General features: G+C 37.4%; 1 protein-coding gene across 1 annotated transcript; it reads left to right on the top strand.

Moving 5' to 3' along the window:
- Positions 1-38,226: 38,226 nt before the first annotated feature.
- Positions 38,227-71,859, top strand: IFNGR1 (interferon gamma receptor 1). Its single transcript, XM_072643424.1, has 7 exons — positions 38,227-38,498; positions 55,595-55,709; positions 56,486-56,649; positions 61,868-62,058; positions 64,659-64,848; positions 67,239-67,363; positions 67,924-71,859. The coding sequence occupies exons 1-7, from the start codon at positions 38,384-38,386 to the stop codon at positions 68,497-68,499; spliced, it is 1,476 nt and encodes a 491-aa protein (XP_072499525.1). The 5' UTR covers positions 38,227-38,383; the 3' UTR covers positions 68,500-71,859.
- The last annotated feature ends 230 nt before the right edge of the window (positions 71,860-72,089 follow it).

Raw genomic sequence — 72,089 nt, 5'->3', positions numbered from 1 at the left:
ATGCATTTCTTTTATAACATAACAATTGCTCAATGTAGCCTTTTGAACTTTTTTTAAAAACTTTTTTTCTTCTGTTTTTACAAGTGTCACTATCAGACTGTTTGGGAATTAGGAGACAGCTTTTTATCCTTGAACTTTTTTTCCTTCAGTTTTATTTTTCTATTTCCAGTAGTTCCCTTCAGTTTTATTTTTCTATTTCCAGTAGTTTATACTGAGGTTCTCTCATCACCTTTTGAACCTTCAATTTTCCTTTATTATTTAGAACCCCAAGGCTGGGCATCTTCATCCTCCTTAACTTAGGAGATATGAATGCCCAGTTGGTCTCCTGCACAGAGTACATTCAGGTTAACCTGAGTCAGGGTTCTAGCCTACTTTCACTTGGGCACAAAAGCTCTTTCCCTCCTACCTGACGCTATACTATACAGAAGCTTCTTATGTCCCCCATAGTGCTCCATTTCTTTCAGGTAACTTTGCATAATCAATATCATCTGCCTCTTGTGGAGTGCGAAAAGGGAGTAAGAATCAAAGGGGGAAAAAGGCAAAGGGAAAGCAGATCCTGGAAACACAAGTATTATAAGATTGGGACTGAAGGACTTTGGATCACCATGATAGTTTCTCCTTAAGGGAAGCTATAACTTACAGAATCTTTGTATGGCTAGGCCTGATGGTTTTGAGACCATCATGACAGTTTTCCTTCAAGGGAGATGGTAAGCTTATACAACGTACTCATGGGAAAAAATTGACAATAACATTTTTCAAAGGTTGGTACAGCTATATCCCCAAATAACATTTGTCTTATCAGGATAGCTTAGCTTTTCTTCCTGAAAACAAACTGTCCACAATAATATTTTGCCCTAACTCATGATATGCAATTCAGCCAGCTCCAGGGAAGCCATCCAAAATCAAACTATCAGAACGTCACTCTTAGAAGACCACTTTAGAGCATACCTTCCCCTCTAGAAGAAGTACCCCTTCCCTCTGGAGCATATCCTGTCCTCCAGCATGAGTAAACCTTCTTGCTGGAGCCCCACTTCATGTTCAATGGACCCAGGCCTCTGTGTTCCCCATTGCCTCACAGCTTTTGTATGATTTTTATTCTGTTAGTGTCTATGCCTGAGTTGTGAGTCTGGATTCCTTTTTATCTCTTCCATTCCCCCTCTTCCCCATTGCTTGCAATAAAACTTTGCATGGTTTTACATGAGGTTGTTTTCTCCAAACTTCCCTGGCTGGGTTTTCCTTAGACATAAACTGGGTACCCAGACATGGACTTAACCTATTAACAGCTGCACCTACACTTGGGAAATAGGGCACTGTGGGACCAGTTGTAGAAAGCAAGTTTCAATAGGGCAACCCTATATCCTCCCAGGAGAGATTCCCTTACGTCAGAGGGCTGTTTCAAAACAATTGGCACAGCAGCTAGCAGGGTCTCAAAACAACAAGCTCATGAGGTTTCATGTTGCTGGCTGAACTCTTACAAACCATGTACTGGGAGAGATAGGGATGAGAAAAAGATTTAAATATTTCAGTTTTCTGGTATTACTTTGTGGCATTTTTACCCTGTATGTATCTTCTTAGAGATTTGGTCAGTCAATCAATAAATATTTATTAAATGTTTACTATATGCTAAGCACTGTGTTAACCCTGGAGACAGCCACTACCCTCATGAAACTCATATTCTAATGAGAGGGACCACATGTAAGCATTTATGCGCATATAAGAGAAATACAAGGTAAATATGAACTAATCTTAAGGAAGGCACTAGCATTACCAGGGACAGAAACAGCATTCTTGTATAAGGTGGGATTTGAACTAGATTTGTAGGAAGCCAAGAGGTAGAGGAAGTGGGAAAGAATTCTAGGCATGGGTCACAGCCAGTCAAAACGCATTGAGATGAGAGATGGAGGGTCTTGTTTGAGAAAGAGCAAGGAAGCCAGATTCAATGGAGTAAAGAAGGAAGGCTGTGAAGTAGAAAACTAGACAGAGATGAAGGAGCATGACTGTGATGGGCTTTGAAAGACAAACAAAAGGTTTTCAGTGGTCCTGGAGGTAACAGTGAGCTACTGGAGTTTGAGTAAAAGGGATGACACAGTCAGAGTGGCCTTTGGGAAAATTACTCTGGGTAATATGAACTCAATCTGACCAGTTGGTGAAGGGCCTGTGTTGGCGCTGTTCTTCATTCTCAAAGAAGACCAGTGACAGCTAGGACAATTTACTTCTTTTGTCCTTGAAATGCCTGTCAACACTAGCCAAGGGAGTTTGTATATTTTCCTAGAAGCAGTAGAAAGCCACTGAGGAGTTTCAAATAAAGTAACCAAACTCGGGGCCCAGAAACACACAGAGGATCATTGGAGTCATGTCCCACCAAACTAGAATCAGAAAGGTTTGCTTTCAGTAGCAGCTGAAGAATATTTGTGTTGGGGCTGTAAAGTCACAATCTCTTCACTTTGCTTCCTCTTACATGTATCGCAGCTATGTCCCAGGCTTACCAGTATTTAGCCAAGATAATAATACTTACATAAAGTTTAAGGTTTGCAGCCCCAGAAAGGGCTGCTTCCAGAAAAGACCCTGATTCTCTATGCTCTAGCAGATCCAGGTTCAGTTCTGGGGAAGCCTGCCCTCAAAGAGAGGTAGAAGTAGGCTTTTTCTCACTCTTTATTTTAGCTTATCTGAACTTTCCAAATTCCAAACCCGGTGAGTTTGGTGCTATAGATATTTTAAATATGCACTTTAAAGATAGGGAAACTGAAGCTCACAAAAGTTAGCTGACTTCTCCAGTCACACAATAAATAAGTGTCAGAGGATTTGAAACCAGACATCTTCAAATTCTAGACCCAGCATTCCACTATAAACAAGCTGCCTCAGTAAGTTATCTTCCGGCTAACACCTGACATTACTGAACCAAACACCATATATTAAACACCAGGTTGTGCTTAATACAATATACTCAGCTGTACACTTATATCCCCTCTGTGAAAGACCAGAATAATAACTTGATTAGGTGCAGAATGAGAGTGGAGCAAGTTACTTAAAGAGGCTAGCTTTAAAAAAAAAAAGGACTACACTGATGATTTGTTTGTCTGATTCTTAAAACTTCCCAGAAGACATTTTGCAACTACTATACTTTTCAAGCAAAATGGGCAGAACAATTTCCCAACTTCCTTACTTAAAGCTTGAAGGTGTCACATTAGGGTACAATAGCAACTGCAGAGTCCAAAGGATAATGAAATCATGGTTCAACTTTCACCTAACAAGACTTTTATATCTCCACCCACTTTGGATAATCCTAGGCCTTGTAGCCACCAAACAAACTTCACCCCTCCCAACACAGGACAAATCCACTCCTGCCTGGGGTTGTAGTTGATTCTTAGAATCCTTCTTAAAAGTATAAAAACCGAGGGGAAATTCACTCAAACATAGGATTGCCATATAGGGCTTTATTTTTTTTTTTTGGTTACTATATAGTTTTCCTAGTAAAGCAATGTGTTTTGGGAGGCAGAGCACTAGCATGTGCATCAAGAAAACCTGGGCTCATGTCCTGCCCCTAATACATACTGACTGTAACATTGGATGAGACATTTAACCACTTGGTGCCCCCCAAAACTCTCTAAGATTGAACAATGCAGAAGTTAAGGATCTGCATGGGTAGAAGAAGCTCTCTCATTGGGCATTTGCTACACCAGGGAAATCTTGTATGCAGTCAAAAACAACAATCACCACCAATATTCCTAAATGTCTCATTCTATTATCTGGGACAACATTAAAATACAATTAAATATTCCAGGATCATATATGAAATCCTCTATTTGACATTCAAAGCCCTTCATAACCTGGTCCCTTCCTATCTTTCCAGGCTTCTTACATCTTGTTCTTTGTGATACAGTGAGACTGGCTTCCTTGCCATTCCACAGACAAGACACTCTATTTCCCAATTTTGTGTACTTTCACTGGCTATCCCTTGTGCCTAGAATTCTCTCCCTTTTCTTCTCCACCTACTGGCTTCTCTAAAGTCTCAATTAAAATCTCATCTTCTAAAAGAAAGCTTTCTGGATTTCTCCTTAATTCTAGTGTCTTCTCTCTCTTGATTATCTCCAATTTATTCCATATGTAACTTGCATGTACATAGTTATTTGCATATTGTCTCCTCCAGTAGATTGTAAACTTCTTAAGGGGAGGGATTGTCTTTTTGGCTTTTTTTTTTTTTTTGATATCCCCAATACTTAGCACATTGTCTGGAACACAGGAAGATTTTGATAAATGCTTGTTGACTGACTTAAATAGGAACAAAAAGAGAGATTTCATATTATCCACATCCAGAGAAAGAACTGATAGAGTCTGAATGTAGATCAAAGCATATTTTTTTTTTTGTTTCTGTCTTCTTTCACAACATGACTAATATGGAAATATGTTTTGTATGATGGCAAGTGAATAACCTGCATCAAATTGCTTACCAACTCAGGAAGAAGGAGATAGAGGAAAAGACATGGAATTCAACATTTTTTAAAATGAATGTTAAAAATTATTTTTATATATAATTGGGAAAAAATAAAATATTAAAGGAAAAAGGGGATTTAATTCTTTCTTAATTTGGGTGAGTAGGCTTTATAAAGCTGCTGAGTACAGGTACATGCTAGGGAAAAAATATGAGAATGAGAAATATTTTGTATTCTACTACAAGTCTGGTTTGCTATATTTTAACTCATGGATAAACATAGAATCTTAGGGGGAATGGAACCTTGAAGCTTGTTTAGCCCATTTCCCTATTTTTTTTTCAAATGATGACACTAAGGCCAAGAAAGGGGAAATGACTTTTAGAAGATCATGCAGCCAGCTTGTGGCAGTCTCCTGACTCCAGGCCAGTTTCTTTCCTGTTTCCTTTGTCAGGCCTAAGCTGAGAGAGGGCTTATCTTTAGCTAGAACCAATCCATAGACTGTGCTCCTCTCACTGACCATCAGGAACAGCTTCCTACTGAGTCCCAAGTGTATGTAAGATTTGTCCTCATTCTGTGCTGAAAAAATGCTGGAGAGATGATCCCTTTCAGATCTGCTCTCCACAGAGACTTTTCTCAGTTCTTTATCCTAAATACCCTATACTCAGACAGAAAAAAAAAAAATGCAGCTAAACAAAACAGAAATAGCTGTAGAATTGCCTGGCAGAATTTTTTTTTTTTACTGACTCAGTTATGTGACCAAATACCAGTGATTTCCAGTCCTACTTTCACACCACCCAGGGAGTATATCTCAAATTATCTCAAAATTTATTACGAAACTCTCAAACCAACCCGAACTGGTTTGAACAGAAAAAATCTTTCTGCCATACTTCTTATAGGGTTCAAAGGAGAGAACTGGGAAATTCCACAGTGCTAAAGAAAACTTGCTCCCTAAAGTTAGGGAACAACTGCCATGAATCCTATTCTATAGAATACCTTTCACATAAGGAAAGAAAAGTTACTCAGTAATAATGAATGAAGGTTTGTGTATTTTCTCCTATATTTCTTTTTTTTAAATAAACTTATTTATTTTTAACATTTGTTACAAATATCTGCCCTACCCTCACCCAATGAGAAACCTAGCCATGCGATATTGATTATACATGTGAAATCATGCAAAATATATTTTCATATTAACCATGTTGCCAAAAAAAAGAAAAGAAAAATTTTCCCTTCATTTCCCAAGAGAGCAATAATCAGCACATCCTAGCAGAACATTTGGGGAACTTTTTAACCTGAAAAAATTGCTCACATTAATCTTCCATTTATGAACTTTTGTTTGTTTTGTTTCCATCACTGGAGGGAGCTTCCTTTAGAAGAAACTCCCTCTGCCAATGCAGATCCACATCTGCTCTGCAACTTAACATTCTGAGAGAATTTCTTGGGGATATAGAGAGCTGAAGTGATTTGAGCCAATGGTGTCAAAGCCTGACACTTCAATCTCTTAAGTTACTATTATCCCACTCTCCATATATGGTATCCCAAAAAAATAATTTAATAATACATCCTAGTATTAATTCATTTAAACAATAAAAAAACAAGAGATTTATTTTCAAAGGATATGCTATTTTGTTCTGACTTCCTTTTTTAAAAAAAAATGCAATCAGGTCATTCAAAACTACAGTTTAATCATCTGCTCTGGTTGAGCTTACCCCTAGATAAATCATCTCAAAAAGTTTTTGGGAAGTCATAATGACTTTATATATTTCCTCATCATATAAAACAAGTAGTTTTTTTCCTACTAATATTACTTTGTAAAGTAATTTAACTCTTTTCTTTTAGTGTTGGAGAATTCACCATATATTGGAAAGATAAAAATGTCTTAATATGCAAACAATTTCACTCTGTGAAGAAATATTTGAGGGAATATTTGAATGCTTACTTCCAACATTGTCTCTATGTTGCTATTTATTTTTACTAAAATTTAGAAGTTTTCTTGTACCTCAATCACTTCAGCTGCCTGGAGGCAGAGCATTAGTTGAGGTAGAATGTTATGAGTAGAAAATAACCTGAAATGATTTTGATGAAGTTTGTAAATACAAATACACACACACACACACACATACATATACACGCCCTACCCCCAAAAATGTTGCAAATGATATACTCTGGGTCTGACTATATCAGCAGGAGCAAGCAAAAGAATAAGGCCTTGAATTAGAAATTTCTCCTCCTTAATGATTTTCTGAACAACTTTTACATTCATTAAGGTAAGTAGACTATGACTGTAGAATCATAACATCTATGTAAATTCTACACCATCTTTGCAAGAAGTTAGACCTATGGAAAATCAATTCATAAGGCAGCTACATAATCACTAAAATATATGCCACATTTTCTCACCAGACTGTTTTTCAAAGCGGATTTAAATCTTTTCTTCAGTTAGCTTCAGAGAATTCACATAACCTGGGAAATTTAAAAGGTATGTTCATATTCAATCACTCTCATTGACTCCTTGGGACTTTAATGTTTAAGTAATCCCACTGAAAATGCCAATAATTCAACTACCAGAATCCTTGACTTCATATGTAATTTTGGCTCCCACATGATGCAGATCACAAAACTTCCATGCCTTAGTAGAGCTTGTGATTGTTGTGGCCAGATAGGTATGTGTGTGTGTGTGTGTGTGTGTGTATATGTATGTCTGTGTATATGTATGTGTATATGTATGCACACATATACACATATACGTGTGTGTGTACGTATGTGTGTATATGTATGTGTGTGTATGTAAAAATTCCCCTCTGGACAAACTTCCAGCAATGAGCCCCTTAAGGTTTAGCTAGAGTAGTCTATAAATGCTTACACTGCTTAACTCATACATTAAACCTTCCCATTTTGATAGAAGTTATCAGATTATTATTGCTCCACAAACCTAGACTTTGGTCACCTCTATGCCTGAATGTCAGAATTAGTGTAGAAATAATGATACTGTGCCAGGATTTTACTAGACTCTTGTAAGCCTGTTCTTTGAAGCTCTGTTGGATAGGTCAATTAACTGGTTTCTCCAGGCTTGCTCTTCAGTGAGTTACTGCAGTTTCCATCTCAATTGCTCAGGCTCAGTTGGGTAGTGTTTTTTATGCTCTTCCAGTTGGAATGTTAGAGTGTCCTTTTTAGCTGGAATGTCATTGCGATCCATGACTAAAGTGTATGTATTGTCTTTGGATCATTAATTCCATAAAACTAATCAGCCACTTAGTTCCAAGGTCGATGAAAAACAAATACAGCATAAAATAACAATCAAATATCATACACAAGAACCTCTTCCCCAGCAACTTAGAGCAAGAAATAGGAAACAAGAAGAGAATTGTTGACAATGAGAGAGAAAATGGCGTCTTTAATTGCACAACCTTTTCTCATCACATTATTTAAAAATTTGATTGGTTCCTGGATTCTTATTTTACTGTATTATACTTCCTACATATTCTTTAATAGACAAGGTTTAATAAAAGATAGGTTTCTTCTCATTTAAAAAAAATTTAAATCAATGGAATCAATATCATATTATTTGCCTTCTCAATGGGGAGGAGAGTAAAAGAAGGGAGAGAGAGAATTTAGAATTCAACTTTTTAAAAAAATAAATGTTAAAAAAATTTTACCTGTAATTGGGAAATATTTAATGAAATAAATAAAAATATATTTTAAAAAGAAAAATAATTAAGTCAATGGAATAAAACCTAGAACAAATTAAAATAATTAAGAATTTACATAAATAAGCTTATTTTCTTAAGATCATAGGCTCATAAATTTTGAGCTGAAAGGGACCTTGAAGACCATCTAATCCAACTTCCTCATATCACAGATGAGGAAACTATCACACAAGTTAATAAGAATCAGAGGTAAGGCTCCACTAGGGCCCTCTTTCTTTGAGCACACCCCTAGCTAGGTATTACAGTGGCCAGAATACTAATTTTGAAGTCAAGAAAACCCAGTTCAGTTTAACAGCTGTATGACCTCGAGCAAGTTGTCTAACCTCTTGTAGTGTCAATTTCCTCATCTGTAAAACGGGCATAATAATCACACCTCCCGTATATGATTCTGAGAATCAAACAAGACAATTTATGTAAAGTGCTTTGCAAACCATAAAGTGTTATGGAAATATCAGTTATTATCATCATCATTATATTATTACACATTTTTATTATTATCTTCCTTCATTTCTTCTCTGTAAGATGACAGTGAATTTTACAAAGTTGATATGGTATTACTTAGGAAGTAATTTACTATACAATTTATGTAAAGAAGTAAAAAGAAATTTGCAAATTATTCCCTAGGACAAGCAAATCCTGAGTGCTTTCTGAGCTCCAGTATGAGTGCCACTTCCTAGGAAGAGTAGCCTTCTGGCTCCATAAATACTTACTGAAGATAGTATGTCTTTCCACATCCCTCTCCCAGAAAATAATACTTCTCTTCTTCCTTCTTGAAAAATGGGGGGGTGGAGCCAAGATGGCAGAGTAGAAAGATGCACATACACATAGCTCCAAACCCACAACCCATAGAACATCTGTATAAAATAACTTATGGCGAATTCTGGAGCAGTAGAGGCCACAGAACGCTGGAGCAAAGGAGATTTCTGTTCCAGAGGGACCCGCAAACCTCTCCCAAAAGGTCCGTGGTGCTGCAGACGTGGAGCCCAGCCCAGCCCTGCCTCGGCCGCGGCACCGAGAGGAGCAGATTCGAGCAGGCTTGAGGGACGGGATCTCCAGCAGCCGTGCGGGTCCCTCCACCCACAGGTGACAAGGGTCTGTGAGAGGGTCTCTTTGGGGGGTCGAGAGGGGAGTGGGGTGCCCCCATAACTCAGGCCCCCTCGGGAGGCAGAAGCTGAGGCAGCTGCAGACCAGGGCTCCCCAAGCAGGCAGGAACCTGGATCCATTGTTGAAGATCTCTGCATAAACCCCCTGAGGGAACTCAGCCTGAGAGGCGGCCCTGCCCCCACCTGAGCACCTGAACTTAATCTCACACTGAATAGCAGCCCTGCCCCTGCCCAAAGCTCTGAGGCTGGGGATCAGCATTTGAATCTCAGACCCCAAGCGCTGGCTGGAAGGATCAGGAGGCGAGTGGGTGTGAGGAGAATATTCAGAGGTCAAGTCACTGGCTGGGAAAATGCCCAGAAAAGGGAAAAGAAATAAGACTATAGAAGGCTACTTTCTTGGTGAACAGGCATTTCCTCCCTTTTTTCTGATGAGGAAGAACAATGCTTACCATCAGGCAAAGACACAGAAATCAAGGCTTCCGTATCCCAGCCCACTCAATGGGCTCAGGCCATGGAAGAGCTCAAAAAGGATTTTGAAAATCAAGTTAGAGAGGTGGAGAAAAAGCTGGGAAGAGAAATGAGAGACATGAAGTCAAAGCATGAACAGCAGGTCAGCACCCTGCTAAAGGAGACCCAAAAAATGCTGAAGAAAATAACACCCTGAAAAATAGGCTAACTCAATTGGCAAAATAGGTTCAAAAAGCCAATGAGAAGAATGCTTTCAAAAGCAGAATTAGCCAAATGGAAAAGGAGATTCAAAAGCTCACTGAAGAAAATAGTTCTTTCAAAATTAGAATGGAACAGATGGAGGCTAATGACTTTATGAGAAACCAAGAAATCACAAAACAAAACCAAAAGAATGAAAAAATGGAAGATAACGTGAAATATCTCATTGGAAAAACAACTGCCTTGGAAAATAGATCCAGGAGAGACAATTTAAAAATTATGGGACTACCTGAAAGCCATGATCAAAAAAAGAGTCTAGACATCATCTTTCATGAAATTATCAAGGAAAACTGCCCTGAGATTCTAGAACCAGGGGGCAAAATAAATATTCAAGGAATCCACAGAACACTGCCTGAAAGAGATCCAAAAAGAGAAACTGCCAGGAACACTGTGGCCAAATTCCAGAGTTCCCAGGTCAAGGAGAAAATATTTCAAGCAGCTAGAAAGAAACAATTCAAGTATTGTGGAAATATAATCAGGATAACACAAGATCTAGCAGCTTCTACATTAAGGGATCGAAGGGCATGGAATAGGATATTCCAGAAGTCAAAGGAACTAGGACTAAAACCAAGAATCACCTACCCAGCAAAACTGAGTATAATACTTCAGGGGAAAAATTGGTCTTTCAATGAAATAGAGGACTTTCAAGCATTCTTGATGAAAAGACCAGAGCTGAAATTTGACTTTCAAACACAAGAATGAAGAGAAGCATGAAAAGGTGAACAGCAAAGAGAAGTCATAAGGGACTTACTAAAGTTGAACTGTTTACATTCCTACATGGAAAGACAATATTTGTAACTCTTGAAACTTTTCAGTATCTGGGTACTGGGTGGGATTACACACACACACATGCACACACGCACACACACATAGAGACAGAGTGCACAGAGTGAATTGAAGAGGATGGGATCATATCTTTAAAAAATGAAATCAAGCAGTGAGAGAGAAATATATTGGGAGGAGAAAGGGAGAAATGGAATGGGGCAAATTATCTCTCATAAAAGAGGCAAGCAAGAGACTTATTAGTGGAGGGATAAAGAGGGGAGGTGAGAGAAAAACATGAAGTTTACTCTCATCACATTCCACTAAAGGAAAGAATAAAATGCACACTCATTTTAGTATGAAAACCTATCTTACAATACAGGAAAGTGGGGGATAAGGGGATAAGCAGGGTGGGGGGGATGATGGAAGGGAGGGCATGGGGAGGAGGGAGCAATTTGAGGTCAACACTCATGGGGAGGGACAGGATCAAAAGAGAATAGAAGTAATGGGGGACAGGATAGGATGGAGGGAAATATAATTAGTCTTATACAACACAACTATTATGGAAGTCATTTGCAAAACTACACAGATTTGGCCTATATTGAATTGCTTGCCTTCCAAAGGGAAGGGGTGGGGAGGGAGGGAGGTAAAGAAGTTGGAACTCAAAGTGTTAGGAACAACTGTCGAGTACTGTTCTTGCCACTAGGAAATAAGAAATACAGGTAAAGGGGTATAGAAAGTTATCTGGCCCTACAGGACAAAAGAAAAGATGGAGACAAGGGCAGAGAGGGATGATAGAAGAGAGGGAAGATTGGTCATAGGGGCAATTAGAATGCTTGGTGTTTGGGGGGGGGAGGGGAGAAAAGGGGAGAAAATTTGCAACCCAAAATTTTGTTAAAATGAATGTCAAATAAATAAATAAACAAAAAAATGGGAAAGGAAGACCTGGAAATGCCTTTTTTTTTTTTTTTTTTGCTTTTAATGAAGCAAGGGAATATCTCCTATACAATCTGTAGAACTTCCTTATGCATTGTGCTAAAGTTAGAGTAAAAAAATGGCCCCACAGTATTTAACCCAAATAGAGAAGTTAATGATTTTGAAACAATGAAACAAGGGCCAAAACAAATACATTGAAGCAATGCTTTATGGTTTACATGAATTTGTTTCTAAAACAGAAGAAGTTTATGAAATGAAAAAAACACAAATTAACATTATGTTGTATTTTTATTTTTAAAAGTTATTTTGTTTTTGTATTTTTATGTATTTTATTAAACATTTCCTAATTCCATTTTAATCTGATCCACGCAGGACTCAAGAGTTTTGCGAGATGCTTGGGGCCCACTGGTATAGTGGATAGGATCACCCTCAAAACCAGAAAAAAATGGGTTCAAATCATGCTAATAGCACACACTGGCTATATGACCCTGGACAAGTCATTTGATGCCCTGTACTTTAGACAGTTCTCATGACTATAAATTGCAGGGATTATGCCAATCTGATTGGTATAAAGAGCTTCCTCACCAGAAAGTGCCTTATCTTGGTTAAAATGGTCCAGTCCCTATTCCAACAAAATTTCACGATATCTAGATCTATTCCTCTTCAGTAATCATAGCTAAAATTTCTAGGACATGCAAGGACCATGAGTAGTACTCCCCATCTTACCAAAGAGGAAATTGAAATATGACAGGTGATGTGACCTAGTCACACAGATAATAAGTCTCAGAAACTAGATTCATGACCAAGTCCTCCTGGCTCCAGGTCTAACACTTTAATCTAATATGCCACAAAGCCTCTTTACAAATCTCTAAATGTCTTTACTCACCTTCTCCTTTGCTTTGGTTTTAGAGAGGGTAACTTTCCTTTTCAAAACTAACCACCTGAACCCATGATTTCATTACCTCCCATTATAAATTATCCCCTTATCTGTTGTAATCTTAAAACTCTCTCTCAATGATTCTTCCTCTCTGACTATAAATGGAGGGGAACTGAAGAGGGGTTGCTTAATGTGTAATAGGCAGTTGGAGATATGAAACTGGAGATCAGCAGGGAGGTGAAGCCTGGAAAAGCACATTTGAGAATCATCACCATAGAAAGGATAAATGAATTCATGGGACCTGAGAAGATCTCCAAGTGAAATAGTATAGAAGAAGGGAGCCTAGGCCAGAGTCCTGGGGGATACCTGCTATTATCAAATGTGATCTGGATGGAGATTCAACAAAAGAAACTAAGATATAAGTGATCAGACAAGAAGGAGGAGAACTAGGATAAAGAAGTATTACAGAAACCTACAGAGAAGAAGGGAAACTAGGAGGCATAGTGGATAGAGCACAAGCCTGGAGGTAGGAATCCTGAATTCAACTCTGGCCTCAGACACTTACAAGCTGTGTAACTCTGGCCATGTCACTTAACCCTGTTTCCCTTTGCTTCCTCATCTGTAAAATGAGCTGGTGAAGGAAATGGCAATGCCAAGAAAACCCCAAATCGGGTTGGACATGACTGAAACAACTCAATGGTGTATCCCCTACCTCCAACCTGGCATTGCAATTCTAGCGCTGCCCTGGGTTTCTGACTATTAAATGCTCATCTTAACCAGTCTGACTCAGACCCACCACATTGCTACTGCTTGGCCATCATCATGCACGTATCTCTCTTCTAATTCAGATTTCTATCTCTAGCTCTGGAAACAATTCAGTACCACCATGCTTCCATTCCTGGAAAAGACGAGTCAATCAATTACACCAGAATTCCAGTCATAATCTCTGTGACTTCCTTCCAATAAAATCATCCCTAATCATCATTCCCCCATATGTATGTTCTATGTCCTCTATTAGAATGTAAGCTCCTTGAGGTCAGGACCATGTTGTTTTCATACTTTTATCTCCAAAGCTGAGCACAGTGCCTGGCACATAGGAAAGTTGCTTTATGTGCTAGTTGAAGAAGTCCAGAGCCAGTGAGAGGTCTAAGAGCCAGCAGTAAGAGATGCTTCCTGCATCTGTGCCACCTGTCTGAGATGACCACCAACAGAAAGCTACAAGTACCTGAACTGTTCTTCCAGTGAAGATCCAAGGTGAAAGTGAAAAACCTGTTTAGTGGTCCCACAGAGTGTTTCATGTTTTCAATATCAATTTCCTAGAAAAGAATCATTGGAGCAATGAGTTACTGTTTCACGTTTTAAATATTGTCAAATGTACTCTTCTGAGTCTTCTGTGTTTTGGGAATTTTTTGTGCAAATGAAATAAATAGCTGTCCTATAAATGGTTTTATATCCCCTAACTTTCCACCTGTATTTCTCCCCTGTCCCATTTCAGAGAGTTATCCCATATAACAATAAAAAAAAATTTAAAAGAAAAAAAAATTCAACAAATCAACACATTAGAATAATCGTAAAACAATTTTTTTCACACCTCTGCATTCCTTTTCTCTGAACAGGAGTTAGGGGAGATACCTTCCCATATTTTTGGACCCAAGCTTTTTTTTAACTTTGCAACATTTGTTTTCAGTTGTTTTATGGTACTTGTTCTATTTACATTGTTGTGGGTGCTTATTGTTTTCTCAACACTACATACTTTACATCATTTCATGTAAATCTCTCCATATTAATCATGATCATCATTTTTACAGAATAATACTACATTCTATTCAGGTACCACAATTTGTCCATTCTCCAATCAATGGACATCTACTTTTTCTCCAGATTTTTGGGGGGTCTTTTTGTTACCAAAAAAAAGTACTGCTACTAATACTTTGGTGGATATGGGGCCTTTCTTTTTATCAGTGTCCTCCTTGAGGTATAAGCCTAATCATGGAATTTCTGTGTGAAAGAATAAGAACATTTTAGTTAACCACATAATTCCAAAATGATGCCAAAATTACTCATTGATTCACAGCTCTAACAACAATACCCTAGCGTGCCTATCTTCCTAGGACGCTTCCAACATTGATTATTCCAGTCTTTCATCATCTTTACCTATTGTCTGGGTGTGAGGAAAGACCTCAGGGTTGCTTTGATTTGCACGTCTTTTATTAGTGATTTTGAGCATATGATTGTTAATAGTTTGGAATTCTTGTTTTGAGAAATTATTCATCTTCAACTGTTTGTCTATGGGAATGGCTTTTGATTATATATTTCTGTTGCTGGTCTAAATATCTTGGATATTAAATCTTTATCTAAGAAGTCTGATTTAAAGATTTTTCTCCCTTTCAACAACTTCCCTTCTTATCCTAGATGCATTAATTTTATTTGTTCAAAAGCTTTTCAATTTCATGAAATCAAAATTATTTTACATTGAGTACCATTCTAAAAGTATTTTGTTAATTCCTTTTAGGGAGACCTTAGATATAAGTCAGATCTAAGTTTTATTGTAAGATACTTTACCTACAGTTCTGCTCTGCAATGGAAGGGTAACGAGACGCCAAGTAAGTACAAGAAAAACCTGATGCCCTCTTGTAAAGAAAGAACACCATCGAAAGGATAAGTGAATCACTTGCTGACAGTTCCAGAGGGCAGCACGCGATTCAGAAGAACCTCATACTCTAACTCCAATGTTCTTTTCTCTATATCCGTACTGCCTTTAAGAAAACATGATACATGATACACTGAAGGGTTTGGCTCACTTCCAGTTGAAGCTATTTCATTTCTTCAGAATCCCACCCAAGGGCACACTCACTATGACAGTTACCTCTGATTCCTCTGTCCAGGTCTGATCTCACCTAGAAGAAAGAGAAGTAGTTCAGAGGATGCTCTCAGAGCTTTTGGTGACCCAAGTCTAATAGCTTCCCTGAGGGTTGCAAGTTTCTCCAGCTATAACCTAGGTTCTTCTAGGCTAGGGTCTAGAGGGCTCAGTATAGGTTGAGGAGAGAATAAGCATGGGGAATTGAGAACACTGACTTTAGACAACTTTTCAAGAAGTTTAAAAATAGAAAGGCGTATATCTAGAAATGACCCGGTCCTGTTTCACACAGTACCAAGAGAGTTTGTCTCGGATTCAGAAAAATCTAGGTTCCAATCTCACTTCTGACATACTGGTTGTGGGACCTTAAGCACCATAGTCAGCTCTCAAAGACTATAAACTTCAGAACAGTTGCTAATCTTCTTTGACTGTGAATACTCCTTACCAATGAAATCAGGTCTAGACTGAAAAAAGCTATCTGGTCCTATTAAGGAGATTTCTGGTCTTTGTTCCACATTTACTAAAAAAAAGTAAACAGGATTGACTTTCCTGGCACTCCAGTGAAAAATGAAAGTATACTCACATACAATTAGATAAAGAGTTGAATTTACTACCTGCAATAATTTCTTAAAGAATTATATACTCACATGATTTCAGCATTGAAAAGGAGCTCAGAGGTCATAGAGTTCTTGCTATAACACCCACAACCCCTCACTCCTAGCCCCATGCCAAGTGATCAAAATATCATTTGTAAAGTGGCAAAGAGGCATCCATCAAAATCTGTCAATGAAGACATAAGGTAGAAATGACAGTATCATGTAAGGAGCATTAAGATCACCAGCCAAATGAAAATAGATGCTTGAGTTGAGCAGTAAAGGAAGAGCAAATTGGAGAAAGAAGATGAGATGTAGGGATGGAAGGCCTTGAATGACAAAATAAGCAAAATACAATATTTTAAAATAATTTTTTAAATAGAGTAATAACAATTACACAAATTATATGCCTCCACAGGCCAATAGGGACACCAGCTATGAAACTAAAACACTCTTCTTTCTTAATAATATCTATAAAAGCCAAATAATTTATCAAAGTATCATATAATTATCATATAATTATGTCCTGACTCCAAGTTCTTTCTACCACACAAGGAATTGTAAAAAGTATCAGTGAAAGGACTACTCAAACACTAACAAAATCAGAGATTTTTGAAGCATATTCTGTATGCTTCAGTATAGTCTCTCAACCTCTATACACACTGGTTGTGAGTTCGGTCACCACTGTTTGGTTGCTATTTCTTCCCCTCCCCCTGGATTCTACGTGATCCAGAGGGAATGAGATTCTCTTTTTTAGGGCTATAGTTCTCATTGATGAGCTTTCCCTCATGATTATTAACTGCAATTGATAAACCTGGCAGACTTAATTAGCTTTAGAGAAAGATATTTACTATAGCAGTATAGTTAGGACAACATAACACATTTCCCTGAAAAATCTATGACACACTCTTCTAGTAGTATATGGGAAAGTGGCCTCAGTCTTAGAGAATATATTTGGTAAAGGAATTTTAGCTCCTGATGAAGACATTGCCTTTAGTTACTCTTAGTGAGGCAGCTAGGATACTGATGAAAAAATCTAAGTCCTCCCACGTTCCCGAGGTTTTCCTCCAGCTACAATGGTCTTCCAGTTAAAACTTCCATGAGAAAGAGTAGCAGGTAAATGGAATAGAATATTACTACACTGAAAGAAATTATGAATCAACCAAATGACAAGCATTTGTTAGATTCAATGTGCCGGGCACTATGCTGAGGATACAAAAACAAATGAAAAATTCCATGCTCTCTTAGAATTCATGTACCATTGTAGGATCCATATATACATATTTTAAAAAGCATGGAAGAGATGAGAAGAAAAAGGTATTTAGGCATTTATTATATTGCAAAAACTATACTATGTGCTAGGTATACAAATACAAAAGCAAGACAGTCTTAACCCTCAAAGGATTTACAGAGCAGACAATTCACATTGGAGGGGAGGAGGAGAAGACAAAGTAGCCAGAAAAAAAAAAAAAAAAAGCTTTGTTCAGGGAAGTCTTAGGGATGCTAAGTGAAACAATAAGGCAGTTGAGCAGCATGCCTTTTTCAGAGGCAATGCTAGTACTGATTTGATTACAGTTGTTAAATTAAGAAGCAGACTGTTGTGGGCTGCAAAGGAAAGGAAAGTGGTTCGGGGGGTGGAATTGATGAGAAGGTACACACATGGTCACAAAGCAGAAAGTGCCTGAGATAAAACAATCTGGTTCCTGAGAGCTGAGTGGATTAGCTTCCCTCAGATATGGCCCCTAAAAAACAAGACTAGAGGATGGCACAGAAATACTTCCTTCTACCAGAAGATCCCATGGATCTTAATTTTTTTCTCCATATCTCATGTATAGAGAGGGTTCTCTTGACTCTATAGATATGAATATAAGTAATTTTTATTTCCTGTAATTTATATATAAAACTTTCCTGTGAATACCAGATACTGATGCTCCCAGGTGACATCTGGATGAAGGCAATAAACCAGAGCAGTAAGAAACTCCTAAAATCTACCTAGGCCCTAACACAACGGCTACACCCATTTCTCCAGTCAACCTTTTCCATTGTATCATGCCAACATATCTCAGGTCTGCTACTCCTCAGTCATTATCCTCCTCTGTCCATTTCTTTAACTGTACTCCTGGGGCCTCTCTTCTGTAAAATTTTCTTCATCTTAATTTTTTTAATCTCACATTTTTCATCTTCTGGTGTTCACAAAAACCCATCCTTTTCTAATTGATACTTCATCGTTGGTTACCATATCCATTGTGATTTGATCTCATGCTCCCCATCCAACCAGCTCAAGGACAGAAGTGAACGCATCATTTTCTCCTTACTGCCACTTCCAAATCCCCTCCCCTTCCCCTGCTCTCAGCATCCCCACCTCCTTTGAGGTTCATTCTTCTCCTCTGTCCAGACCCTGATCTATTCAAATAAACTATTGATGCCAAAATAAGAAATATATAAAGGAAAAGTATTGATATAGACTACTGCTATTTTTTACAGATGTTTAACTAACATAAAAAGGAATTCCTCACAATTAGTGAGACGCTTCACATGCTAAACTTGTACATGATGCTGTGTTGATTTCATCAGACGCAAGCAAATGGAGGGCCTCCTCAAAGTGACCCAACACCACTGAGAAGAGATAGGCCTAACAAGTAAGACTGAGGGAAAAAATGGATAAAGAGTATTCATTGTACAAATTGACATTCAGTTAGATTAGCAGTCCACAGAGATACACATATCTTGGATGGGTATGGCAAATGTACAAAGAACTGAAAGGGAGGAAGGGAACAGAATTGAATGTATTTGGAAAATTACACAGCACTTCCAACAAATCTTTAGCTGTTCCCAAATCAAATATGCATGTGCATGTATATGTGTGTATAAAGATATACATATATCCATATACATAAAAGCACCGGCATTCTTTCAATAATAGTTTATGGCTATGAATCACAGAATGCTATCATCCCTGAAGCATCAGAACTGATAATGACTCAATGAAGAGATATATGGTGGGTATAAATAGGTTGAAACATACTTCCATTAAAGATTGAAGAGCAAGAAGTGACATAAAAACATTATGCAGAAAAATGCATGATTAGAAGATGTTTCCAAATAATGGGATAACAAAAAGCAATGTGACATAGTAACGAAAATAATAATAGAGACTTGAAAATACTTTGAACAAAGAAGTCATTTTAAATATTATAGAGACCCAAATTAACTACAAAGGACATATGAAGGATGATACTATTTGTATCCACAGAAAGAGTAGATAAGTAGAAGAATGTATAGAATGATTTTGCACATACACACACACACACACACACACACACACATACACATAAGTGTGTCTAATGGTAGCCATTTTTAGGTGGGGGGAGGGGAGAAAGTGGAGGGAAGAAAAAAAAGAGAAAAACTTACACTATACCTTTATTATATATTTAAAAGGATAGCAAATTGTACATAATAGATTTGCAATCATCTTTTTTTATTACACCATGTTATGGAGATGCTTGTTTTGTTCCAAAAATTAAAAATAAGTAAAAACTTTTTTTAAAAAACTGGAAAAAATGCTGGGTTCAGATCTTGGCTGTGACTCTTACTGGGATCTGTGGAAATCATTTAATTCTCCTTATCCTCAGTTTCCTCATCTGAGGTAAAATGGGGACAATCTTTGTATTATCTACCTTACTGAGTGAGGTCTTGTGACGGAAACTCCTGAAAAAATCTTAAAGTGAGATATCCATATGAAGGAAGACCCCAATTCCTCCACATGCTTATGCTTTCTCCTTTCTCACATTTCATTGTATTTACCTATTTGTGCACACAATGTATATTTCCAGTAGAATGGAAGTTCCTTGAGGGCATGACTCATTTTGCATTTGTATTTGATCCTGCCACATATGGCCTTGAAAATAGCATTCAATTACTAAATATTTGGTGAATGGAATTGAAATAGATAGTCTGAGTTTAACAATAGTTTTCTTGGCATGTTAAGACAAGAAAAGGGTCTCCAGCACAATGAGTAGATCCCTATATGAGGATACATGGCATTACCTTGTTGCTGCTGTTCAATAGTTCAGTCATATACCACTCTTTGTGATTCCATGGACCACAGGATGCAAGACTATCCATTGAATGTTCTTGGCAAGGATACAGGAGTGGTATTAAAGCAAACAGAGGTTATGTGACTTGTCCAGGGTCACACATTTAGTGAGTATCTGAGACTGGGTTTGAACTCAGGTTTTCCTAACTCCAGGCTCCGTTCTCTATCCATTGAACCACCTAGCTGCCCACTGGTATTCCCTTACCGTAATTTTATTAACCTTTCCCCAGTCTACAAATAAGAAATAGTTTATTGATGATTAACTTTGAATTGCACCCTTTTATCGTAAAGTCTTTTACCTACCTTTTCCTTGTTCCAAAGTTCTCATGCTTGAAAACATATTTGGTTACATAGAGAATCCTCCAACTAAACCACTATCCCCATAAATTCATAGTTCACCACATTCTTCTTCCTCTCCACTGCTGATGTAGTCACACACATGAGTCTCAAACCACATAAGTTGAAAACAAGCTTTAGAAGTGATAATTAAACACTGAAGTGAACTTAACACTTTCTAAAAAGGAAATTCATCACTACTGGGTTTTTGGTTTGGTTTGGCTTTTTTTTTTTTTTTTTCAGAATCTAGCACCTAATTCACTGTTTCTAACTCCACTTTGTGAAATGGTAATAATCCTTTCAAGTCTTTATGTATTCATTCCTAAAATCTCTTTTCCTTTTCTTAGAAGGAATATAAATATAAACCAAATTCATTAAACACTGTGACTGCTATATCATGAAACCATTAAGCAGCTGACATCATCATGTGTTAAAAGATAATTGAGCAGCTTATTTTCAAATGGAGGTTCAATTTTTAGCAAAATTGGCTCAAGTTTGTGATGGACATGAAAAAGAAGACTGGTTATTAGTTATGGGAAGTTACTTTTTGTTTTCTCATCTCTAAAATGAATGTAATATTTTTCTACTCATGTTGTTGATATGATGAAGACATTTTGTAAATCCTAAAGCATTATATAAGTGAATTATTATTATACTCCAGATCAACTGGAAGAATTAGATGACATTAGATCATAAAACCAACAATGTCAACAGGATGTAATTGTAATGGGGCATTCAAATAGGTGGCCTCCCTCAGCTAACAGCAAGTGGCTCATCTTTTACCTTCTTAAAGATTTCAGTTTCAAAAGGCAAAGGAAGTAGTAAAAGGAAATGTTTTGTATCTGATTTGAAGAAATAAGAAATTTGAAGTGAAAAGGAAATGACCCAAGTGAACGGTAGTCTTATCATCTTAGATTATGATAAATATAGAAGGGAACTAATATATAAAATAGATGCTAGGATAACAGATTTTTTAAATTTCAGTGACAGGAAGAGTAGAACCTCTTAGCCCAAGATTCTAAAAGGAATCTTATTGAGGAGGAGGGAGAAGGCAGAAGAAAAGAGATAGGAAGCTTACAAGAATAAAATTCATTTGAGAAAGTCACAATTTATTCCAATGAGGAAGAAAAACGAGAACTGTCCAAAGCAACAACAGAATCAGATGTTTAAAGGACACATACAAGAGATGGAATGAGGGACAGATAATTGAAAATAACTGACATTTTTTGACTCTTTAAAGTTTAAAAAGTGCTTTTCTATTTTTTTCTGTTTTTACTTCAGCTGAAGCATAATATATTCTACTCCAGTATTTTATCATTACTCTGTCTTTTTCCCTCTGCTTCAAATGTGTTTCTTGTAAACAACAAGTGGTAGGATTATGATTTTCAATCCATTCTGCTATCTGCTTCTGTTTTATGGGACAATTCATTCCATTCACATTCACAATTATAAATAATGTCTGTGTCTTTCTCTCCATCCTATTCCCTCTGCCCCCACCCTGTTTATGTTTTTCTTTCTCCTTTTTCCCTTTCCCTCACTAGAATTTTGCTTTTGACCATCACCTCCCTCAATCTGCCCTCCCTTCTATCAGTCCCCTCTCTTATCTTCGCCTTTTCCTTCCCACTGCCTGTAGGGCAAGTTAGATTTCCATACCTACTGAGTGTGTTATTCCCTTCTTGAGCCAAATTCGATGAGAGTAAGGTTCAAACAACATTCATCTCCCTCCCTTCTTTCCCTCTACTGTAATTGGTCTTTGTGCCTCTTCATGTGATGTAATTCACCCTTTTCTGCCTCCTCCTTTCCTCTTCTCCCATTACAATCCCTTTTCACCACTTTATTAGGTTATCATAACATCAAAGTCCACTTATACCCACACCCTCTTTCTGTGTATATCTCTTCTAGTCACAATAAAGATACAGTTCTCAAGAGTTGCAAGTATCATCTTTCCTTGCAGGGATATAAAGTTTGCCCTTATTGAATAAAATGTTTGGGTTTTTTTCCTTCCTTTCCTGTTTATTTTTTCATGTCTCTCTTGAGTCTTGTATTTGAAGATCAAATTTTCTGTTGAGTTTGGGTCTTTTCATCAAGCTGTCTGGAAGTCCCCAATTTCAGTGAAAGTTCATCTCCTCTTCTGAAAGATTATGCTCAATTTTGCCAGGCAGTTGATCCTTGGTTGTGATCCAAACTTCTTTGCCTTATGAAATATTATATTCCAAGACCTCTGATATTTTAATGTAGAAGCTGCAACGTCCTGTGTAATCCTGAATGTGGTTCCACAATATTTGAGTTGTTTCTTTCTGGCTGCTTGCGTATTTTCTCCTTGACCTGATAATCCTAGAATGTGGCTACAATATTCTTTGGCATTTTCAATTTGAGATCTTTTTCAGGAGGTGATCAGTAGATTCTTCTTATGACTATTTTACCCTCTGGTTCTAAGACCTCAGAGCATTTTTCTTTGATGATTTCTTGAAAGATGCTGTCCAGGCTCTTTTTTTTTTTTTTTTATCATGACTTTCAAGTAAACCAATACTTCTTAAATTATCTCTTCTGGATCTATTTTCCAAGTCATTTTTTTTAGAGAGGTATTTTACATTTTCTTCTATTTTTTCATTCTTTTGACTTTGTTTGACTGATTCTTGATGTCTCATGGAGTCATTAGCTTCCATTTGCCCGATTCTAATTTTTAACTTACTGTTTTCAGCTTTTGTACCACCTTTTCCATTTGGCCAATTCTACTTCTTAAGGAGTTGTTTTCTTCAGTGTACTTCCCCCTCCCCCATTTTGTCAATTACATTTTTAAAGGAATTATTAAATTTTTCTTCCACCTCTCTTGACTTTTAAAATCCTTCTTGAGCTCTTCCAAAAAGGTTTTTTGAGCTTGAGACCAATTCATATTCCCCTATAAAGTTTTGGATATGAGCATATTGACAATGTTATCCTCTTCTGAATGTGTGTTTTGATCTTCTGTCACCATAGTAATTCTCTATCATCACTGTTTCTCTTTGTTGCTTTTTGCTCATGGTGTTCACCTTTTCTCTGACTATTAAAGTTTATCTGTGCTTCTGGGGCACAGGGGGCACTGTGACAACCCTTCTTGTCCTGGGGGCTAGGGCTCTAGTTATTGGCTTTATGTGCTGGGACCTCAGGTACTGGCAGCTGGAAGCTGTAGGATTCTGATAGCTTACCTGGTACTAAGTTGGAGCTGGTGGTGGTGGATGGTGTGTGTAGAGGCCAGGTAGGGTCTTTCTGTATTTCCCCAGGGTTACACTAAAGTTGCTGGGGTGGGGGTGGTCTGGCCAGTGGAGGTCACCCCTTCACCTGGGGCTGTGCTAGAGTATGGATAGGTTCAGCTGCTGGCTGACCCTGTCAGTGTTCTCCACATTGAAGTCTACTGGTTCCCCTGGCTGTGCCAAGACACCCTGGGGATCCTGGTGTTGGCACTTGCCTGCTGTACCACTCTGGGGCTCTATCACTGGTTTGCTCAGGTGGAGCTTTCTAGGATGTCTCTCATCTAGTACTGGTACCCTTCAGTCACAGGGAGAGGGACCTTTCCCATTAATCCCCCTAGCCTCCAGAGCTAAAAGACTGCTGCACCCCATCTTTCTGCTGCCTCCCCTGTTCCAGGATTTTTCCTAAGGTGGTATTTCATGGTTTTTTTTTCAAGATCAATAAAGGGTTGTGAGAGCAATTTACTGCTTATTCTGCCATCCTTGCTCCTGGAAGTCTAAAAAGTGCTTTTCTCACAAGTGTGAGGTAGAACATATAAGTATTATTTTATTTTCCCTATTTTACAAATGAGGAAACATGCTCAGAGAAACTACCTATATTCAAATAAAAATCCTTAAAGTACAGTGTTCTTTCCCTGACACCATGCTTCTTCTACTTCATTTGAAAAGAGAAAGATCAAGAAGATAAATGTCTCTTAAGACCTGAAGATTTTAATAAATAGTGAAGAACTAAAAAAGATGTAGTAGAGATAAATGTAAAGTCCTACGCTTGTAGTTTAAAAAGAAAAGCCTACACAAAGATTTGGGAACAAAGCTAGAAAACTCTTTTACATTTGAGTGCTCATATGAGAACCAGGGGACCATTATACTTAGAACTACAGAGATCTAGACATGAGGCTTACATTCTGTGGTTATCACAGGAAACTCCAAGTGGAAGTAAAATGAGCCAAAGTGTGACTGAGAGGCATGCCCATGACTTGGTCCATTTCATGTAAAACCAGAGTGTAAGAATCTGGGTCATGGGTTGCTTTTGAAAGCTTGTCATGAAAAGGTAGGATCTGATTTGCTTTGATTAGCCTATAGAGTAGAACTAGGAGCAGCAGGTAGAAATTACAGGACAGTATAAGGCCATGTTTCCTAACAAGTACATTTTTCCATAAATTAAATGAACTATCTCATAAAGCATGAGTTCTGCATCACTGGAGTTATCATAGGCCAAAAAAAAATGGATGTCTTCTCAAGATATTAATGACAATAATCATAATTTGAGTAAACTCTTCTAACGTTAAGATTCTATAATTCTGATCAAAAGAGAATAAAGTACAGCAATACAATGATTCAAGATACTTCCTAAGGATGTAAGTTAAAAATGCTAGAGAGAAAGAACTGATGGAGTCTGAATGCAGATCAAAGCATACCTTTTTTTAATTTTATTTTTCTTGAGTTTTTTTTTTTTGGTTTGTGCTTTCTTTCCTGAAGTATCTAGTATCTAAATATACTTTGCATAACTGCACTTGCCTTATCAATGAGGAGAGTAGGGAGGGAATTTATAATTCAAAATTTTGAAAAACGAATGTTAAAAATTGTTTTTACATGTAGTTGGAAAAAATACCTATACCAAGAGGGAGCAAGGAACGATGTAAAAATGTTGGACTTGGAAGTTAGAAGAGACTTAGGCTCAAAGTCCACCTTTCACAACATAGGGCAATTCATTCCATGTCAGTATCCTCATTCAAAAATAGGTACATTGATTTAGATTGCCTTTAGATTCCCTTGAAGGAGGCAGGTAGGTAGCTCACTGGCTAGATCATTGGTTCAAATACAACCTTGGATATTTACTAGCTATATGAACTGGGCAAATCACTTAATCTCTGTTTGCCTTAATCTACTGGAGAAGAAAATGGCAAACCATTCCAATATCTTTGACAAGAAAACACCATGGACAGTACTGGAGTGCTATGGTCCACGGGGTCTCAAAGAGTCAGATACTACTGAATGACTGAACAACAACACGGCCTCTTCAAGCTCCAAATCTGATGTTTTGTTTTATTGTTTCTATTTATTGTGTTAAATATTTCAGTTACATGTAAAAACATTTAAACAATCATTTTTTAAAGTTTTGAGTTCCAATTTCTCTCCCTCCGTCCCTCCTGATTCTCCCCTCTCCTTGAAAAGGCAAGCTATTTGATTTTGATTACACGTTAGGTTGTGTGAAATGTATTTCCATATTAGTTAACCATGTTGCAAAACACAAACAAAATAAAAATAAACTAACAAAAAACATGCTTTAATCTTTATTCAGAGTTTATCAATTCTCAGTCTTGAGGTGGGGAGCATTTTTTTTCATCATGGGTGCTTTGAAATTGTCTTGGATCACTGTCCTGATCAGAATAGCTAAGTCTTTCACAGTTGATCACTCTTAACAATATTGCTATTATTGTATACAATGTTCTCCTGGTTCTGCTCAACTTACTTTGCATAAGTTCACATAAGTCTTTCCACATTTTTCTGAAACCATCCTGCTCATATTTCTTGTAGCACAATAGTATACCATCACAATCACATACCATAACTTTTATAGCCATTCACCCTGATAAGCATTCCCTATATTTTCAAATCTTTGCCACCACAAAGAGAGCTGCTAGAAATATTTTTGTACAGAGGTCCTTTTTCCTTTGATCTCTATGAGATACAGACCTAGTAGAGATATTGCTGGGTCAAAGAGTGCAAAGTTTAACTTTGATAGACTCAGCTCTTTCTAGCAATGCAAGGATCTAAGACAACTCCAAAAGACTCATGATGGAAAATGCTGCCCACTTCCAGAAAAAGAAGTGTGGAGTCTGAATGCAGACTGAAACGTATTACTTGGTGTCTCTCTCTCCCTTTTTTTGTTGTTGTTTCTTCTTTCTGTGGTTTCTTCTATTGGTTCTAATTCTTTACATGACTAATGTGAAAATAGGTTTAATACGAATGTATATAGAGAGCCTATATCAAATTACATGCTGTCTTGGGGTGGGGAGAGAGAAGACCTGGGAAGAAAATTTGAAACTCAAAACTTATAGAAGTGAATCTTGAAAACTGAAAATAAATTTATAAAAAAAATTTTTAAAAAAGAATATGCGGTTTTATAGCCTTCTAGACATCAAAATTGTTCTCCAGAATGGCTGGACTAGTTCACACTTCCATCAGTAGTGCATTATAGTCCCAATTTTTTCACATTCTCTCCAACATTTGTCATTTTTTGTAATTTTTATTGCATTACAGTCAGAGAAGGGTATATATAACGTTTTTGCTTTTATGCATTTGGTTGTGAGGGGTTCATGCCCTAATGCATGATCAGTTTTCACGAAGGTTGCATGTATAGCTGAGAAAAAGGCATATTCCTTTCCATTTCCATTCAGGTTTCTCCAGAAGTATATCATATCTAATTTTTGTAATATTCAATTCATCATCTTGACTTTTTTATTTATTTTATGGTTAGATTTATCTAGTGTAGGGAGGGGGACACTAATACAGTTTTACTAATTTCTCCTGTAATACATTTAACATTTCCTTTAAGAATTTGGACACTATGCCATTTGATGCATATATGTTTAGTATTGATATTACTTGTCTATGGTTCCTTTTAGCAAAATGCAGCTTCCCTGCTTATCCCTTTTAATTTGGCCTATTTTTACTTTTGCTTTGTCTGCACCATTGCAACTTCTGCCATTTTTACTTCAGTTGAAGCATAACAGATTCTGCTCAAATCCCTTACTTCAACTCTGTTGTGCCTCTCAGTTTCAGTTGTGTTTCTTGTAAACAACATATTGTTAAGAGTCTGGTTTCTAATCCATTCTGCTAGCTGCTTCCATTTTATAAGTGAGTTCAATTCATCTCATTCACATTCATAGTCATGATTACTCACTGTGCATTTCCTTCCATTTCATTTTCTTCTGTTTATCCTTCTCTCTCTTCTTATCCTGCCTATCTTCTAAATTTTGTTTTACTTCTGACTCCTGCCTTCTTTTATCTACCTTCCCTTTTATCACTCCCACATCTTTCTCTTAACCCCTTTCCCTCCTGCTTTCCAGTTTAGTAAGACAGATATCTATTATCAATTGAGTGTGTGTGTATGTGTATGTGTGTTTCCTTTTTTAACTAATTTAGATGTGAAGTTTAAGTGTTGCCTGCCCCCTCCCACCATTTCCCCTCCCATTGCAAAAGTTCTTTTGTGTGCCTCTTTTATATGAGATAATTTTCCTCCTCTTTTATTTCCTTTTCCTCCCCTCTTTTCCCAGGAAATTCCTCTTTCTTGTCTATCCATTTTTTTCATGATTCCAACATAATTGATTCATGCCTATATCCTTTCTATGTAAGATCCTTCTAACTGCCCTAAGAATTGATAAAGTTCTTAGAAAATACACATTATCTTCCCACATGGAAAGGCAGACATTTGACTTTATGATTTCTCTTTCATGTTTACCTTTTTATACTGCTCTTGAGTCTTGTATTCGAAAGTCAAATTTTCTACTCAGCTCTGGTTTTTTCATCAGAAATGCTTGAAAGTCCTCTATTTCATTAATTATTAATTTTCCCCTTGAAATATTATACAGTTTATAACAGATAAAGCAATTTAAACTTTTGGTCAGGTGATACTTCTTTTTAAAGCATTTACAATATAGACCACAAAAGAACTTCTTTTTTTTAAAAACATTAACCGAGACACAAATAATATTTATGTTGCTAACTTCACAAGCTCTTGACCTAATTGTCTCCATAGTATTACTAAAAATTAAAGGACCCTAACTTATTGTTGTTGGCCTAAAGTCCTATGCCTAATAGCTTAATTTTAGACAACCTGAGATGTTCCTTTACCCATAATCTATAATTGAATAGACCTGGTATTAAGCTCACAAACCTTTTGACAATAAGAAATTGCCACCAATAGTAAGGACATTGCAAGGATACAATATTCCCCCCAACTTCATGTCAATTCCAGGCAGGATTAGATTATCCATTTGCATTCAGTCAGGCTTAAAGTCTGCCAAGTGTCAGTGGGGAAATTGAGTCAGGAGAATCCCACCTCAGCCCAGGCTGAACAGCCACTCTCCCACCCTTCCCTTGAGATCACCTATGCAATTCATACCAGCATCTCATCAGCTTACTGGCATCATGTACTGAAGGCTCAGTTCACCTTTCTTGCTACTCATACCTGGAGTTAGACTCAGAAGAAGTCACTTAATAGTCCCATAGCATCTAAAAACAGCAAGTTCCAATAACTAGGTTTCAAATATGATTATAGTTTCACTTTGGCTAAGGAACATCTTTTGAGGCAAGTCTTAGGTGGCTTACATGCCTTTCTATACATGTTCTAGTTCCTGATTAAATGGCAATCATAAAATCAAATTTACCATTAAAACCTTGACTTTTCCATCAATGCCAAATTTTACCCAAGGTTACCTTCCTCTAGGAAATTTAGACTGAAATTCTTTTCTCCAAACTAAAGATGTCATTGATTTATTCTCAGTAATTAATTCAGTCTATTGCTTTAATACTAGTTGCTTTTACCTCACTTTGTAACATGCCCAATTTTTCTCTCCATCACTTCCCTCCCCCTCATTCTGATTACTCCTTCTCTCAATGTACCCTCCCTTCCATCACACCCCACCTCTCCTATCCCCATCTTCTCTCTTTTCTTGCAGGGCAAGATCAATTCTCATACCCCTATCCCTGTAGTTCTTATTTCCTGATTATATGCAATAAAAATTCTCAACATTCGTTTCTAATACTTTGAATTTCAACTTCTCTACCTCCCCCCCCTCCCCAGACCTACTGAGAAGGCAAGCAATTCAATACAGACTAAATATGTGCTGTTTTGCAAAAGACTTCCATAGTAATCATGTTGTATAATACTAATTATATTGCCCTCTGACCTAACTTATCTCCCCTTATTTTCCCCCCTACAATTGACCTTGTCCCTTCTCAAAAGTGTGTATTTCTAGTGACTCCCTTCTCCCATTTGCCCTCCCTTCTAACATTCCCCTCGCTCCACTTGTCACCTCCTCTCCTACTTTCCTGTGGTGTATATAAATTTTCATATCAATTTTAGTGAACATGTTATTCCCTCCTTCAGCCACATGTGGGGAGAGTAGCTTTATTTTTCCCCCTCTCCCCTTCTCCATTATCTCCTCCATTGAAAAAGATTTTTCTTATCTCTTTTATTAGTTATAGCCTGCCCCATTCCATTACTCCCTTTCTCTTCCAGGAAATTTTCCTCCTTCACCTCTTAATTTTTATTTTATTTTATTATTGTGTGTGTGTGTGTGTGTGTGGATATCATCTCTTCTGATATAACACACCCTATACTCTCTATCTATGTGTATGTGTATATGTGTGTGTATGTACAATCTCTCCAGCTATCCAAATACTGAGAAAAGATTCAAGAGTTAAAAATATTTTCTTTCCGTGTAGTAATATAAACAGTTCAGCTTTAGAGAGTCTTTTATGATTTTTCTTTTCTGTTTACCTTTTCATGTTTCTCTTGATTCTTGTCTTGGGAAGTCAAATTTTTAAATACAGATCTGGTCTTTTCCTCAACATGAAATCTTGAAATTCAACTATATCACTGAATGATCATTTTTTCCCTTGAAGTATTATATTCAGATTTGCTGGGTAGGTGATTCTTCACTTCAATCCCAGTTCCTTTGACTTCTGAAGTACCTCACTCCAAGCCCTTCAATCCCTTAATGTTGAAGTTGCCAGATCCTGTGTTATCCTAATTGTATTTCCACAGTACTCAAATTGTTTCTTTCTAGCTGCTTGCAGTATTTTCTCCTTGATCTGGGAACTCTGAAATTTGGTCACACTATTCCTAGGAGTTTCTCTGTTCAGATTTCTTTCAGGAGGTGATCAGTGAATTCTTTCAATATCCATTTTGCCCTCTGATTCTATAACATCAGGGCAGTTTCCTTGATAATTTCATGGAAGATAATGTCTAGTCTCTTTTTTTGATCATGGCTTTCAGGTAGTCCAATAATTTTTAAATTATTTCTCCTAGATCTATTTTCCAGGTCAGTTGTTTTTCCAATGAGTTGTTTCACCTTATCTTCTATTTTTAAAAATCTTTGGTTTTGTTTACTAACTTCTTGGTTTAACTCATAGCCATTTGTTTCTCTAAACTCAATTCTCTCTTTCAGTGAATTAGTTTGTTCAGTGAGCTTTTGAACCTTCTCCTCCATTTGGCTAATTTTGTTTTTTAAAACCTCCTTCTCCTCGTTGGCGTTTTGGACCTCTTTTTCCAACTGAGTTAGCCTCTTTTTAAAGTTATTTTCCTCAGCATTTTTTTGGTTCTCCTTTAGTAAGCTGCCAACTTGTTTTTTAAGGTCTTCTATTGCCTGGGCCCATTTTAAGTTCCCTTTAGGGGCAGAGGCCTTGACTTCATCTGACAGTATACCTTGTTCTTCCTCATCTGAAAGGATGGAGGGAGACACCTGTTCCCCAAGAAAGTAACCTTCTATGGTCTTATTTTTTTTCCCTTTTCTGGGCATTTTCCCAGCCAGTTACTTGACTTCTGAGTTTCCTCTCCACAACCACCTCACCTCCAGTTACACCAACGCTTGGGGTCTGAGATTCAAATGTGCTGCTCCCAAGCCTTAGGGGCTTTCCACAGGGGTGGGGATGCTATTCAGTGTGAGATTAAGTTCAGCTGCTCAGGTGGGGGCAGGGCCACCACACTGGGTTCAGTTCCTTCAGGGGGTTTACGAGGAGACCTTTAACAATGCTGCTTTGGGAGCCCCTGTCCAATGCTGCTTCCACTGCTGTCTTCTGAGGGGGCCTGAGTTATGGGGACACCTCACTCCCCTCTCAGCTAGCCAAAAAGACCCTCTCACTGACCTTTGGTGGCTGTGGGTTGAGGGACCTGCTCTGCCACTGGAGATTCCTTCCCTGAAGCCTGCTCGGATCTGCTCCTCTTGGTGGCACGTGGCCAAGGCAGGGCTGAGCTCTCCTCCACGTCTAGTGCACAACAGACCTTTCCCATCGATTTTTCAGGTCTCTCTGGAACAGAAATCTCCTCCACTCCTTTGTTCTGTGGCTTTTGCTACTCTAGAATTTGTTGAGAGTTCTTCTTCTCAGGTATTTTATGGACTGTGGGGTAAGAGCTAAGCATATGTGTATCTTTCTGCTCTGCCATCTTGGCTCCTCCCCCCCATCAGAGAATTTTGGTACCTCTTTTTCCATTTGGCCAACTCTGTTTTTTATGGTGTTATTTTCTTCAGTAGTTTTTTTGTGCCCCTTTTACCAAGCTGTTTTCTTTGAATAATTTTCTTCTTTTGCTTTCATTTCTTTACATATTTTTCTTCTACCACTCTCACTTGATTTTCTTTCTTTTTTTTTTTTTTTTTTTTTTAGCTCTTCCAAGAATTCCTGTTGGGCTTGTGTTTAATTTATATTTTTTTTGAGGCTTTGCTTGTAATTGCTTTGACTTCTTTGTTTTCTTCTGTTGATCTTCCCTATCTATGATGAGGTTCTTTTTGTTGTTGTTGTTTGCCCATTTTTCCACCCTATTTTTTGATTTGGAACTGTATGTTAATGTTCTGTTTCCTATCCTGGGAGTTTGAGAGGAGATCTGTCTCAAGCTTCAGGCTATTTTGACCTGCTGTTTTCAGGACTGTTTCTGGGGTTTGGGAGTTGAGGTGCTTCCAAAATGGTGTGATCTAGGGAGAGGTTTGGTCACTACTCTCTTGTTCTGTACTCTGGTTCTTATCCAGGAAGGGTCCTAATCCCTTGGGATTGCAATTGGTACTGTTCCTAAGGGACTCTATTCCCTTGGGACCAGAAGTGATACTGCCCTTCAGGGCTTCCACACCCTCCTGAATGAAAGTGCTCCTCTTTGCCCTTGAACTGTGACCCAGAATTGGGTATAGGCAATGGAGATGCCCAACAGCATCTGGTTTTATGCCCAGTGCTAGCAAAGGGAAGATCTTTCTGACCACTTGTTAGTTGCTCTTACCATGTCTGGCTTGGGAGCTCCCCAAACTGCTTTTGTCACCACCACTTAATCCCACCACTAGTGTTTCATCCATGTAGGCTCCAGGTCAGACTCCTCTTGCATGTCATAGATCTATCATTCTGTCCTCCTATGTTGTCTTGGGCTAGAGGAATGTCTTACTATGACAGTTTGTTGGCTCTATCACTTCAGAATTCTACTGAGGTATTATTTTAAAGTTTGAAGGCAAATGTTGGTACAACTTGGCTGAGTGCTTCTCTAGTCTGCCATCTTGGCTCTGCTTCTTTATATGCTTTAGTTTCCTTATCTAGAAAATGGAAACAATATCTAGAATTTATCTCAAAAGGTTACTCTAAGGCTCATGTCTATGGAAAAATCTTTGAAAACCTTAAAGCGTTACATACATGTCACTTGTCTACTGTTCTATGGTTCTGTGATCAGAAGAAAACAGGGAAGTAACAGATTCCAAATAAAGGAAGTGAATACTCCTTTTGCAATGTATCACAGGGTTTCTCCCCCTAGATTTTAGAGTTCTTCAGGCCTGGAGTAACATGAATAAGTGGCCAGCTTCAGATCTCCGACTCTCAAAAGACTCCATGAAAGAAACTAATGTAACCAGTACACATGACCATCCAGGACCAGGGTATAAGTCACAAAAAAGCAGAAGATATACATGGGCCAGAGAGTGAGAAGCTCAAAAAATTTACAGAGTAGACATGCAGCCAAGACCCTTTTCCAAGGTTTATAGGAGATTCCTGGGGTCTAAGCATGAGAAGAGATCTATTTCATAACACGAGGGAACATGAAGAACATCAAAAGACAGTGACGCTAAATCACATGGGAATCCAAAGAGATCCACTGGAGGGAATCACATGATCTTGGTATCCAATAAAGAAGTGAAATGACAACAGAGATGCAGATGGTGAGTAAGCATATCATGAAGACTGTAAGACAACGTCAGGCAAGACTGAAAAAAGAAGCCTTGGGGCTTTTGCATCTTGTAGCAAATACCACAAGCAAGATGGCTCCTTGACAAGGAGCCAGAGAAAAAGGAGGAAGAGAGAGGTATCTCAAGGAGCCACCTGCACCAAGGCACAAAAAGGTGAGAACCCTACTGATCCTTCATTAGTCCTTGGAGTCACTGCCCTCATCAAGTCAAGGGAAGAGAAAGAATCAACCTCTAGCATCCCCAAGTTCTTCCCCAAAAAAGAAAGAGATGGGGGCAGGTGACTCAGAGTTTGCAACTGGTTTTTTATTGGTTTTAATAAAAGCTTGTCCTGTTAGCCTTAGTACTTACACTACAGTTGAGAGACTTTTAAAGAGAGTAAAATGGCACTGAAATTCTCAGGATTTCCCTAGGTAGGGGCACTAGCCAGAAATTTTAAGTTCTTCCCTAAAAACATGTACATAAGTTCATCATGTCAGGGGCCACAGTCAAATTGGGGGAAATATGGAGGAGGGTGGAAGACAATGATAGTATAGGGGTTCATGGAATGTATTAGAAACAGACACTCATATTTCCCAATTGACAAGTGGTCAAAGGATATGAACAGGCAGTTTTCAGAGGAAGAAATGAAAGCTATCTGACAGCCATATGAAAAAATGCTCTAAATCACTACTGATTAGAGAAGTGCAAATTAAAAAAACTCTTAAGGTACCACATCATACCTATCCGATTAGCTAACATGACAAAACAGGAAAATGATAAATGTTGGAGAAGAGGTGGGAAAATTGGAACACATATATTGCTGGTGTAGTTGTGAACTGATGCAACCATTCTGGTGAGTTATTTGGAACTATACCCACAGGGTTATAAAACTGTACGTACCTTTTCACTCAGCAATACCATTTCTAGGTTTGCATCCCAAAGACATCATAAAAATGGGAAAAACAAGTACAAAATATTTATAGCAGCTCTTTTTATGGTGGCCAAGAATTGGAAATTGAGGGGATGTTCATCAATTGAGGAATGGCTGAACAAGTTGTGGTATATCAATGTAATGCAATACTACTGTTTCATAAGAAATGATAAGCAGGTAGATTTCAGAAAAACCTGGACTTACATGAATTGATGCAGAATGAAGTGAGCAGAACCAGGAGAACATTGTACCTAATAACATCCATATTATGTGATGACCAGCTTTGATAGACTTAACTCTTCTTGGCAATACAAAGATCTTAGACAATTCCAAAAGACTGAGGATGGTAAATGCTATCCACATCCAGAGAAGGAACTATGGAGTCTGAATGCAAACTGAAGAATACCATTTTCTCTCTCTCCCTCTGTCTCTTTTTTTGGGGGGGAGGGGTTCCTTCTTTCTCATGGTTTTTTCCCTTTGGTTCTTATTCTTCTTTATGACATGACTAATGTGAAAATATGTGTAATATTATTGTACATTATAAGCCTGTATCAGATTGCACACCATCTTGGGCAGGGGGGAGCAGAGGGTGAGAAAATTTAGAACTCAAAATCTCGTAGAAGTGAATGTTGAAAACTAAAAACAAATAAATAAAATTTAAAAAGAAACAGAGACTCAAGAATAATAGCTTCTGATGAAAAATCAACATTGTTCAATGCACTGGCATGACGAAGTGAAGCCCATCTTCTGACTTTGTTGAGGCCTCACCAAAGCTATTACTATAAGTCACAAAGACCCTGAGTGGATGGGTAGGTGGAGGGAGAGGGTGTACCCAATCCCTTCAAGTTGAAAAAAGCCTTTGAAAAAAGGGTCACAAAATTAAAACTAACTGGGCTCAGTGTTTGAAGGATCAGACAGTACAAAGACTGGGGGGGGTGAGGAGAGAGAGGAGAGGGTGACTTCAAACAATCAGCCCAGTTATAATATCACAAGACTCAAGAAGTGAGTGAAGTCCACATTAGTAGCAGAGCAGAATTTTAACTGTTACTCCAGAGGTTGAGAGTCTAATTAGCCCTCTGAGTTGAGTGGAGAAAGCTGGTAGGGAGGAAGTCAAGATAAGGACTTATTTTATAAGCATCTCCAACTGGTCAGTTACTCTTCTCACTTAGCATATTCCAAGTACATGGAGAAACTTAAACTCAGTACTGTGTTCTCCAGTGGCCCCTCCAAGTGGTAACAAGATCAGCTATTTAGATGCTGTGTTCTCTTGGAAACTGGAGAAAGGGACAATGAGAGTAGTCAGTTCTTGTTTGGTTTTGAATTGCTCCTGTCCACCCCATACTCTTCATGGGGTTCTTTAGCTGTTTCTCTCCTGTCTTGAATTTTGGTCTTACGCTGTTTTTAATTCTCCTTTGGAACAAGAGCCACTCCCAACCTCTAATTAGGGTCAGTGCCAGAGTTGTAAAGTCCTAGTGGTGGCAGTAATTCCAAGTGGTAGTCTGTGTCCGTGGTTGGCTACTGGTAGAAGTAAAAAGGAAGACTTCACTGGTCAGACTGCAATGGAAACTGGTTGAAATGTTAAGAACTGTCAGGACTACTACCATCCAGAGATTCAATGACATTTTAGTAAAGAAACTAAAATTATTGTGCTCTTTATTGCTTAATTTACAAATTTACAAAACTGCACTGCATTACCTCCTATGGTGGTGGTGGTGGTGTTCAGTCATTTTTTTCAGTTATGTCCAATTTTTCATGACTCCATTTGTGGTTTTCTGGCCAAAGATACTAGAGTGGTTTGTCATTTCCTTCTCCAGCTCATTTTACAGATGAAAAACTGAGGCAAACAGGGTTAAGTGACTTGCCCAGGGTCACACAGCTAGCTAAGTAAGTGTCTGAGGCCAGATTTGAACTCAGGAAAATGACTCTTCCTGACTCTAACCACTAAGCCATCTAGCTGCCCCAACATTTAAATATCATAAAGTAAATAAGACAACCTCCTCCCACTTATACATCTCTCCATTCTCATAAGTCTCACAAAATAGACAGTTAAGTGGCACAATAGCTAGAATACTTGACCTGGAGTCAGGAAGGGCAAAGTTAAAATCCTCCCTCTGATAATTAGTAGCTGTGCGACCCTGGGCAAGTCACTTAACATCTTTAAATTTCAGTTTCCTCATCTGTGAAATGGAGATAATCACAGCACCTAGCTCAGAGAATTGTTGTAAAAGATCAAAAAAGACAACATATACAGTGCTCTTCAAACTTTAACGCAATACTATATATGAATACTTGTTGCTTTATTATTTATCCTTTATGTAGGTTTGTGTATTTGTGTTCAAAATGTTGATTGCTCCATTATAACATAAGGTCTTTAAAGACAGGGACTATCTTTTGTTTCTTTTTGTATCTCCAGAGCTTAGCACAATGCCTGTTACATAGTTGCTGTGTTTGTCCTTCACGCTCAGAGGACCACGACATCAGGGAGATGATGACATGACTTGCACTTGACTGCTTTGAGGGGAGGAGGCCTGTGCAACCTCACTTTCTCCTCTAGAGCCAGCTGGGTCCAGCGGCCAGATATCAATCAGGATGACTGGAGATAGGCGCTTAGTAAATGTTGATTCCTATCCTATCCTATCCTAAGGCTTTGCAAACCTTAATGAGTTATATCTTTCAAAATTTACCTATGTAGATTGCTTTGCAAACCTTAAATCCTATATAAACTGCTTTGCAAACCTTAAAAAAACTATACAAACACCAGCAATTAGCGTATTTTTAGTACAGTGGCCAGGCCCTTAATAGATGTTTATTGATTATCATAGGTTTCAATCACTTTGCAAACCTTAAAGCACATATAAATGGTATTATTATGTAAATCACAAACCTCAGTTATAGAACCAGCTAGCTTATTATTATCCTATATATCTTTTATATTAACAGTAAATCTATGTCACCTGTAACACGATATATCTTATGTATTATCCTATATATCACTTATCACATATGTATATATATATGTGCGTGAGTGTGCAGATGTATGCATCACTTTGCAAACCTGCCCAGCCCTCAGGGTGTGTATACCTTACGTAGACCGCTGTGCACACCTTAAAGCCCGTATAAACATAAAGGCCCGGGCAACCCTCCAGTCTGCACGTAGGTACTGGCTACCTTTCTTCCGCCTGTCCCGCCTCACGCCAGGGACGAGCGCCTCTGGGCTTTGGGTCAGTCCCGCCTCCCGCAGGACGGAGGCCGAGACGGCGCTGCCTTTTCCTCAAGAGCGAGGCAGGTCTGGGACGCGCCCAGGAACCGGCTTCCTCCGCGCGGCTGGCGGCCAGAAGACGCTTCACGCGCTGTGGTTTAGCTGGGGGGAGGGGCGAGGTGGAGAGGAGGGAGCTAGAGCCCATGGGAAGGGGTGGGGCTTGCCAAGACCGAGCTTTTTCTCACGTGGTTAACCGCGTAAGAGCAGACGACCAAGTCCGAGAAGAAGGGCTGAGTTCAGCCTGGGGTGTGGGCGGCCGGAATCCTGGCGTCTGCCGTCGCCGCCACGCCCACGGGAGGAGGCGGGGCCGGCGGGGAGACCTTTCGCTCGGGTCCTAGATGACACTTGGCTGTTACCGGGGCAGGAGTCTGGGGGGGGGAAGGGCGGGTCAATCTCCCACTCCGTCCCTCGCCCACTCCCGCCTCCTCAGAAACACCAATCCACAAGCGGCCGGAAGTGACGCGGCGGAGGCTTCGTGGGCTGGGGTTGGTGGTTTGGGCTGTAGAGCTCAGTCTGGGAAACCCTTTCCCGCCGCCGCGGCGGTTAGCGCCCGCGTCTGGGGTCCGGCCGGGGCCCGGGCCGCAACCCGAGACTGAGGCTGAGTCCTGCAGGGAGAGGGAGCAGGGATGAGGCCCGGGCTCCCTCGGGGCTCCGGCGTGGACCCCAGCCTTCTTCTCCTTTTTGTCTGTATCTGCGGGAGCTGGGCCGAGCCCCCGACCCTGGATCCAGCCGCTTCCAGAGGTAGGGATCTTGGGGTTGGCCTGAGTGTGCTCGGAAGGGCGGGGCGCTGTCCGCTTGATTCCCGAGGGTCCGGGAAAGCACCTTCCCTGTTGGTTTTCAGTCTGCCTTGAGCATCTAGGTATTCCTTCTTGGAGGCCGGAATTTCCCAGCTCTTTGGCCGTGAGTCACACGATCTGTCTCTGTGGCTTCTGCTTCCCTGTGGGAGAAAATAATAAGGGACGGGAGGGGGAGGAGAGGAGAATGGGCCCAGAGTAGACCCAGCCGGACAGCAAAAACAGCCCCGGAGCTTATTGGGGAAGTCATTTTTTGTGTATGCGTCCCAACCTAACTTGTGTCCCTAACACCCGCACGCACACACACCCCAAAGAAACAATAGACTTTGCCCTATATCCTTTGGGGGAGAGGTAGATGTTGCCCCGAGTTATTATCTTGGGAATGCTCTGTTACAAGTTACACTGAAGCTTCTTTTAAAGTGGAGGAAAATTTAGCTAGTTTACCCCGAAGTGAGTGTTTTTCCTTTCTTCTCTCAGTAAAGATTACACTTCATCGTGGTGAATTAAAAGTATGTAGGGACTGGAGGCTACTTTTAGCGATGTAAGTTATCGGTGTCCTGGACCATTTCTTACTAATACACGTGCTGTCGTGTGTATTAGAATCTTTGGAATTATTCACCCTTTCGATTCTATGTATTTAACTGGAAGATGTGAGTACTGTGACAAAAAGGTTTTTTTGATATTTTTTTCCCAAGTGTTATCTAAACTCATGAATTCCGATTTGTTACATGCATTGTTTTGCATTGTTACATTGTTTGCATTGATACAGCTTGCTGATATTTTCTGGGAGAGTAGATGCCTCAGTTAGACTTTTTAATAAATACTGTACGGTCTTGAATACAAGAAATTAGGAAGGGGATTGACTCTGCGAAATATTGACAGGTCAGAAGTTTTTCTCTTGTCTCCCCTTGGTGTTCTGTTTTATACTGTGATTTCCATCGTTTTACTTTTCCCAAGTGTGAGACTTGGGGACTACAAATTCAGTGGGTATCATCATTTAAAAGATGATTAGCTTACCTTTAAAGTTAAAAGTCTTCAGATGGGGAGGAGTAGGAAATAGTGTGGGTTTAGGTGAAAATATTTTTAAGAGCCAAGAATCCTTGTAATTTTTTCTGAGGTATTTTGGAGGCTTTTAGATGAACTTTTATTGATTTGTTCTTTAGTTCTAACCAGAGGTAGGAGAATGGAGAAAGCTTTTGGCAGTAACTGGTTGTTAGCGAACTTCATAATCCTTCTTACTAGTGAAGAGGGAAAAATGCATGGCAAGTACAAACTCTGAACTTAAACTCAGAGCACTCAGGTACAAATTCTGCCTCGGCCAATTACTACCTGTGAGACTTTATCCAAGCCATTTATTTAATTTGTCTGGGCCTTAGTATTTTCATCAGTAAAAATTGGGGATTAGACTAGGTAATTTCTAAGGTCCTTTCCAGCAGGAAATCTGTGATCCTGGATAGCAGTCTTGGAAGGAAGGAAACTTGTTGAACTGTGGAGAGATATTTAGGACTGTGTTAGAATGAAGGCTATTGGATTAGCTTGGTGGAAAGAACTAATTTTGTATTTAGTTAAGAGTGCAGCACATTGCTGTGCAAATACTTATTCAGTAAATGTTTATTGGGCAATCAAAATGATTTGGGTTTAAGTCATGTCCTTAAGAAAAAAATCTAGCCCATAAGCCCCAAGAGATCTTTGGAAGTTTTGGTGATCAAAATTTACATTCCTTTGGACAGAGCCTGTGTATTTTATATACCCTATGTGGACAGAGGGAGAGAAGGGGAGGGGAGAAGAAGGGATCAGAAAATCAAATAAGGAAAATTATTTCTTTCTTACATTACAATGTGCAAAGCTGACATGGATCAAAAAAGATTTGTAGTAAGTCTATTATGTCCTATGCTCCTGTGTATCCCTAGAACTCTGATAAGTGCTGAGGATACAAAGAAAAAGTGAAGAGAACAGTACCTGACCTCAAGGAGTTTGCATTCTAATGTAGAAAACAAGCAATACACAAATATACTTACATAAAATGTATGATCTCTATATGATAATAAGAATTAAATATATATTTGGGGCAGCTAGGTGGTAACAGTGGATGGAGCACCAGGCTTGGAGTCAGGAGGACCTGAGTGCAAATGTGACCTTACTAGCTGTGTGACCCTGGGCAAGTCTCTTAACCCTGTTTGCTTCAGTTTTCTCAATTGTAAAATGAGCTGAAGGAAATGGTAAACCATTCCTGTACCTTTGCCAAGAAAACCCCAAAAGGCATCACAAAGAGGTAGACACGAATGAAACAACTGAACAACAGGCTAGAAAGAGATAATAAGGCCCCAACTGAGGGTGGTGGCTGTGAGGGGATAAGGAGGACATATGTCCAAAATGTTGGACAGTTAGAAAATCCAGTCCAATAAATATTTATGAAGTTCCTTCTGTGTGCCAGCCACTGAGCCAAGCACTGGAGATACAATGATCAAATGAAAGATAGTCCCTGCTCTCAGGGAGTTTGCATTCTAATAGGAGGAGGTAACACCAAGAAGTGGGCAAGTTTCAGACTGGAGTAAAAAGTGGAAATAGCGATGACAAGAGGGAGCTTGTGCAGCCTGTTCTTAGGACATTCCACACAAAAGTACTCAGAGAGCAGTGGGAGGGAGTGCTAGGAAAGACTTGAAGAGAGGAAGTAAGTGATTTGGAAGAGCAGCTGGGGTGAGAGATATCAAGTCAGAGAGGAATAGGATTGCCGTAATGTACTGAGGGCTCAGTTGAAATTAAATAACAGATTTATAGTGGATCTGGTTAACATAGTTCCTTTGCAAAAGTTGGGGCATCCACCTTTGTGGAACATTTCACATAAGGTCAAATGTTTTAGACATAATTGATTAGTTTTGTTGATTTTTAAAAAATCTTTTCCCTCTATTTTTAAAATTTTTCAATGATTGCGGTTAGGGAAAGGTAAAGATACAGGGGAAAATCTAGGCAATAGAAAAAGTAAAGATCAATAAAATCTATTTTTAAAAAGAATTTGAGTTTTTTAGTAAGGAAGTAGCATTTTTATGAAACATGGCAAGATCAAGGGTGTCACCATCCCTATCTGTAGCTGAGATGAAGTGGAGGCGTGGCATATACCTAGTTTTGTAACTTTACTGTAGGTAGCACTGAAAGAGTATTATTTCCTCTATTCTATGACTCATTTATTGGACTCATATTTATTATACTAGCCCCTAGCTCTGTCACCTTATCTCGTTTTGTCTATGGCACATTCTTCTGCCTTGGAGAATATCTTAAATTTGCTTTCAGAAATTTTTCTTTGAATTTTGTTTTTGTTCAAGATGTTACCATTCAGATTTAACAGTTATTTGATGGTGTGTTATGCTGGGTTTTATTTTGACTTCACTTTTTTCCCCTGCAAAGATTTTTTGTATTAACTTGAGTGGTCATATATTTTTTAGTAAAATCATACCAGTTATACAGGGTAAGTCAGGGAACTGATAACACATTGAAATGGTGCAGTGGTTAAACAACAAGACAAGTATAATGTGCCCAATTTGAGGCACAGTGTAAATCACAGTGAAATTTGGCTGCAAGGATACATTTAATTTTTCTACTTGGGAGATTGCTTTGGTATACTTTTTATACCTTAGAGACAAAGATTTCAGTCACAGTCTGCATTTTAAATAATTTGTTTTCATATAATTTTAGGTTAATTTTATAGCAGCATCAGAAAACTGAATGAATTTATTAACCAAAAAGCTCTTTGAATCCCATCATAAAGTAACTAGAGAGTGAAACAGCTCAAATTCAACAAGTTGAAATTGGGGTGACTTTTATTACATTATATTAAGACAGCAGCCATCCCCTAAATAGCAATTAAGGTTTTTCACACCTCCCCCCTCCCCACCAAAAAAATCCCAAGCCCCCCATACCTCCCTCTCAAAAAATTTCTAGAAATTTCTTAATGACCAGGTATCATTTTTTAAACAAAGTAAGCATATGTGCATTTAATAACAATTGCTAACATTTGTGTAGCTCTTTGAGGTTTGCAAAAATAACTAGATATATGACTATAAATAATAAATGTGAAGGGCAGCTAGGCCATGCCGTAGATAGAGCTCCAGGTATGTAATCAGAAAGATTTCTCTTCCAGAGTTCAAATCCAACCTCACCTAATAGCTGTGTGACCCTGGATGAGTCACTTAACTCGGTTTAACTCTGTAAAATGAGCTAAAGAAGAAAATGCCAAACTACTCCAGTATCTTTACCCAAAAAAACCCAGATGGGTTCATGAACAATTGATACAACTGAAATGATTCAACAGCAACAAAATAAATATAGACAATAAATACGAAAATAGTTAAGTACAAGTATGCTATCATTATATACTTTCTATATGTGTAGATCTGTGAAGAATCTGCATAGAAAGACAGTTAAATCCATGGAAGCCTATGAATTTAGAGAAAGTAGGTAAAAGAGCCCAGGACAGATCCTTTGAGGACACCTCTCAAGGGTGTGATATTGATGCTGAGCCAGCAAGGAAGATTAAGAGGGAGAGATTAACAAGTAGGTAGAGAACCACAGAAAGTAGTATCTTAAAAACAGGGAAGAGAGTATCCAGGAGAAAGCTTTTCTTTGAGACTTTATTACAAGGTAAATAATCAAAAAAACACTGGTACTTCAACATTTTCCTATTGTGTATATCCATCAGGCCATGGGATTACACATTTAGAATGAGAAGGGATCTTAAAGACCGTCAAGTCTACCTCCGCAACATTTTGTGGAGGAGGAAACCAAAGCAGAGTTAAGTGACACTTTATGTAGGTTCCATTTAGAAAAAGCAAGAACCATCAGTAATACATTCACCAAATAGCTTTTCTGCAAATTAGCTTCATTGAACACTTCCAAAATAAATGTAGTTAAGATAATTTTGAGAAAATAGTTCATAATTTTTTTTTATTTAAAAAATGTTTTTCCTGTAGTTTACACACATACATCATAGGGAAATAGTGAATGGGAGATTGTTTTAAATCAAGTTTCTTCATAATCTAGAATTTTAAATATTTGTATACTAACATGAGAAACTTTCCAAAATTTGATCTGAAAGTACCTCTTTTTTATGCTATTATGTAAATGCAGCAAAGACTTGTTTAATAATCACATTTCTCTTGTGACAAAACCACCGATTACATCCTCAAAAGTTTTTCCCTAAATCTACCAGTAATTTCTAACGTTAGAGTTTATAACAGTAAGATTTAGAACCTCCAGTTTGTCCCTTTTACTGGCTTCTAGGATAGAACATTTATGTCCTTCCTCTAGGCACACCATATTCAGCTTTCTTCCCCTTTCTTTTCTCTCAGCCCATCCTTTTGACATTTGTTACCTATACCTCAACTTAGCCTTCAGTTCTCAAATCCCATACTTAAGCATCCACAATAAAAATAAAGAAAACTGAGATGAGAAGAATAAGAGTAGATTGCATTTACATAGCACTTCAAGATTGCAAAATGCTTTACAAGTATTATCTTATTTGTTCCTCACAAAAACTGGCAGATATGTGCCGCTAATATCACCATTTTGTAGATGAGGAAGCTGAGGCAGAGTTTAAGTGACTTGCCTGTGATCACACAATTCATAAGTATCTGAGGCAGGATTTACACCGACTTTGGGGCCATTTACCACACCAGCTATCTCTACTGAACCAAGATATACTTTAATAACAAGTAAAATTCAAGATTGTACATGATTTAACCCATAATAAAAATGAATATGTACAAAACAATATGATTCTTCCCAAAACCCTATCCAACCTGTTCTCCTATTCATTTATGAGCAAAACTGACTGTACATCTACAGTGTCTCTTTAAGATGAATATACTTGTGGGCCAACTCTAGTTTGTCAATCCACCTACATATCATATAGGTTGGACGATAAGCAGTCTTCTTACCCTCAGTTTTCCCTATGTTGATATTTAGGCCAAACACTTTGGGGTAGTTATGGATCTTATTTAGGGAGGTTGTCTGGTATTCCAGAACTTGATGCAATCAGCAAAATGGTATCCACAGATAGGAACATCTGGAGCATCTCAACTTCTCTAGAACTGCCCACTTCCATTTGAACTCTGTGCTAGAAATCCACCATGACAGTGGCAAACACCTTTGGCAAACTCATGTCTCCTTGTTTTATTGCTTGCTTGATAGCAATCAAAGAGGTTGTCGAACCAAGTTATGTTTTGTGGGAATTCTAAGGAATCATATGTGATTTTTGTTATAATGTTGCTTAAGAGATACCTTATTGAAGGAAAGCCCTTAGGGTGACAGTTTTACTCTGTGGTATCAAATGCTCCTCCCAACACTTCCCCCAAGCCCCTATTTTTTAACCTATTTATTATTACAAATTTGACAAACGTTAACAAAAATGAAGTTTTTCCTACAAATTTTGGGGGGGGCATAATTCAGTTAGTAATAATTTGAATGCCAGGCACTGTGGTTAGTGCAGGGGAGACAAAGGAAGACAAAAGATAGCCCTACCTTCAAGGAGCTCTCAGTCTAATAGGAAGGACAACATAAAATTAACCATATCCAAATAAGCTATATTTAGGAATGGAGGTAATCAATAGAGGAAAGGCACTAGCATTAAGGGAGATCAGAAAAGACTTCTCATAGAAGATAGATTTTATCTGGGACTTGAAAGAAGTCAGGAGATGAGGACAGTGTTCCAGGCATAAGGAATAGCAAGTAAAAATCTCCAGAGACTGAAGTCTTGGTCAAGGTAGGCAAGGCACCAGATGTCACTAGATGGTAGAGTATGTAGTTAGCTCTGCTTTTGTTTACCCCTTTTTGAACTTTTATGTTTATTTTTGATTCTTTACATTTTTTTAAAGGATCATTATACGACTCTTTACTAACCCTAACCCTTTCTACTCTCCCCACCACCTCTCCTAAGGTAGAACCAACCCACACAGTGGACATGCCTCAAAATATATGTCTCGTTCTGAATCTTTTGTCTGCCTCCACTCTGCCATGAGGTAATATGAGCATACTTTATCAGCCTTCTGGAATAGCATTTAGTCACTTCATTGATGTAGTGCCTGGGGCTTTGTTTTCTTTAACAATGTTGTAGTCATGAGGTCAGTTCTATTTATATCTAGTGAATCAATTCAAACAATTCTTCTCTTTTTTCTCTGAATCCATCCCTTTCATCATTAAAAGAAATTCTGTACTTAAAACACCAAAAAAAAAAAAAAAAGCAGTTTCAATATAAACCCATTCATATGCTTTTCATGCCACGTTTTAAAAGTACATAATACATTCTACACATTCCTTTCCAGATGTCCCTGTTGGTGCTTTTTCCTGAACTTTCTGTTTTCTTCTGAGTGTTTTAGAATGTATTATTGGACCTCACTTTTTTTTTTTTGCATCTGTCCTTCTAGCCCCATCGTTTTCACCTGTTAAAAACTTATCCTCATTGATTTTGTTTACACAGAAACATTCAGTTCTATGTAATAAGAATTGTTGATTTATTTCCTGAGTTCCCCCCCAAACTTTGTTTAGTCAGTAACTCTTTATCCGTAATTGTGAAAGTTATCACCTTAACTGTTCCTCTAAATTTTTTATGGTGTGACTTTATTCCCAGGACCTGTATGTTTTTGGAGCTTTTATTGTGGCATTGGTGTGAAATGTTAGTTTAAACCTAATTTCTGCAACTCTGCTGTATAGTATTCCCATTAGATTTTATTGAATCACTTTTCCAGTTTCAGTCCCTGGATTTATCAAACATTCCACTATATTTTATTGCTTTTGCATCTTGTACACCTAACGTATTCCACCAACCAACTTTTCTACTTTTAAAGAGCACCGAATGGTCTCTATGATTACTGCTTTGTGTTATATAGTTTGAGATCCGGTTTTGTTAGGCCTTCTTCATTCCTCTTAACTTGGTTGGTCAGTAGTTAAAGCACTGGGCCTAAAGTCAGGAAGACCTGAGTTCAAATGTGACCTTACTTACCAGCTGTGTGACTCTGGGCAAGTTACTAGAACTCTGTTTGCCTCAGTTTCCTCATCTGCAAAATGAGAATAAAAATAGGACTTACCTCCCAGAGTTTTTGGAAGGACCAAATGAGATATTTGTGAACCACTTAACACAGTGCCTGGCACTTAGTAGGCTACATATATATTATTATTATTATTATTATTATTATTATTATTTTTCATTAATTCCATTTGATAACAAAATTCTAATTCTGCAAAGTAACCTTTTGGACCTTTGGTATGACACTAAATCTGCGAACTAATTCTATGTTAATTATAATTTTACTTCATTATTGTAACAGGGACTAACTTCTAAGTATTTAAATGCTTTGTCATACATGCATATAAAGAATTGATATTTCATTATGTCTTTAAACATAATGTAATTTTCTTGTGTATCACTTTTAACCACTTTGTCTGACAATAGTTAATGCCCATCTGTTTTTTGGATTTACTTGAAACATAGTGAATTCTGGTATAGCCACTTGTTTTAATCTTGTGTGATTGTTTGAAATGTATTCTTATAAACAATATATTATTGAAATTCTGCTTTCTAATACATTCTCCTGAACTCCTCATTTTATGGTTCACTCAGTCACGTTCATTGTTATGATTGTTAATTATTGTTCCTTTCATTATAACCTCTTACATTTTTTCCTCCTTCTCCCTTCTTTACAAAGAAGGGGGTGGAGAAAGAAAGTATCTGATTATTACCAGAAGTTCGGTGACCAAAGTGGTTTGTTCCTACTTCTTTCCTCATCAAGTCCAGACCGCAATTTGTTTTACACTTTTTTTCTCTCAATCACACCTTATTAGCCCTTGCATAATTGAAGTTTATTTTGCTCCTTTCTTTTCCCTGATTTTCCCCTTTCTTGTCACCATCTATATTCCTGTTGAATTCAATTTATTTCTACACAAACTGTACTTTTGTTCACAATTCTTTTTATAAGTTTTATTGATATTTTCCCTTTACATTTGTGCATATTTACAAATTACCACCATTTCATGAGGTAGCACTTGTAACAAAGTTAAACATTTAAGTAAAACTAAAAATACAATGACCTCGTCTGAAAATTCATGCAACATTTCACATGTTTAACACCCTCTCTTTTAAAAATGAACAGAAATCTATTTTGTCTCCATCCCAAACCTTATCCATTAAAAAATAAAGAACATTTGTTACAAGTACACATACTCAAGCAAAATATTCCTCTAATGACTGTACACAAAAACATATTTTTCATCACACCTTGAATCTTATCATCTTTCTGTAATGAAAGCATATTTCATCATTGGTTCCTGAAGTCACGAACGGTCGTTGTGTTGATGATAGTTCTGAAAGATTTCAAAATTGTTTTCTCTTACTGTATTGTTGTTATTGTATAAATTGTTCTCTTTCTGCTTATTTCTTTTTTCATTGGTTTATGAAATCACCTATTTCCTCACTTCTTACAATATAATACTACTCCATCACATTCATATACCACAACTTATTCAGCCATTTTTCAGTTAAGCATTCCTCTTAGTTTCTCTCCTTTTTTTTTGCCACTATGAAAAGAGCTATTAAAAATATTTTTGTACACAAAGGACTTTTTCTTCTCTTTAATATCTTTTGAGTATAGGCCTACCAGTGATATAACTGGATCAAAAGTTATTATTTAGTAACTTTTTGTGTATAATTCCAAAATACGTTTCAGAATGCTTGTATCCATTCACAGGTCTGCCAGCAGTGAATCATTGTGCCTTTTCCTCCCTAGCCCCTGGGGTAGCTAGGTGTTGCAGTGGATAGAACACCAGTGCAGGAGTCAGGAGGACCTGAGTTCAAATCTCACCTCAGACACTTGACACTCACCAGCTGTGTGACCTTGGGCAAATCACTTAACCCTAATTGCCTCATCCTGGGACATCTCCATTCATCCTGATGAATATCTGGTCACTGGATTCAGATGGCTCTGGAGAAGTGAGTCTGGTGACCTGCACAGCCCTCACTCACTCAAAACAAAGTCAAGTGCAAGTCATGTTATCAATTCTTTGATGGCATGGTCTTCTTCGGCAATGAAGGATAAACATACCCTAGCCCCTTCAACAATTATCATTTCCTTTATTGTCATCCAATCTGAAGAGAGTGAGGTAGAATCTCAGAGTTGCTTTAATTTATGTTTCTCTAATTAGCAGTGCTTTCGAGCATTTTTTTTTCACATATCTCTAGATAGCCGGAGTATCTTCTCTTAATAACTACCTGCACATATCCTTAGTTGTAGTTCAGTCGTGTCTATCTCTTCATGACCCTGTGGATCATAGCAGGCCAGTGCTGCCCCTGGGTTCTTGACAAAGATACTGGAATGGTTTGTTATTTTCTTCTCCAGTGAATTAAGGTAAATAGAGGTTAAGTGACTTGCCCAGAGTCACATTGCTAGTAAGTGTCTGAGGCCAGATTTGAATTAAGGTCTTCCTAATTCCAAGCCCAGCTCTCTATCCATTGAGCCACCTGGCTGCCCCCTTCCTTAGACCATTTATTAATTAGGAAGTGTCTCTTTTCCTTATGTAAATTTGAATCCATTCCCTAAATATCTTGAAATTGAGATCATTATCAGAGAAATTTAACTGCAAAGATTTTATTTTTCCCCAGTTAACATTAATTATCCTTGGTTCAGTTTGAATAGGATTAAGATCTATGAGATACCTGCTTTCCCCTATTTTATCCATGTTTAGATAGTAATCTCCTTCCATATTTACACAGTTTTCTTCCACACCTCATAAACACTTAATTATTACTTATCTCTTTCTATTTGTTCACATGCATTTATGTATCTTTCTGGGTTTCTCTTCCCACCTGTGTTTGCATATGAAAGTTTTTCTTACCTCTGGTCTTTTTGTCAGGAATGCTCGGAAGTCCTGTAAGTTTATTTTTTTCTTCTGTAGGATTAATACTTAGTTTTGCAGAGTAAGTTAGTTGAGGTTGTAAACTTTTATATTTTGCTTTTTAGAAGATTGTATTCAAGATCTCCTTTATAATGGTTGCTGCTAAGTTTTACATGAACTTGAGCGTGGTTCTTTGGTACTTGAACTTTTTCTTTCCTACTGTTTGCAGTATTGTTTATTTTACTTAGGAGCTCTGAATTTGGGCTGTGGTGTTCCTGGGTATTTACAGTTTTTGCTTATTTTCTTCCCCATTTTTACTTATCCCTGAAGTTCTAATAGATCAGGGAAGTTCTATTTTATGTTTTCTTGAAATATAGTATGTACATTGTTTGCTTAGTTGTGGTTTTTAGGGAGTTTAATGATTCTTAAATTTTCTTTTCTTGACTTATTTTTCAAATCAGTATTTTTGATAATAGATACCTCACATTTTGTTGCTCAGATGTTTATTGTCTCATAGAATCATTTAGTTGTATCCATTCTATTTTTCAGAGAATCTACTAGTTTGGTAAGCTTTTCCATCATTTGTTCTAAGGTATTTTATACTCCTATCACATTTTTTTCTTCCTAAACTCTCATTTCCTTTCCAGTTTCACTATTTTATCTTGTGCTTCATTTCTCTGCTATTGTAGCCCTTGAAGCCAAGCCATTCCCCCTCCCAAAGTTTTGCTTGTAATTGTTATGGAGTTATACTTTTCTGGATTTACTGCTTGGTCTTCCCTTAAAAACCATAGTGGGGTGTTGGGGTTTTTTTATTGTGTTTGATACCTTCTGTTTATTCATAATTTTATCCTCAGTTCTTGGATTGGGATCTTAAGTTCAGAGTAATCTCTTACACCTTGCCCTGGTTGGATTGGCTTTATTAAAATCTTGCCCTTCCATGGTCAGAATGCTGCCACAGATCTGGATGGGATGCCTAGTATGAGTCTCTACATTCTACTTGAATCCCTGGCTCCTGTCTTTTTTTGTTGTTGTTCCACTATGTGTTCAGATCTCAGCTGATCTCTTTATTTTTCCTTGTCTTTGCACATTCCTCATTCAGGAGTCCCAGTAGGAGGTTGGAGATCACTATTATCAAACATCCTGCACAGTTTTGTCCTCTCCACTCAACAGGGCCCAAATTGACCTGTTTCCTACTGTGGTTCACAATGCTTGCTCATAAGACTACATTGCCATGTACCTGCCACCTTTTGTTGTTGTTAAATCTGGGTCTCCCTATTCTCTCTAGGCTTTAAGTGAAGAAGGCACTTTCAGACCCAGTCAAACTGCAAATTGGCACAGAAGATTTCATCTCCATTTTTCCAGCCTGGAATGATTTTCCCCTTCTGAGGGAGCCTGATGGTTTCCTTTTTCCAGGGACTCGCTATGTTGATGCCGTGGCATTATACTTAGCATGGACACCTAATTGGTTTTAGCCCTTCTGCAACTTAAGACTTCTGAGCTCAAGTAATCCACCAGACTTGCCCTTCCTAGTATCAATGAATCAATAAATAAATAAACATTATTAAGAGCCTACCAAATGCCAGGCATTGTGCTAAGCCCTAGGGATACAAAAAGAGGCAAAAGACAGTTCCTGGTCCCCAAGGAGCTTACAATGTAATGAATTATTATTAATAACATTATTATTATTAATAAATCTCCTGATAGCAGAGATTGTGTGTTTCACCATACCTATTCCAGTCACTTTTCTCCTGTGCTTACGAGAGCTGATTCTGTGCCCCATTTCTATCCTGAAGGGCGCAAGTTGGAATCTATCTTCGGGCACCTGATTATTAGTAGTACTTGCTTGAAATGACCCTATTCAGATAAATATTTGTTGGACTCCAAGCTAACTTATCTTCTCCCCTTCCCTAACTCCAATTCCCTTCTACCCACTAATATTCTGCCCATTTGATGGAGTTATTCTGCTTTTCTTGGCATGATCCTTTTCCCTACACTAGCAACTTCTGAGCCTTCTGAAGTAATCCTGACTTTCTTGATTTGACACCTATACCATCTTCTGTCTTCTAGCAGTCTTTATGTGTAGTTCTGGACTATATGGAGGAGATTATTTCCTCATCTTTTTTGGATTTCCCTATTAGTTTTTGGGGGGTAGATAGGTGATTCAGTAGATAGAATGCCAGACCTAGAGTCAAGAAGACTTATCTTCCTGAGTTCAGATCTGGCCTCAGACACTTATTAGCTGTGTGCAGCTACTTGGGCAAGCTACTTAACCCTGTTTGCCTCAGTTCCTGATGTATACAATGAGCTGGAAAAGGAAATGGCAAACCACTCCAATATCTTCTCAGAGAAAACCCAAAATGGGGCCATGAAGAGTCAGGCACAAACTGAGCCACCACTTTAGTTTTTTGGGGATGATTTTTAGTTATTTGATGAGGTTTGAGGGAGAGAGGAGGGGCGCTAGGCTGCTCTACATACAACACAGGTCTCCAGCTTAACTGAGTGAAAACCAAATGCTTTTGTTGTACTCAATAAACAAGTACAATGGAACCTCATTCCTGTACAGCTTTCACTCAATCATATGACTTTAAATATGTCATCTGTAGAATGTCACTTTCAAAACCTGCCTATTTGCATACCTTTATTAAAGATGCCCTCAACATGAGTTAATTATTCTCATAGAGATTTTTTGGAAATGGAGAAGTAGGAGTTTGGTTTGGCATTTGATATTTTCTCAGCTACCTTGTTTGGTAGTGAAGAAGTGAGTGGTTTTTTATTTCCTCAAGCCTTTCTGGTCCCTTTCATCTTTTAAGGATCTTAATAATTGACCTTTCAATGCCTTCACAATTGCCTTAGCCAATATAGATAACCCTCTAGGTATTCTTGATTACTTCAACTAATTTTCCAACTTTTGGGGGGGACAGAGGAACCATTTCATTGTAATAAAATATAATATGTAAGATACTTAGTAGAAATTAGAAATTGATAGCTAAGCTAGAGTATGGGTGAATAATGATAGGGGATATAGTGTGGCAAGGACTGGAAGGAGTCCCTGTGCTCAAACAGTTTATATTTCCCTTAATGGAGTGGGGAGTGCAACATTTAAACATAGAAGTGATGTAATTCAGGGATGGAAAGAACACTAGTAAGTCGTGGAATCAGGAAAGATTACCTGTAATTGTAATAATATTATTGTTCACTTTTATATGCACTTGTCATAGAAATCTATGATTCTGAGATTTTCACATCTTAGAGAAGCACTATTGGTCTTACTTCAGAAAGGTTAAGTGACTTGCCTAGGGTTGCACAGCTAGTGAGTATCAAAGGTTGGATTTGAACCCAGGTCTTCCTGAATCCAAGTCCAATATCTTATTCACTAAATCACCAAGAGTTAGAACCTTATTTGAGATTTGAAGGAAGCTAAATTTTCCAAGGGGTAGATGTGAGGGATTGTATTATAGGTATATTAGGCAAACTGTACAAAATTACAAAAATAGAAAATGTAATGTTGAGTTCCGGGGAAAAAACATGCAGGTCAGTTTTAATGAGCCAATAAAGTATAAAGAGAAACTGTAAAATAAGTTGGCAAATGTGTACTAGATTGTGATTGACTTGAATCAGAATTGTTAGCTACTTGTAACATACTTTTCTGATCATTGAAATGTGTCCCCTCCCTTAAATTTTTTTTGCACATAAACCACAGCAGCCACTTTTTTCCTCACACCCTGAATGTTGTTACTCATCATAAAACCTTTGTGGTTAATAGTTGAAGCTTAATGTGTCTTTTCTGAGAAAGTTGTTCTCTTTTCCATTTCATTGTTTTAATTTTTTAAAATATCTCATTTGATTTCTGTAGTGTATTTATCATTTATGTACTTATAGTCAGTAACTCAAAATGTGCTTTTGAATGAGATTTACATCTAGCCAACCATAGCACCTTCCTCCTCATTCAGTCTCCCCCATTTCACTGCCATCTTCACGATGCTGAACTGAGAAGTTGCAGCTACACCCTCCCATCTCCTGCCGTAGAGTAACGCCTTGGTCAGACGCACTACAGCTAGCCGACTCCAGCTATCTAACCATGTTTCTCCTTCCTGACATGCTCTCTCCCTTTCACCTCTTGCAATAGGAATAGTGGACCAGTGCTTACCAGTTGATTCTGTAAAGAACATGTCAATCAATTACCCTATTGACTCCACTTGCTATCCTCCCTGGCCAAGATTCCTCCATATATGTTGTCTTCCCTTATTAAAATTAAGCTTCTTGAGATCAAGATGGTCTGTCTTTTAATCTCCAGCACTTAGCAGAGTGCTTGTCACATAGTAATCATTTAATTTTTTTTCATTTATTCATTAATCTTCTTTTACTCATCCTAAGATCTGCATAGACATAAATTGAACCCAGAAAAAGAAATGGTTCCTATCTCTGCCTCAGCTTGTGTGGATACATACAAATTATGAACAAAATCACAAAAATTTGAGCAAGAAAGAAAATAGATGAAATGGAATCAGTAGGTCCTATTAGAATACAATAGGCAAAAGAGCTGCATGGGACAGAACTAAAACTAGTAAGATTATTTGCTTCCTAATTTGCCTGTAAGGATCTTCTTCAAGAACCAAAGATCATAGTATCATAGTAAGTAACTTATATAAGGTCACAATAACTGCGTAGTGGTAGCATGACTAGAACTAGAAGCCAAGACTCAGCATTCCCAGTCCATTTTTTCCACCACCCCAACATGGAGGGCACCAGCAATTAATAAGGGGCCTCATGAAGTTTAGGTGGTGGAAAGACTTACATGAATTGATGCTGAGTGAAATGAGAAAAACCAGAACATTGTACATAGTACTAGTAACACTGGGCAAGGATCGTCTATGATAGACTTAGCTCTTCTCAGCAATACAGTGATCCAAGACATTTCTAAAAGACATTTGATAGAAAATACTATTCACGTCCAGAGAAACAATTGTGGAATCTGAATGCAGATGAAAGCATAGTATTTTCACTTTTATTTGTTTGTTTTGTGGCTTTCCCTTTTGTTCTCTTTCTTCTTTCAGAGCCTGGCTAATGTGTAAATCTTATTTCCATGATTGGTTTAGATCTTGCAGAATTTGTTGGTTGACTAAGTGGAGAGACAAAGAGCCTAAGAAAACTGCTCACCTGTACTAATGAGCTCTAGTCCCATACAAATTAATATGTATGACAACATTAAAATACAAAATCGAATCATAAAATGGAAAAAACCTTAGGAATCATTTAGAACAACCCCATAATTTTACAGATGGAAGAACGTCAATCCTTCTCCTGAATAATGATTCTTCAAATATTTGAAGGGATGTTTATCCTGGAATTTCTGGAACTGATTCTCTTATGTTACGGTTTTGAGTTCCCTTATCATCCTGATAAATCTAAGAAATCATTCTGGTCACTTTTATATAGATGGGTATATACCATTTTATCATAATTCTAAATTATTATTTAATTTAGATATTAGATCATTAGATAATTAGAATAATTGTCATTATTCTAAAATGTAGTGCCCTAGAGCTGATTATATCATTCGAGATGTGATCTAGTCAGAGCAGATAACAGTGGTACTATCAGCCCCATTAGTCTTAGACCCTAAAATTTTATTAATTACTTTCATTTATGGCCACCTTGGCCAAATGTTGAGTCCTTTTTGAGCTTAATAGTTCAATTCATTTTCATATGAACTACCCTCCAGCCATATACTGAAGATTGTAAATATTCAGTAACAAAATAATTTAGGGATAGTATTTGGTGAATTCTCAGGGTCTCTGTTTCCTCATCTGTAAAAGGAGAGCCACATGACCTCTAGCATTCTTTCCAGCTCTAAATATGTGATCTGATGATTCTGTTGGTTTCATGAATGTATTGCTTCATATACAAAAAATATTGATATGTGGCTTTAGAATTTAATTAGTTCAGATTGTCACCAGGCTCTTAATTATAAATCATCATGTGGAATTAAGAATTATTCTTCCATGATGACCTTAGATTTAACATAAAAGAAAATTATTTTATGCTGATTATTTTAGCATAAAATATAAATGTTTCTAAAGTTATTACTATCTACTGTGTTTATTTTGCTAATTACTGTTGATGTTAGTTTCTTAATGTTTTCATTTAAAATAACTGAATCTCTTACAGTTTCTACACCAACTAATGTTGAAATAAAATCTTATAATTTGAATCCTGAAGTATTTTGGGAATACCAGAGAACATCTCAGAGTCCTACTTTCACAGTGGAGTTAAAGGACTATAAGTAAGTGTTAACTGTTTTATTTGGTTTGTTTTTATATTTTTGTTTTTTATTTAATTCCTTGGTCTCCAATATAAAGATCCTTACCTGGCCACGTGGTGACAAAGAAAATGTCAAATTGATGTTATCTATGTGGTATTGTATTTTTATTTATTTTGTTAAACATTTCCCATTTACATTTGAATTTGGCTCTAGAGTTTTGCCTGGGCCAGGAATTTGACATCTCTGTTCTAGGCAACTCTAGGATCCTAGACTCTAAATTGCAGAGCAGATACCAGTCTGCATTACTAGAAGTAGTCCCTTAGCAGAAGCTCCTATAACACTCCATTCCCAGTGTTCTTCCCAGAGTTATCTAGGGGATCTACAACCTTTCCTCTTAATGTAACCCCCTAAAGTTTGCAGCCTCTCAATGAATGCGCAGTCCCAGGCTCTCCTCTGACCCTTTGCTGCCTTTTCCCATTCCTCAGAAACCCTCCTCAAGAACCCATTCACCATTTATAACATTGCTTCTATGACACTGCCTTGTTTCACCTAAAGTTTTTTTTTCATGGAACTAATTAATGATGTTGGAGAACATGTTGCTGTATTACATATGGGTACTAGAAGTGCTTGTAGTTAAGTCTCTGGTTAGATACTCTTTTAAGACTTTCATTAAGTTCAATGAAATTAAGCTTTTAGTGCATTTAAGCGCTTTCCTTTTTGAGGTTGTCTCTTTTAATGTTATTATTTGGGTATGTTTATATGCTGACTGTCACAAGTTGCCTTCTTTTCCTTTTCAGAGAAGGGAAATGGAAAGAAGTCTGTACTAATATATCCCATCACTCTTGTAACATATTTGACCATGTTAAACCATTGACTTATTACTGGGCCAGAGTTAAAGCTACCATTGGACGAAAAGAATCTTCCTTTGTGGAATCTAAATTATTTTTAATATATCAGGATGGTAAGTAATGTGTGGAAATATAAAACTTCTTGACATTTGAGGTTTTTAAATGTCTTTTTATGTTTATGAATGAATAAAAAAGCATTTATTAAACACTTGACCATGTGTCAGGCAGTGGGCTAAGGGGTGAAGATTCAAATGTAAAAAGAAAGATGTCCTCTACTCTGAAAGAGCTTAATTCTCAAGGTCAACACAATGAGGAATCGTGGTCAGGGAGGGTGTTTTGAAAAGGTAATAGAGATTTCTGATTGCTGTTCAGAACTAAGGTTGGAAAGCAGGAAGAATAGGATGCACACAAGATGGTATCAAACAGTAGTCACACGAGAACCGACATCATTGTTGTTCTGGGTCACAGTAGTTACTGAGAACTCTCACCAGTCAGGAGTGCACGTCCCCCTGGTGGAAGCATGGCATGAAGATTTCTAGAGAGAAGTAGGCATTTCCATTTACCAGCAAGTTTAAAAACATTTCAAAGAATAGTCAAACATTTGGGTGACTTAAAATAAAGGATCTTGGGCTTATCGGTCTATGGTTTCTAGTTATAGATAAATTTATTCTTCAGTGTCCCATTATTGTACATTCCATTCCTTGCCTTTTTTGGTCTTTTACTTCAAGCAGGATCTACTATTACAAATTAATGAGAATCAGTCTTACTTTTAGCACCTCTCTCAATAATTCCTAAATCAGAAAGTTATTGTATCTAAATTGAAATTTCTTATGTTTCAGTTGATACTTAGTTTCCTTCTTTCTTCCCTAAATGTCCAGGCCCTCTTTCCCTCCCCCTCAAAATAAAAACAGCTTCTAAAGCTCTGAGGGAAAACAGTTTCACCAGGTTAGTATAGATAACTTCTTAGAAGAATCTTCTCTATATTGAGGGGAACTGGGATGATGGAGGGCAGAGAACTGAAGAGGATGACTTCTCTGTATGCTGATTGACAGCCAAACAAGTTACATTATAGTTAGTTTAATATGTTAATAAATAATTCACTTTCCATAGCATATTAAGTTGTTTGAAGTTCTTTGCTCAAAATAGCCCAGTGATATTGTTAGCTTCATTTCATAGATTGGGAAACATGAAGATCACAGGGTGGCACATCTAGTAAATTTTACTGCCAGGATTGGAGCATAGTTCTCCTCTGACTCCTAAATCCATCTTTCCACCATTATCCCAGGTTTTAGAAGGGTGATTCATATTCCTCTCATCTTTGATGGCAGCAGAGTCCAAATTAGTTTTAGTTATTTGTAGTCTCAACATTATTGTACCAAAAGTAAGTTTCCACCCAAGCCCTTTACTGAATTGAACTATTTCTTGACTAGGTAAGAAAACATAGTCTAAAATGGGCCTTTTATACCCTTCTCCCAATCCTGCCCTCATCTACCCCCAAAGAGTATGGAAAAAAAACTAAAAAAAAAACAACAACAAAGTTCCAAAGTTTTCCCTTTTAAAGTATCTTCAGTTTGGGTGTTCACCCTCCTTGCCCTAACATTAACTATACATATGTGAACACATACGTACAGTCAGGCAGTTACCTATGTATGTATTCCTTTAAAAAAGTCAGTGGGTTGGTTTATGGTTGAGAGAGTACGTACATTAATCAGTGGGGATGGATGGATGGATGGATGGATGGATGGATGGATGGATGGATGGATGGATGAAAAAATTAAGTATTTACTATGTACATAGGAGTTTCAGCTGCTAGTCAAATGATAAGAAATACCATTTCCTTTTTTTGTCACTTTCAGGTTTTTTTATATGTTTTTTTATTTACATTAAGTGCATTTATAAATTACACCCATTGGATGAGAGGACTGTTTTAGCAAAATAAAATCAATTAAATAAAACTAATAAAACTGTAACCTTATCTGAAAATTAATGCAACATTTCACATCTGCATTAGTTCCATCTCCCTATTTTTTTTTTAGACCAGCAAAACTATTTTCCCACTCCCCATCTCACTGGGGAAAAAAGAAAGAAAAAAAATTCTTATAACAAATATAGTCAGTCCTCAACATTCGCATGTTTAACTTTTGAGATTTCACATGATTTTATTAGTAATCTCATTTTCGCTTTTGCATTGGCAGTCAACTACCTTCATGGCTATGTGCAGTAGAGAAAAACAAATGAAAGGCGAGATGCCCACACATTTGTGGAGCTAGGTATTTCACTGGTCTTGTTCATCCTGCTGTTGTAAAGACTGTTCCCTGTTTTCTAGGACCATTGCCCCCCATAAAAGTTAGAAATTGATTATATGTGTATTTAGACAAAATAGATTCTCCTAATATCTGTACACAAAAATATGTGTCTCATTCTGCACCCTAAATCTTAATCCATTTCTGTAATGGAGAGCATGTGTTATCATTGGTTCCCTAGAATCTGATATGATCATTTTACTTAAAACTTTCAGAAATTATTTTTTTTAGAGTGTTGTTGCATAAATTTTTCCCTGGTTTTGTTCATTTCATTTTTTTTACTTTTATGAAACTCCCTTAAAATTGTTCATTTTTATAATAATTGATATGATAATATCAATAATATAAATTCTGCTCATTTTCCTTTATTTTTGTTCATAAAAATCTTCATGTCTTTTGAAATCATCTATTTCTTCATTTCTTACAGAAAAATCATACTTCATCAAATTCATAAACCACAATAGGATTTGTTCTTTGATCTAATGATTTGCCCTTAATTTATTTCCTAAGGGTTTTTGTTGTTGTCGTCATTGTTACACTTATCTAGGCTTACTTGGGATAATTTGAGGTCCCCTCTGTAATTAGTTTTATTGTCTATTTCAGTTAATTTTTCTTCTGCTTGTAAGCTATGCCATTTGTTGTTTATATGTTTACTATTGAAACATTGTAAAATTGTTCAGCATCAGAAATATATACAGTTTTTTAATCCATAGAAGTAATATTTTGGGACCTCTTGAAAGAGACTCCAAAATATCATTTCTTTGGATAAAAACCATGTCTCTTTCTGATTTTGTTTGAACCATATGACAGTGCTAAGGACTTTAGTGAAACTTTATTTTCTCAGTCTTCAGTAATGACTGTTTTGAGGAGGGTAAGGGCCGTAGCCCTGCAGAGGCAATTGACAGATTGCATTCCCAAATGGATTGTTCCTCTGGATTCTTGACTGTCACAAAAGAAGAGAAGAATCCAAATAAGCTTTCAGAAACTTGGCAAAATAGCAAGAGTGCTAGACGTAGGAGTCAGAAGAGACTTAAGGGTTGGTGTTAAAATGCTTTTCCAGGAGCTTTGAGGTTTACCTGCCCATTAATGGTAGTTGATTTTGGATTGTGAGAATGGTGGGCTTCTCCACAGAGATTGCTCATTTTTATGATGGCTGTAAGGACTGAACTAGAAGCAGTTCTGGTCTGGGCTGCACTGCAATACCTAGGGCTTTCGGACTCTGAGTCCTGATCAATCTCTATTGCAGTTTGAGGGGAGAAGGTGGTGGAGGTCATCTAATCTACCTGGCCCATCATGTTACTTCATATCTTTCATGATACATTGCTGCTTCAGCTAGACTGGATGATCTGCCCCATTGATGACAGTTGGTCAAGAGTTGGTAGATAGAGTAGTTTCCTTCTCTGTGGGGTTTGTTCTTTTGGACGATGACTGTTGGGGCCAGGCTAAGAGCAAGGTTGGTTGTTAGCTGGAGGCGGAGTAGGGGAGTTTTTGGGCTTATCCAAAAGATAAAAATGTTAGATGAATAGCTGAATGAAAGAGGATTTTTCTCTGAAATATTACTACTTAATATAATTCTGGCCTATTGTGCATTGTACCCATTTAGTCTTAATTTGTAAGTGAATATAAGGTGAGTTTATAAGTAACGAAGTTGTACTTCTTGGGAAAATACACTGTAATTCAGATCTGTCATTCTACCCAGCTTCTTTTTCCATATTACTCCAATTTGATGTCCTTTTATTGGATTCAGAAAATAGAAAACTTTCAAAAGCACAGAACTCTTTAATGGTATTTGTTTTGTACTCAAAAGGCAATAATTAATAGGCTTTACTTATAGTGGAAAAGAAATATAACAATTTCTAGGTAGATAAATTGATCATAAGTTAGAAGTTCCTTTGACTAGAAAGGATGTTATTGGCAGAGAAAGTTAGTGAATAAAGAGAAATTTTTGACTCTGCTACCTACTACTTATGTTGTCTTTTAACCCTTCTGGGCTTTAATTTCCTTATGTGCAAAATAAGGGATTTAGATGATCTGTGGTCTCTTTCAAATCTAAGTTATTATGGCATTAGATAGCTAGGAAATAAAATTTACTGATAGGTCAAACAACCTTTGGATATTAGCAAAAATTAAAAATGGGATCATGAATCAATCCTATATTTAAAACTGGTAAATTCTGTATAAGAAGGCATCTAGGTGGAAGAGTTGTGACAAAATGGAATCAAGACGACCTGAGTTCAAATTGAGCCTTAGACATTTGCTAGTCAAGGTTATGTAACTACTACTTGTCCAGGATATTACAGTAGGAATTCCTGCTCAGGGATGAGTCCTGGATGACTTTTGAGTTTCCTTTTAATGCTCGGATTATGTGGGGGTTTTTTGGTTTTGTTTTTTTTAATTGGCCAAGATTCCTAAAATTTCTAATATGAAAGTTTCAAGAGACCAGGTTTGTAAATCCAAATACAAAGCTAAAGGTCACCTTACCAACTCATGATTTTAGTGATGTCAGGGATTATGGTCAACTTGTCTACACTAAGAATGAGGGAATTAAATTGCATAAGGAATTTCCTAAGTGAATTTTGTTAAACATTAGATTACAAAGGAAAGTTATAAAGTTTCTTCTGAATATCTTAGAGGATGATTTTTTTTCTGAAAGCAAAAAAATGAATCTTTCCAGTATGATATAAGTGTTATCCTACTTGGGCAAGGGAGGCACTGTATCTCTTCCAAAGCTTTCCTTTATAGTGGACTGAGGCCTGAACTTTCCAGCAATCTCTGCTGTCCACCCCCAGTTCTGCTTGATTTCATATCCCCAGAACATGGTGCCCCTGCCTTGGATCCCTTTCCCCACCTTTCCAGTTTCCTTTAATGTATTGTCTTCCCCTGTTAAATTGTAAGTTGCTTGAGGGGAAGGAGTCCTTCTTATTCTTGTCTTCAGTGCTTAGCACAATGCCTGACACATAGTAGGTGCTTACTGAATGTTTATTGTATTAAGCTGATATGCCCAAAATAATATTGCTGCTTATTTCAGGAAAAATAGGACCACCTAAACTAAAGGTTCAAGAGAAAAATCACAAACTTATCATTGATATACACCATCCTCTAATAACTGTTAAAGGAGAAGACAAGGGACCTGTGTGTTTTTATTATTATGATGATGATGATGATGGTGATTGCAGCTTGTTCACCTACACGGTCTATTTGAAGATAAATGGAAGTGAGGTATGTTCTGCATTTTTCAAGTTAGAAATATTCTGAATATAGTGTAAGTTGGTTATCAGTGGAGTAACAAAAGTATTCTCAATGTCTATGGATAAAGGCAGGGAAAGGGTAAAGAACATATGAATATTGTGGAGGGGAGGTTATATTTGAATTAATCAACATCAGCGCAAACTACTTAAACTCAGTGAAATATTTACTTTGTCCCATTAGCTATGTACCCACAAATAACATTTTGCCCTGGATTATCACCATATCTTATAAAAATTTAACTGATGTGAAACAGTTGTCACAAGAAGAAAGACCAAAAAAGCCTAGAAACTGCCTTAGTCAGCAAGCATTTGAGCACCTTGCGAGAGGGAAATGGCAGCCCAGGACAATACTGCCTTAAAACATAAAATCATTTGTGAAGTAGTGGAAGAACACATGGTACCTTGGGCAAGTCATCTGACCTCTCTGAGCTTTGGTTTCCTCATCTCTAAGAATAAGTTATCCTAGAAAAGTCTAAAACCCCTTCCAGCTTTTAAATTTATGATTTTGTAACCCTATAATAATTGTATAAGATTTAGTACCACTGCTTTAGAAACAGTGGAAAATACTAGAAGTGAAAGTAATTCATAAAGTTTGGCATAAGACCCAAATTGCAGGATTTGACAACTAGAACTGACATCAGGACAGCTAGCGTAAGCCATACCTCAAAAGAACCCCCACTACAACATAACTTGATAAGCACCAATGAACCTTTATCCCAAGAGCAGGAGGATAGCAAGTATATATAAAGAACAAATTTCTTCAAATACAACAAATTGTCCAGAGTTTCTCTAACAATTTATTTTCATCGTCAATGACATAAGAGTCATTATATTTGAGATACATGGGGTGACAACCACGGAGAGAAGGCAGAAATGCTCGATTCTATTTCAATGCTAAAGACATTGACCCCTTGTGATAGAAATGACTAAAAACAATGGAGGACCAAGACTTGATACCTAGATAGTAAGAGAGCACTTTGTTGCTCTTGACAAATTCAAGAACCTTGGGCCAGAAGAATTACACTTTCAGGTACTAATAAAACTGGCAGATGAGACCCTATTAGCAGTAACTGAAAGATGATGGAAATAGGAAGTACTCCAGGAATGAAGGTAAATATCTTCCACCACCCCCCTTTTTTTTTTTAAAGGAAGCATCTTTAAACTATATACAGACCAGTAAGCTTGACCTCAATTCCTAGGAAAATTATAAAACTGATCATTAAATAAATAGTTATACAGGAAAAGAAGTGGTGATTACAAAGAGCTAGAAGAGTTTCATCAAGAAGAGGTTAAATCTCTACCATCCTCAAGCTTCCCATGCTTCCCCTAGCTCCCCTCTCAGCTGAGGACCTTGATCTTCACTGAGAAATTGAAATGAATTGTATAGGGTTCCTCCCCTTCTCTTCATCTCAAAATCACATGACATCACCCAATTTCTCCTCCTCTCAGCCTCTGGGAAATGGATGGTCCTTTTTTCTTGCTAAGACTCACCACTCTACATGTGCATGTGATTTGGAAAAAAAAAAAAACCTATGTTAACTTTATTGAACAGTACAGTGCTCTCACTCTCTGCATAAAAAAAAAGAAAATTCTCCAAATGACAGAGAGAGTAGACCTTTGCCCAACTCCATCCACCCACCCTTGTGTCAGGCCCCCACATGTCTATCTTGGGTCTCCCATATGTCTCCTCCAACATGTTCTTCTTCTTGGTTTCAGCCAGGCTCCCCCTTGGCTGGCCCCAGTCCCTGTATGTTCCTTCTCTTGCTCTCACTTCTCTGTCCCCAGTCCCAACATGTCCTGGAGCCATGTGCTTCTCCCCTCCCTCCATAGACATGAGACCTCATCCCTGTGTTTCTCCCTCCCTTCCTCACCTCTGCAGGCAAATTCACATTACATAAAAATTGCTTTACATTGAGGTCTTTGGAGTTGTCTTCTTAAAGTAAAACGAAAACTGTATTTGTTGTGTCCCCCATTAGAATCCTTAGTGGCCTCTGAGTCAGAACTGTTTCATTCTTTGTATTTGTGCCCCCATTACCTGACACATAAGAGTTTATTGACTGACATCAAACTGACCTTTCTTTCTTGAGATTATGCAGGGAATTCTGTAGATAGAACATACAAAGATTTTAGTTAAATATTTGGTAATGTGATTCATACTAAAGATATCAAGATGCTGATTAGTTAGTTGGATTTAGGATTTAGGATTGATTGAATAACATGGTAATTGTTAATGGTTCAAGATCATCTTGCTGGATGCTTTCAAGGAGCCTAAAGTTTTGTTGTATTGAAAAATGTAAAAACTATTCTTAGCCCAAGGGGCCATACAAAACAGTCTTGGCCCTTTATTGAGCACTCAGTTATTAGCACATCCCACCTTTCTATATTGAAACATGATTTTATAAATTAGTTGTCAGTCTCCTCCAATTTTGTCATCTACAAGCTTAATTATTTAAATTATTCAGATTTAGTAAATACCATGAATGTGTTCTCTATTTTGCACGCCTCTAGATTGACTGAAGTACTGATTGTTTAAAGTTTTTAATATTTTATTCATTTTAATAACTTTCACAGATCACTGAGGAAGAACTTGAACCTTGCAGTGAAACTCAGTGTCAGTTAATTATACCAGCGATTTCATTTAATTCTGAGTATTGTGTTTCTGCCAAAGGATTTTTTGACAACTCTGCTGTTTGGCAAAGTATAAGTGAGAAATCAGACGAACAGTGTATTACAACTTCCCCTAATCCTAATAGAGAAGAAGGTAATGTGTTGTTAATCTCCATTAATCTTACCAGTAATCCTAATTATTGTGACCAACAACTATAGAAAAGTTACAAAGATAGAATTTAGTTAAACTCTACTTTGAGATGCTTAACAGCTGAATAATTTTATCTCATAGAGAAATTCAGAACACAAAAAAAAATGTCCCTCAGAGTAAAACCTGGTTTACTGGAATACTCAAGAAAGAAATACTGTTTGGGGGGATGTATTAAGGCCAAGGGGCTACACTTATGAAGGCTTAAAGTTCTCTACTAATAAAATTTTTTTCTTCTTCCTGAAAGTTTCATAAGGTGTCTTTTCAGGCACTTAAATCTTATGTGTAAGACAAATACATAAGAGATTTAGCATCAGTTTAATTAATAATGGGATATCTCTCTTTAAAATCCCTATAAAATATGGAACTTTTGACCTCATTTAAAAACACACATTACATACATTGTATTACACATTGACTTAAATAAAAATGAAAGAATTTACTGCATAACCTCTGAAATCTATTCTAATTCTTTTTTAAATGGGAAAATATATGAACTCCACCAGAACTTCACATATTGTACCTTATAAATTTTCATTGAATGCCTTAATATAGATTTTTAATTTTATTGGTATGGATAGTCCTCCACTAATGCAGATTGCAACCCTTCTACCTTCTGATGCTGTGTAATTCTTGTCTCTGTCCTTCCATAAGTCCTCCATGTAGGATAAAATTCTGTCCTAGAATTGTAACTCCAGGCATTCCTTTCCTTCAGTATAGCAGGAAGTAGGTATAGACCAGCATCTTATATCATAGACCAAGATTAAGGTCAAAATGGGTACATGATTTACACATAAAAGGTGATAATGTAAGTAGATTAGGAGAACAAAGATTAGTTTACCTGTCAGATCTGTGGAGAAGGGACGAATTTATAACTATAGAAGAGATAGCATTGCTAGGCATAGAATGAATAATTTTAATTATATGAAGTTAAAAAGGATTTGGAAAACAAAATCAATACAGCCAGGATTAGAAGGAAAGCAGAAAGCTGGAAAACAACTTTTATAGCATGTGTCTCTGATAAAGGCCTCATTTCTCAAATATGTAGAGAACTGAGTCAAATTTATAAGAATACAAGTCATTCCTCAATTGATACATGGTCAAAGGCTATGAGCAGTTTTCAGGTGAGGAAATGAAAGCAATGAATAGTCATGAAATAATGCTCTAAACCACTATTGATTAGAAAAATGCAGATTAAAACAACTCTTGAGGTAGCATCTCACACCTCTCAGGTTGACTAATATAACAGAAGATAAATGATAAATGATGGAGAGGAAATTGGGATCCTGATGTGCCGTTGATGGAGTTGTGAACTGATCCAGCCATTCTGGAGAGCAATTTTAGAACTGTGCCCAAAGAGCTATAAAACTTTGCATACCCTTTGAGCTAGCATTCACTACTAGGTCTCAAAGAAATTTTAAAAAATAGGAAAAGGACCTATTTGTACAAAAATATTTATAGCAGCTCTTTTTGTATTAACCAAAAATTAGAAATTGAGGGAATGTTGGGAAATTGGGAAATGGTTAAACAAGTTGTGGAATATTATTGTAATTGAATGCTATTGTGCTAAAAGAAATGATGAGCATGCTAATATCAGAAAAAACTTAAAAGACATTAAGTGACACAAAGTGAAGTGAGCAGAACGAAGAGAACATTGGACATAATAACAGCAATATTGTATGATGGTCAAGTCTGAAAGACTTAGCTGTGTTCAGTAATATAGTGATCCAAGACAATTCAGAAGGACTTAAAATGAAAATTGGTATCCATCTCCAGAGAAAGAATTGATGGAGTCTGAAGATCAAAACATACTATTTTTCACTTTTTTTTTCCTTTGGGTCTGCATCATCTTTCACAACGTGACTCCTGTGAAAATGTGTTTTGCCTGATTGTACATGTGTGATCTGTCTATCAAAGTACTTTCCATCTCAGGGAGGGGAGTGTTGAGGGAGGGAGAAAATTTGCAACTCAAAATTTTTTAAAAATGAATGTTAAAAATTATCTTTACTTGTAATTGAGAGGGAAATAATTTTTTTTTTAAATCCTTTCCTTCCTCATCTCCCAATGAGATCAGTAGTGGGGAACTAATTTGCTGAAGGTCACATGGTTAGTGACAAGAACTAGAACTCAGGACTCTATGTTCCCAGCTTTCAAGTTATTCTTCACTATTCCAAGGTAGCTTCACTTAACCGTTCCTACCACGGTCTGAATGTTATTATAGTAACTGAAATTTTACTATATTAAGAAATAACTTTAAATAACTCTTGTAAATTATCCAGATTGTCACACCTGTGTACTGACTTCATGTTAATCTTGTTTCTTTTCTCTTTTTTTAGATTCTTCTCTGCCCATCCTAATTACTTCTGTATTCATTGCCTTCATTATGATAGTACTCATGATTTATCTGGTCTGGAAGAGAGAGGTGTTTCAGAGAAAGAACTTCATATTACCCAAGTCATTGGTAACTTATTTAAATTTAAATATTTTTCCATTAACTATAATATATGTTAAATTTGAAGTTTATAATAATTTTATTCATCACTTTTCCTCTTGTGTTTGGTAAAGAAGAGATGGAGTGATTTTGGTGCACGTCATCCTAGGGAGAATGAGCCCAATTAATAGTGGTATAAAGCAGCATAAGACCACCTTAGGAGTAGAGAATTTACAAAGGAAGGACTGAGCCAGGTCTGCCACACTAAGGCCTGATGCTCAACCATCTGGATCTTAAGGTTCCCTTCCATGTCTCTACTATATAGTAAGTATATGGCTAGATTGTAGTAACAGTATAATTTCCAGAATGGAATTTCTAAGTGCCATGTATGATAGTTTGAGTAGTTGATGGCAGTGAGTAAGATTCTGAATAACAAAAGTTAACTGTTCACCTTATTCCACTCATAGTTCCTCTTAAAGTAACAAACTGAGTAGACAGATATTTCTTTGCCCTTAGAGCACTCTGTCTAATGTGTGAACAGGAGGCTTCAATTTGTTTTCATCTGACATACTCATTTTTTTTTTCTTTAGGCCTCTGTGGTAAGAAATTTTAATTCACGCAACATTTTAGAGGTGGATTGTGAATCAAGATGTAATTCTTTTGTTGAAACTTCGTATTTGGCAATTCCAGAAAGTGAGGAAAAACCCATCAGTCATTTGACCACAAAGAGTAGCATTAATTCTGAAGACAATAGAGAAAAATCAGAACACTTCCAAGAAATATCAAGCATAACAGAAGAAATGACTGTTGAAGAGAATATTCCTGAGATGACCTCTGATAGTCATCAGAACACAATGATGAAAGAGAATTATTTTCATTCTAACAGTAGCCAAGCTGAATCTGGCAGTCTCATTTCAAGCTCTTGCCTTCCTAGGGATGATTCTGAGAACAGGCATGTGGAATCCTGTGACTTCATATCTGACCCAGAGCCTCCACAAAGTGACCCTGAAACAAGAGCAGATGTTCAAGACAATAGCACTCTAAGGAAGGTTAACACATCTTTTGGCTATGATAAACCTCATGCTCTAATAGATACAATAGATGCCGATGATAACGAGTCTTTAATTGGTTACCAGCCTTCAGAACCATCCATGGAAATTTTATAGTCTTTCAGCTAAAACAAAGCAAATTTGACATTTTGCATTTCCTAAAAGTTGACTTTTCAGGTTTGCTTAAAAGGAGGTACCGTGTTCAAGTTGAGTGATACCGTGTCTGAATTTTGAGTCAGAATCTCTGGTTTCAAATCTTTGCTCTATATGATATTTTTTATTTCATGACTCTGGATCTCCACTTCCTCCTCTGTAGAACAGATTTGGCCTTGATTTGTAGGGCCCCTTTGTACAGTACTTTCAATCTGCAATCTTAATTGCAGAACACATGTTTAATAAGGATACAGAGGTGATAGCTACAGTATCTATAATTCATACACTTTATGTAAATGTATCTATTTAGCACCTTAAATGTGGAGCTCAGTTCATAAATGAATACATAATCTTTATCTGTGCTTGGTTATAGTGAACTATTTCTGGAACTCCAGTCTTTCAGTTAATGTGGTGAAACAACAGAGGTGACATTTGGATATAGGTTTTGTCATCCAAACTTTTTATTTCCAGTTTTGTGGTTTTGAATATTACAAAAAGTATGAAATGAAAGTCTTTTGCTGAGTGAAATAGCTTATATAACTAAATTCTTTTACCCTTCTATTTCTGCCATTTATTCCTCATTTAAAGGATTTAGATCCATTATCAGGGCTATGTGAAACTAAGGAAAATCAAAAGTAACCAAGATAGCACATTTCTAACCAAGACATTTCAGAATCTATTAAAAAAACAAATGGCATGTAACTATGTGGTAAATCAGTTATGCCTAATTAATAAGAATGTTCAGATCAGTATAAGATTTGTAAATTATAGTGTGTGTTTGGAAACTAAAATTTCAACCGCAGTTCATAATTTTAATTTTAAGGAGTGGGGGGAGAGTGAGTCTCCCCATCCCACCTGGACTAGAAACCCAGTGCCTGCTCTCATGCCTGATCCCATTACTAATGAACACAGAAGTTTTTGACCTCTGTCTTTGCCTGGGAGGGCCATTTGGCAGCCTGGTGGCCCAACTCTCAGGGTTCACCATATTAGTGTGGACACACAATTGGCTTTAACTCTGCAGCTCAGAACTCATGAACTCATATGATCCACCAGCCTTGACTTCCTCCATTAGCAAGTGACCCCTACAATTAGAAGCACTCTACCACAGCTCATTCGATGTTACATTTGATCTTGAAAAGTTTTTGTTCTCTTAAACTACCTTACAAATCTTATAGTCCTTTATTAAAATTATTTTTCTTAAAAGTAGATACAGATATTAGAAACCTAGTTTAAACTTTACTGATCTATTTTCAGTATTCACTCAACAAAATTATGCACACAAGAGACAGCATAAGATAATTGATGATAGAATTCCCAGTTTATGAACTGTTGCCACAGAATTGTCTAATTCACACAACCACCCATGCACCCTACCCCCTGCTGTAGTCAGAGGTCAGGCCCTATCAAGTAGCTTTTGACTCCCCCAAGATTAGGTCTGTTTTCAGTTCTTCCAGGACTAATACAGCTTATTGAGGCTCCCACATCAATACACTCATGATTGTATTCCACCCACCAATTATGTCATTTTGTTTATTTTTCCTTTTTTACCTACCATTTCATTTAGCATATTGAGGTTTTATTACACAAAATAAGTAGAAAGTGAGGAGCCTTTTGGTTTTTTGGTGCTTGGTGCTCAAATAGGAAGACTTTTAGAATTTCAGAAGTAAAAAGAAACCAAAAGAATTATTAGTCCAAGCCCTTGATTTTATGGGTGAGAAAACTGAGGTCCAGTTAAGTCAAGTGACTTGTTATAGAACCAGAACCAGTATCTCAGGCTCCTGTTTTTTGTGCCATATTGCCTCACTTCAAATTCCCTTCAGTAGAAGATGCCATGCAGTAGTATTTTTAAAGATCAGCATTATAAGTTCCAACTAAAATCCCATCTTTTGCAGTTAATTCTAGGGTTTTCCCTCTATTAATTGTTTAAAATTTATCATGTATACAGCTTGCTTTGTATATATTTATTTGTCTTCCCTTTTTAGATTGTGAGCTTCTTGAGGGCAGGGACTGTGTTTGGCCTCTTTCTGTATCCCCCACATTTAGCTCAGTGCCTGGCACATTGTAGGTGCTTAATAAATGTTTGTTGATCAATTTATTACTCCCCTCCTGAACGTAAAGCTGTGAACTTTAAAATCTTTTACTTAAAGAGGAAGCTCAGTTCACCTATCTCATTTCTTGTCTACACTACTCTGAGACTTCCTTTGCTCTTCATCATGTCCCCAAGTGGAGTGCCCTTCTCTTCTCCTCACCCCCACTTATATGTTATCTTCCCCTATTAGGTTATTATTCTTCAACCCGTTGGTTATTTAGAATTTCATTGCTTATTCTCCATTTGGGTCTGTATCTATTGTTTGTGGTCTCTGAACCAATTATTTTTTTATTGCATTTTAAAATTTTTTATTGCATATTGTCTGTAAAAGATGTATTAACTGTTTCTGCCTTTTTATATTTGTTTGCAGTGTCTGCTCTAATAGTCAATTTTTGTAAAACTTCCATATTGTCTTTGTCTTCTTGTAATTCAGGTAATGTTACCTTTATAAATTTGGAAGCTAATGCATTTGGAGTATATAAGTGTGTTACTGGTATTAATTCTGAGGGAACTGAGGGGACTAGGACAGCAAGTGGTTAATTGTGGGAATTGAGTGAACCATACTGACTCCATTTCGTAACTCAATTCCAGAGCTAGCTTATTTCCCTTTCTATTCAATTATGGGTCTAGTCCAACTTCTATTTTGTGAGAAAACTTTATTCAGTTGTGGGAATTAGGAGAAAATCTTATTGTCTTGTTTGAACCAGCCTTGCACAGCTGGAAAGCTGGACCACTTCTTTCTGCAGCTTAAAGACCCTTAACTAAAGACCTTGGTTATGTTGACCAGAAACCCAATCAGATCCAAAGACTGATGGCAAGTTTTCTCACAATTATACATCTCAAGCAATCCATATGTCTTATCTGAAAATTGGCCCTGTTTTGATTGATCAGTGTTCGTTTGATTTGTCACAGACTCTTTGAGGGAAGTGAGACACCTCTTTCTCGAATTTCAAGGAATTATATGTGTTCAGTCTTCCCCCCCCTTCCCCCTCTCAACTTGGAAAGTTTCTAATCTTCCCTCCAATTAGAAATAAGATTAATGTATCCTGGTTGATTGTTTCCTTTTAATCATTTGGTCTTATTTGATTGCTTTTAATGTATAAAAATCTGTTGTCCTCCTCACCTTACCCCCCATATTATGGGTCCTGTGTCAAATCTGAGGAAAATGACTGGTCCTGATGTGTTGGGCAGTTTGCATGCATTGCTTAATAAATGGATATACTTGAAAGCTTGAATCTTTGTTTCCTTGGTCATTTCATCTTTCACTCACCACAGTTTGTTGCCTGATTCCTTTCATCATAAAATACTTTCTTTGTTTATCCTTTTTTTATTTTTTTAATGTCATAGAATAATTTCCTTGTTTAATCCTTTTTTATTTTTTTGAAATGTGTGTTTTTGCTTTGTTAAATAGCATGATTGCCGCTCCTTTTTTGGCTTCACTTGATAAACATAGTTATTTTTTTTT

The sequence above is a fragment of the Notamacropus eugenii genome, chromosome 2 (genome assembly GCF_028372415.1).
Source record: "Notamacropus eugenii isolate mMacEug1 chromosome 2, mMacEug1.pri_v2, whole genome shotgun sequence".
NCBI classification, from domain to species: domain Eukaryota; kingdom Metazoa; phylum Chordata; class Mammalia; order Diprotodontia; family Macropodidae; genus Notamacropus; species Notamacropus eugenii.
The sequence above is the reverse complement of the archived record's forward strand: the minus strand, read 5'-3'. Positions and strand labels throughout refer to the sequence as shown.

Excerpts from the sequence above, each read along its gene's own strand:
- IFNGR1 (XM_072643424.1), top strand. The coding sequence starts at position 38,384 with ATGAGGCCCGGGCTCCCTCGGGGCTCCGGCGTGGACCCCAGCCTTCTT. Across the intron at positions 55,710-56,485 it reads GTGGAGTTAAAGGACTATAA|AGAAGGGAAATGGAAAGAAG; the intron begins GTAAGTGTTAAC and ends TTTCCTTTTCAG. Across the intron at positions 62,059-64,658 it reads TGAAGATAAATGGAAGTGAG|ATCACTGAGGAAGAACTTGA; the intron begins GTATGTTCTGCA and ends TAACTTTCACAG.